The sequence below is a fragment of the Pinus tabuliformis genome, chromosome 1_2, assembly GCF_031772625.1.
Source record: "Pinus tabuliformis cultivar Carrire ecotype Pingquan chromosome 1_2, CPIR1, whole genome shotgun sequence".
NCBI lineage: Eukaryota > Viridiplantae > Streptophyta > Pinopsida > Pinales > Pinaceae > Pinus > Pinus tabuliformis.
In genome coordinates, this window is record NC_142298.1 from 147,546,016 (window position 1) to 147,618,104 (window position 72,089).

Genomic DNA, 72,089 nt, shown 5'->3' on the forward strand with positions numbered 1-72,089 from the left:
TTATTTATGGTTGAGTTGATATGTTGTGAAGTTATATCGTGCTAATATAGCTTGATTGTGCAAACAAGATAGCCTCCGTTGAGATACATTAAGTTATGTGTTTGCTTATGTCGTATATTTGGTGTTTGATTGTTTGATTATGTCATCTATTTAGTGTTTGAGTGTTTGGTGTCTATTATGTTGTCTAGTTCATTTATCTAACATGGTATGCTTATAGTTTGTTTGAATGTTTGATTAATTGCATGATATGAGTATGTTTCTGTAAGATTGCATGAAGAAATGATCTTGTTTTAAGATGGTCGTACTAACAAATATGTGTTGAGACAACTGATATGTACTTGAACCATAAATTCAGGAATCCCACGTTGGTTCCTAAGTGATTTATTTTTATATGTTTGTTCCCAGTAAAAAAATTTTAGCAGCCTCTTTATTTAAGGTTTGTCAACCTTTTGCCTAAGCCTTTTTGTTTTAGTTTTTTCAAAATAGATGATTTTCCTTCTTCTTTAAAGCATGTCTTTCTCTCCTGTTGTGCTTTATTCCACCACACTTAGTATTTCTCAACAACTAAGTGATTAACATAATATCTCTCCCATTATGTCAATATTTTTCTTTCTATTATTTTGTCCTAGGTATTTTTAGGGGACTTTTAGGGAAGGTCCATCATGTGGAATTTAACCACCAACAACTTTTCATAAGTTGGCAAGAAGTCTTCCAAAAATCGAGTGCTCATTCCTGAATATTTCCAAGCAATTGATTTATTAATTCAATAATAAAATATGTTTACATCATCACATAATTCTCATTCTGGCTTCCATAGCCATTAATTCCAAAAACAGTTTAAAAGTCTAAAAACAAACAATGTAAAAAACACAAGACATGGGGGTGTTACAAAACAATGCTCCTAGTGGTTTATAAAATTCCAGGACAAAAATCCTTTAACATGAAGCAAGGTCTTAGGTCTCCCTAAGATTGGGCCACCAGGTACTTGGCACTTTTAAAGACCTCATAATGTTACGATGGAGCTTTCCTTGTTTCTTTAGACACATTCATGAGGTTCATGTGAAGAATGCCTATTGTTTCTTTTATGCACAAATTTGGCAGATACTATTAATTGTGGTCTATTACAATTATGTTCATGGAATTTCCCTGTATGAGCTATTTTGGCATATGCTATGTTTGTGGCTTATCATAAATTTGTTCCTGGTGGTTCCTTGCATAAGCTTTGCAATTAGTACTACTTAGGGCATTTAAGGACTATGTTATAACAACTTGGTCAAAATTCCATGAATAAAGATAATAAAGGAAAAATAATAACCAAGATCATGGGACACTTATTCCAAGATGAATATTGGGAAAAACATCCTAGTGTTGGTGCTCATTTGGTTTATTATGGCTAAGGAAATTGGTAAAGACAATGGAAAAGGCTTTGGAAAGGCAAAATGGCAATTTTGACAATATATTTATAAAAATGATTGAAATTAGGAGAAAAGAAAGGTGAAAGGTCACAGCTTGAATGTGAGGAGGAAAATGAAGAAAATAGAGGACTCATTAATAAAAAGGCTTATGAGGATCATTTGGTACCTTTTGTGTGTTCAATTTTGGAGCTCTCTCTCACACACACTCTTGTACACTTAGAGCATTCTTAGACCATTCTAGCATTGGATCAAGAAAATAAAAGGAAGAGAAAAGAAGGAAAAGGAAAGCAAGGAAGAGCAGAATCAAGCGGCTACAACAAGAATAATTGTAGGTACTGATTTACATGTGTGATTTCCTTGCGAGATTTAGCATGCATGGTACACACAAGTGTGGTTTTTGTTATCTTGTTGCCATTGGGATGGGTCTTTCCAAGTGTGACAATGTTCTTCAGCCTTACCTTTCCATTTATAAATAGCCATGGTGTGGTGGGTTTGATTTTATTTGGTTGAGCTGGATTGCCGGATGGATTCGAATCTAAGTGGGGTGGTTTCAGGATTAATCACAAGGCCTAGGAATCCTGGGATGGGATACACGGTAAATCTTGGTTCTATTGATGAGGGTGAGGTGGTGTAGCCTCGCGAAGCCCTGATTGAGTTTGGTTTTAAGTCCCACATTCATTCTTGGAATATGGCATGGGGGTGATTGATTGAAAGAAATATTTGGTTCAACGAATCTATGGTCGAGTGGTTCATGGAAGTCCCAAACCTAGTTGGTCTTTGCATTCATTAATACGAGGTTATTTCTCCTTGTTATTTCATGAGTATTATACTGGTTCATATGTGGATTATATGTTTGTTGTTTCCTTGGTATTTATGTTGTTATTATGTTGGTTATGAATATGGCAATGGTGATGTATGGCTCTCATCATGTTCTTACTTGTAATTGAATGAACCTATGACCTAATAGACGATAATGAAACTAAGTTGATAAGGAAACAATGCCTCATAGTGAATCTCAAATAAGTATGAGTCCCTTGTGAATAGTTATGTTGTTAAGAGCTGTAGTTTTCATGTTTGTGACATGTTTGACGAAATGCATGTAATGGCTAGTAGGGGTCCAATCTAGTCCTTGTTGATGTTTTTTCAAACGTATATTTCTTCCGCTATGAGATTTCATTTCTAAACCTAACATTGAGTTTTGGGCAGTGATCTAGGCTCTGGGCCTGAAAAATTGGCACAAGTCCTAAAGTCACAGGCACAACATTGGGGAAAAAAGTCCCCGAAATCTTCCTTTCCCTTGTTGTGGGAGCTTCTGGAGCCTCCTAGACCCACCCTTGTCCATATCAAGGGAGTGTCCAAGGGTTTGATGCACTAAAAATTTAGTTAGTCTCAGGGGTTGGTTACCTGAGCGGTTGGGATGGATCCTAGGAGTTCTGTTGTTGACGTGGAAGGTCTATGTGTTGTGCTTCCATCGATTCCACTTCCTTAAGGTGACTTAGGAGGTTGAATCCCATTATAGTGGCCTCTCATCATATATTTACCCTGATTGGCTAGTTACGTGGGTATATGTGGGATGAAGGTGTTACAGAGTGGTATCAGAGCATGGTGCAACCCTTGGTTTGGATGGGCAGAATGTGTTTGTCATGCATGCATGTCAGTTGCATGTGTTCTTTATGTTTGTGGACTATGTGCTTGTTGCATACGCATGGTTTTGGCCATTGTTGTCGTTGTGTTTCCATGTAGGAGTTGATGATGTTTTTGTTGGGATGTGTTTTCCATGAATGGATGTCAGTTGTATATGCATTTTTTATGCATTTTTTTTATGTATGTGAGTGTCTATATGTTGTTATGTATGCATTATTATAGGCATGGTTATCATGCATGAGATCGTTGTAGGCATTTCAAGTCATCGTGATGTTGTTGGTATGTTATGATGTTGATGTGTTGACTGAGATGAAGCAGGGGATGCAAGCCATCAGAGTGAAGTTGCAGCACTAGACTTTATGGTAAGAGAAGATCGTTATACAAGTATTGTATCTTTGGCATGTAAATATGTTAGTTAATGTATTGTTATATGCATTAGGGTTGTTTATATGCTTGCCATTTTATTATTGTTATGGTTACATGTATGATGTATGTTAGTTAATCAGTGTGATCATATGTACATGTGTCGGATAGTCATGAATGATAGTACTAACCTGTGGTTGTATGCATTATTATGGTTGTTTTATGCTAGATAATTTGATGATTATGTTATATGTTGTTGATGAGTATGTTATAGGTTAACTTGTTGTTGTTATATGTTAATAACTTAATGATTAGGGTTATTACATTAATATCTTTATGTTTGGTTTATGCTAATGTGAATTGACCTATGCAGATGATCAAAGTTATGACATTCAAGTATGAGTTAATACATTGCGATATTATGTCATACTAATGTAGATTGACGGTGCATATGTCATTGTTATGTATGAATGAAAATTGTTTATGAGTTTGTGATGTGAACATGTTAGCTAGTTACTGTTGTGGATATCATGACCTTATTTATGGTTGAGTTGATATGTTGTGAAGTTATATCGTGCTAATCTAGCTTGATTGTGCAGACAAGATAGCCTCCCCTAAGATACATTAAGGTATGAGTTTGCTTATGTCGTATATTTGGTGCTTGACTTTTTGATTATGTCATCTATTTGGTGTTTGAGTGTTTGTTGTCTATTATGTCGTCTATTTGATTTATCTAACATGGTATGCTTATAGTTTGTTTGAATGTTTGGTTAATTTCTTGATATGAGTATGTGTCTGTCAGATTACATGAAGAAATGATCTTGTTTTAAGATGGTTGTACTAACACATATGTGTTGAGACATTTGATATGTACTTGAACCATAAATTCAGGAATCAACAACCACTTTGGTTCCTAAGTGGTTTATTTTTATAGATTTCTTCTGAGTAGATTTTTTTAGCAGCGTCTTTCTTTAAGGTTTGTCAACTTTTTGCCTAGGCCTTTTTGCTTTAGTTTTTTCGAAATAGATTATTTTCCTTTTTCTTTAAAGCACATCTTTCTCTCCCACTGTGCTTTATTCCACCCCACTTAGTATTTCTCTCCAACTATGTGATTAACATAATATCTCTCCCATTATGTTAATAATTTTCTTTCTATTATTTTCTCCTAGGGATTTTTAGGGGACTTTTAAGGAAAGTTCATCATGTGGAATTTAACCACCAATATCTTTTCATACACTAGAAAGAAGTCTTCCAAAACTCGAGTGCTCATTCCTGAATATTTCCAAACAATTGATTTATTAATTCAATAATAAAATGTGTTTACATCATCACATAATTCTCATTTTGGCTTCCATAGCCATTAATTTCAAAAATAGTTTAAAAGTCTAAAAATAACCAATGTAAAAAAAACAAGACATAGGGGTGTTACAAAACAATGCTCCTAGTGGTTTATAAAATATCAAGACAAAAAACCTTTAACATAAAGCAAGGTCTTAGGTCTCCCTAAGATTGGACCACTAGGTACTTGGCACTTTGAAATACCTCATAATGTTATGGAGGAGATTTCCTTGTTGCTTTAGACACAATTCATGAGGTTCATGTGAAGAATGCCTATTGTTTCTTTTATGCACAAATTTGACATATACTATTAATTGTGGTCTCTTATGATTATGTTCATGGAATTTCCCTGTATGAGTTATGTTGGCATATGCTATGTTGGTGGCTTATCATAAATTGTTCTTGGTGGTTCCTTGCATAAGCTTTGCTATTAGTACGACTTCAATGCCCTATTTAAGGACTATGTTATAACAACCCTGGTCAAAATTCCATGTAATAAAGTTAATAAAGGAAAAATAATAATGAAGATCATGGGATACTTATTCCAAGATGAATGTTGGGAAAAACATCCTAGTGTGGGTATTCATTGGTTTATTATGGCTAAGTAAATGGGAAAAGACAATGGCAAAGGCTTTGGAAAGGAAAAATGGCAATTTTGACAATTTATTTTTATAAAGATGATGGAAATTAGAAGAAAAGGAAGGTGAAAGGTCATGGGTTGCATGTGAGGAGGAAAACGAAGGAAAATAATGGAAAATGAATAAAATAGAGGCCTCATTAATAAAAAGGCTTATGAGGATCATTTGGTACCTTTTGTCAGTTCAATTTTAGAGCTCTCTCTCTCACACACTCTTGGACACATCGAGCATTCTTAGACCATTCTAGCATTCGATAAAAAAAAGCAAAGGAAGAGAAGAGAAGGAAAAGGAAAGCAAATATCAAGCAACGAAGAGTAGAATCAAGCAGCTACAACGCGATTACTTGTAGGTATTGATTTACATGTGTGATTTCCTTGCTATATTTAGCATGCATGGTACATGAAAGTGTGGTTTTGGTTATCTTGTTGTCATTGGCATGGGTCTTTCCAGGTGTCACAGTGTTCTTCAGCCTTACCTTTCCATTTCTGGATAGCCATGGTGTGGTGGGTTCTCTTATATTTGGTTGAGCTTGATTGTCGGACAGATTCGAATCTAAGTGGGGTGGTCTCAGGATTAATCACAAGGCCAAGGTAACATGGGATGGGATACATGGTAAAGCCTAGCTCTATTGATGAGGGTGAGGTGGTGTAGCCTCGGGAATCCCTGGTTGAGTTTGGTTTTAAGTCCCACATTCATGCTTGGAATATGGCACAGGGGTGATTGGTTGAAATAAAGATTTGGTTCAACCAATCTATGGTCGGGTGGTTCATGGAAGTCCCAAACCTAGTTGGTCGTTGCATTCATTAATATGAGGTTATTTCTCCTTGTTATTTCATGAGTATTATACTGGTTCATATGTGGATTATATGGTTGTTGTTTCCTATGTATTTATGTTGTTATTATGTTGGTTATGAATATGACAATGGTGATGTATGGCTCTCATCATGTTTTTACCTGTAATTGAATGAACAATGAACCTATGACCTAATAGACAATAATGCAGCTAAGGTGATAAGGAAACAATAACTCATAGTGAATCTCAAATACGTATGAGACCCCTGTGAACAGTTATGCTGTTAAGACTTGTAGCTTTCATGTTTGTGACAGGTTTGACGAAATGACAGTCAGGGCTAGTAGGGGTCCAGTCTAGTCCTTGTTAATGTTTTTGCAAGCATATATTTCTTCCGATATGAGATTTCATTTATAAACCTAACATTGAGTTTGTGCAGTGACCTGGGCTCTGGGCTTGAAAATTTGGCACAAATCCCAGAGTCACAGGCACAACATTGGGGGAAAAAGTCCCTAAAATCTCCCTTTCCCTTGTTGTGGGAGCTTCTGGAGCCTCCCAGACCCACCCTTGTCCATATCAAGGAAGCGTCGAGGGGTTGGATGCACTAAAACTTCAGTTGGTCTCAGGGGCTAGTTACCTGAGTGGTTGGGATGGCTCCTAGGAGTTCTGTTGTTTACGTGGAAAGTCTATGTGGTGTGTTTCCATCAATTCCACTTCCTTAGGGTGACTTAGGAGGTTGAATCCCATTATAGTGGCCTCTCGTCGCATATTTACCCCTTTTGGTCGGTTACTTGGGTAGCTGTGGGATGAGGGTGTTACAGAGTGGTATTAAAGCATGGTGCAACTCTTGGACTGAATGGGTGGAATGTGTTTGTCATGCATGCATGTCGGTTGCATGTTTCTTTATGTTTGTGGACTATGTGCTTGTTGCATATGCATGGTGTCGACCATTTTTGTCGTTGTGTTTCCATGTAGGATTTGATGATGTTTTGTTGGGATGTGTTTGTCATGAATGCATGTTGGTTATATATGCTTTTGTTATGTTTTGGGCAGTGATCTAGGCTCTAGGCCTGAAAAATTGGCACAAATCCTGGAGTCACAGGCACAACATTGGGGAAGAAAGTCCCCAAAATCTTCCTTTCCCTTGTTGTGGGAGCTTCTGGAGCCTCCTAGACGCACCCTTGTCCATATCAAGGGAGTGTCCAGGGGTTTGATGCACTAAAACTTCATTTAGTCTCAAGGGTTGGTTACCCGAGTGGTTTGGATGGATCCAAGGAGTTCTGTCGCTGACGTGGAAGGTCTATGTGGTGTGTTTCCATCGATTCCACTTCCTTAAGGTGACTTAGGAGGTTGAATCCCATTATAGTGGCCTCTCATCGCATATTTACCCTGGTTGGCTAGTTACTTGGGTAGATGTGGGATGAGGGTGTTACAAAGTGGTATCAGAGCATGGTGCAACCTTTGGTTTGGATGGGGAGAATTTGTTTGTCATGCATGCATGTCGGTTGCATGTGTTCTTTATGTTTGTGGACTATGTGCTTGTTGCATACGCATGGTTTCGGCCATTTTTGTCATTGTGTTTCCATGTAGGAGTTGATGATGTTTTTGTTGGGATGTGTTTTCCATGAATGCATGTTGGTTGTATATGCATTTTTTTATGTATGTGAGCGTCTATATGTTGTTATGCATGCATTATTATAGGCATGGTTTTCATGCACGAGATATTTGTAGGCATTTCAGGTCATCGTGATGTTGTTGGTATGTTATGATGTTAATGTGTTGACTAAGGTGAATTAGGATATGCAGGACATCAGAGTGAAGTTGTAGCACTAGACTTTGGGGTAAGAGAAGATCGTCAAAGAAGTATTGTATGTTTGGCATGCAGGTATGTTAGTTATCGTATTGTTATATGCATTAGAGTTGCTTATATGCTTGCCATTTTATTATTGTTATGGTTACATGTATGATAGATGTTAGTTAATCAATGTGATCATATGTACATGTGTTGGATAGTCATGAATGATACTACTAACTTGTGGTTGTATGCATTGTTATTGTTGTTTTATGTTAGATAACTTGATGATTATGTTATATGTTGTTGATGAGTATGTTATAGGTTAACTTCTTGTTGTTATATGTTAGTGATCCAAAATGGATCTTGTATCAAACCTCTAAGTCTAAGTCTTCATATATATATATATATATATATATATATATATATATATATATATATATATATATATATATATATATATATATATATATATATATATATATATATATATATATATATATATATATATACTATTGGAAAACACTATCGCAGAAGAAAAACACTAAGAATGGCGGAAAACAGAGCTAAGCGGAATGTAAAGTCTCGTTGCACAGGAGCCGTCGGATCGGACAGATCAACGACCTAGATTAGATCGGGATATCACATCGGGAGAGGCCAGCGGAGTATATCGAAGGCAGCCCTAAGGGAAATGCGATTGTGATTGGCGACTTAACGTGGACCGTTGATCAATTGCGCAGATCAACGGCAGAGATTACAAATATCGCATCGCAGATCCCTAAAGGAAGGACTTAACACATTCAGAAGGCTTTCAGCGGACCCGAAGGAGTTATGAATTAAACAGCGAAGAATTTGAGTTCCGTGGTAAACGGTATTTCGGGTGGGCTTTAGGCGGTAAGTGGTATTGGAAGGGCTTGTTATTGGGAAATCTATTGTCTATGCAGAGCTGCTAGTCCCACTAAGGCTGGTAGCTACCTTAGAAACAAACAAACTAAAACCACTTTCGTTTTCCTTTATGAGAAGTAGATAAGAGGGGAATAAAGGAGACCAACCTCTGTCTTGCGCTTGGTTCCTTGCTTGATTCCTCTCCCTTATGATAGATCTTTGCCACTCGCTTCCTTGTCTACCCAGCTTCAAAGAGCACCTGTAGGATCAAAGCAGCATAACACTATCCAAGAACATAGATCTACTATCATAAACAATATAGGACCAGATATATATTGACCACACAAATGCATATATCATCAATCATACAAGAATGTGGAGGAAAACTTGAATAGCTTTATTAATAATCAAGAATAGCAAAGAGGATTACAACCAATTGTTCTGACCCAACATCATCCTCTCAGCAAGAAATCCCTTCTTCACCTCATGAAAAGCTTAGATCACCCAACACTATGATGTTACACCAAGAAACCAGCAGCACTTCCTTACAAGATACAAAATTCCAGCCCCCTGGATCTCTGGGATGAGGGATCCATATATAGATGTTTGCAAGGGGGGTGAGTCAACTTCTAAGATTTGATTAGTGTCCTCTCTCTGATAGTTCTTGATTCCACTTGGAGATTGATGATCTCTTACTCATCCCTGGGCGAATGCAGAGAGGCAAGTGTCACAGGAGAAGTTTCTGGAAGATTCCATGATCCTCCACCTCACAGATTGACCTTGCCATTTGTCCACTCTCGCCCATCGCACCCCATAGAAGGGCTTTTCAGTATGCATCGCACCTCCCGTGTGCATTTAGGTGGGATGCAGCGCACTTTGACCATGGAGCAGGTGAGATGGTCCAATTTTGACCAGTTCTGAGTAGTTTTTCATGGAGAACTTTTGGGAGATGCTGTAATCAGTTGACCTTGTTCTTTTAGGGGTTGGAACAAAACTTTTAGGGACTTAAGAGCCCTTGGTTTATGGACATTTATGATTGGGGTTGCAGTGCCCAAAAATGTCTATAACAGGGCTTCACCCGATTCCATACACCAACAGACACGTAGCACGCCGCAGGAAAGAGAAAATAGTTTTTTCAGGCAGGTTTTCTCCGTGCAAGTGGGCCACCCGAAATGGCTGATAGGCGTTGGATTGGAGATCGTGGATCAACGGTGGAGATTGCGCAGACTACTTGATGTTTCGGGTTGGATGCGAACCATCAATTTGAAGGTCTCTTGGAATACAAAGGGATTATGACCCGTAGCCAATGCGACTTGCGATTGTGATCGAGGCGGACCCGAGAGGATTATAGGGTGGACTTTATATTGTTTAAAGTCCGGCTTTGGCGTTTCGGTCAGATTTTCCATTGTTTTAGAGTATTTCCTGTGTATTTCTCTATGTAAACAGAGAAGTGTATTCCCGGGGATTTCACCCGTGCCAGTGGCCCTTTCCGTTTGTAAATAGGTGGCCTTAATGCCTTGAGCGTTATTATTATGATTGTTTAACACTCAGTAGGGAGAGGAAGGGATAGTGGACGGGAGCCAGAGAGCCCGAAATGGAGGCAAACAGATAGTGCCGATAGGCTTAAAAGCCATCCAATGGCAGAGGGACAGAGAGAGAGCAAGAGAAAGCAGAAGACAAAGAGCAAGAGGAAGCGGTTGTGTACTCTTGTAGACTTGAGGATTTTGAGTAAATCCTTGTTGTTCTTGTCACTGTTGTGTTGAGACTCTGTTTGAGCTCACACTTGTAATATTCTACTCTTAAAGACATAATATAGAGGTCAACACTGAAAGCTTGGACCAGGAGACGTAGCCAGGGGGTCTGGTGAAATCCTTCATTATTTTGACTGTGTCGATGTGTGTTTATTATGTTTTATAATTGTTCATTGTCTATATTATTTGCAATCTTTTCGATTCGTTTCACTAAATAATATAGGCATTCCTGCACATGAGTCTGTAATACCTTTTCTTCTTGATTTAGTATCCATTTTGGATCAGTTAGTAACTTAATTATTAGGGTTATTACATTAACATCTTGATGTTATTATGTTTTATCCTAATTTGAATTGACCTATGTAGATGATCATGGTTATGACATTCAGGTATGATTTAATGCATTGTGATATTATGTCATACTAATGTAGACTCACGGTGCATATGTCATTGTTATGCATGAATGAAAATTGTTTATGAGTTTGTGATGTGAACATGTTAGCTAGTTACTGTTATGGATATCATGACCTTATTTATGGTTGAGTTGATATGTTGTGAAGTTATATCGAGATAATCTAGCTTGATTGTGTAGACAAGATAACCTCCCTTGAGATACATTAAGGTATGAGTTTGCTTATGTCGTATATTTTGTGCCTAATTGTTTGATTATGTCATCTATTTGGTGTTTGAGTGTTTCATGTATATTATGTCGTCTAGTTGATTTATCTAACATGGCACGTTTATAGTTTGTTTGAATGTTTGATTAATTTCTTGATATGGGTATGTGTCTGTAAGGTTACATGAAGAAATGATCTTTTTTTAAGATGGTCGTACTAACACATGTGTTGAGACATTTGATATGTACTTGAACCATAAATTTAGGAATCAACAACCACTGTGGTTCCTAAGTGATTTATTTTTATATATTTCTTCCCAATTGATTTTTTTAGTTGTGTCTTTCTTTAAGGTTTGTCAGCCTTTTGCCTAGGCCTTTTTGTTTTAGTTTTTTCGAAATAGATAATTTTCCTTTTTCTTTAAAGCACGTCTTTCTCTCCCACTGTGCTTTATTCCACACCACTTAGTATTTCTCTTCAACTATGTGCTTAACATAATCTCTCTCCCATTATGTCAATATTTTTCTTTCTATTATTTTCTCCTAGGGATTTTTAAGGGACTTCTAGGGAAGGTTCATCATGTGGAATTTAACCACCAATAGCTTTTCATAAGCTGGAAAGAAGTGTTCCAAAACTCGAGTGCTCATTCGTGAATATTTCCAAGAAATTGATTTATTAATTAAATAATAAAATATGTTTACGTCATCACATAATTCTCATTCTGTCTTCCGTAGCCATTAATTCCAAAAATAGTTTAAATGTCTAAAAATAACCAATGTAAAAAAAATAAGACATAGGGGTGTTACAAAACAATGCTCCTAGTGGTTTACAATATACTGGGACAAAAATCCTTTAACATGAAGCAAGGTCATAGGTCTCCCTAAGATTGGACCAGCAAGTACTTGGCACTTTGAAATACCCCATAATGTTATAGAGGAGATTTCCTTGTTTCTTTAGACACAATTCATGAGGTTCATATGAAGAATGCCTATTGTTTCTTTTATGCACAAATTTGACATATATTATTAATTGTGGTCTATTACAATTATGTTCATGGAATTTCCCCGTGTGAGTTATGTTGGCATATGCTATGTTTGTGGCTTATCATCAATTTGTTATTGGTGGTTCCTTGCATAAGCTTTGCTATTAGTACTACTTCAATGCCCTATTTAAGGACTATGTTATAACAACCCTAGTCAAAATTCCATGTAATAAAGTGAATAAAGGAAAAATAATAACCAAGATCAAGGGAGACTTATCCCAAGATGAATGTTGGGAAAAACATCCTAGTGTGGGTGTTCATTTGGTTTATTATGGCTAAGGAAATTTGAAAAGACAAAGACAAAGGATTTGGAGAGGCAAAATGGCAATTTTGACAATATATTTATAAAGATTATGGAAATTAGAAGAAAAGGGAGGTGAAAGGTCATAGGTTGCATGCAAGGAGGAAAATAATGGAAAATGAAGAAAATAGAGGCCTCATTAATAAAAAGGCTTATGAGGATCATTTGGTACCTTTTGTCAGTTCAATTTTGGAGCTTTCTCTTACACACACTCTTGGACACTTCAAGCATTCTTAGACCATTCTAACATTGGATCAAGAAAATAAAAGGAAGAGCAAAAAAGGAAAATGAAAGCAAATATCAAGCAATGAAGAGGAGAATCAAGCAGCTACAACTAGATTACTTGCAAGTATCAATTTGCATGTGTGATTTCCTTGCTAGATTTGGCATGCATAGTACATGAAAGTGTGGTTTTCTTTATCTTGTTGTCCTTGGCATGGGTCTTTCCTGTTGCGACAATGTTCTTCACCCTTGCCTTCCCGTTTCTAGATAGCTATGGTGTGGTGGGTTCTCTTGTATTTGGTTGAGCTGGATTGTCGGATGGATTCAAATTTGATTGCGGTGGTCTCAAGATTAATCACAATGCCTAGGAATCCTGGGATGGGATACACGATAAATCCTGGTTGTGAACACCTCGATTAGGCCTAGGAATATTCAACCGATGAATGGCGGGATACACGGTAAATCCCAGAGGGTGTTGACCTCGTAGGCCTAGGAATCCCTTGACTAGTAATGTTGGGATACATGGTAAAGCCGAGAGGTTGAGACACACAAATTCCTCATGGTTTAGGTTGAGAGATCTAAAGGCATCCATGCTTGTTTAGGGCCTAGTGATATGGTGGATATACGGTAAATCTTGAGGAATCCCTGGTTGGTTTGTTGTGAGTCCCACATTCATGCTTGGAATATGGCACAAGGGTGATTGGCTAAAATAAAAAATTGGTTCAACCCAATATATGGTCGATTGGTTCGTGTAATTCCCAGACTTGGTTGGCTAATGCATTCATTAACAATAGTTCCTTCTCCTTGGTATTTCATGTGTAAATTTGTTGGTTCATATGCGATTCTTATGTTTGTTATATCCTTGTTATTTTTGTTGGTTATATGTTGGTTATTAGTATGTTTTATGACAGACTTGATGTATGGATATCATCATGTTTTGATTAGAAAATGAATGAATAATGAATATATGACCTAATATATGATAATGCAACTATTGTGATAAAGAATCAATGCTTCTTTATGAATCTCTTATAAGTATGAGATCCCTATATTCAGATATGTTGTTATGACCTGTAGATTACATATTTGTGACATGTTTGACAAAATTCTTGTCATGGCTAGTTGGGGTAAGATCAAGTACTTGTACCAATGATTACATTAGTGGCCTTATTACATTGTTATTTATTAATTCTGAAAGTTTCATGAAGTTATGGACAGTGGCCTGAGTCCTGGCCCTGAAAAAGTGGCACAGAATCTGGGGTCGTTGGTTCAGAACTACCTGAAAAAAGTCCACAGTCACTAGCATGCCTTATTGTGGGAGCAACTAGAAGGCCTCAATTGCATCCATAGATTGTCATGGGAGCGACTAAGGGTCCATATCAGCAAAATGATAAGTTTTTTTAGGGGTTAAGCACCTGGAAGTGTTGGTTGCCTCCTAAAGGGTTTGTAGCTCCCAAGGAAGGTTAGATTGGTTTTGTTTAGTTAGTTCCACTTCCTTAACTATACATGGGGAATTGAATCACATCATAGTAGCCTATCATCACATGTTTACCCTAGTGGACTGGTTAGCTTGGGTAAATGTGGGAGGAGGGTGTTACATAGTGGTATCAAAGCATGGTTCACCCCTTGGATTGGATGGGCGGTGTGTTGGTCATGCATACATGTCAGTTGCATATGTGTTGTTTATACTTGTGGTGTATGTTCTCGTTGTGTATGTATGGTGGTGGTCATGGTTGTAGTTGTGTCGCCATGTGAAAGTTGATGGTGTTGATGTTGGATGTGGTTGTCATTCGTGTATGTCGATTATGCATTGGTTATACATGTCAGCGTTTATATGTTGTTGTGTATACATTGACATGGTGAAGGTTGATTTCCAAGTAATAGATATGTTTCCTTGATCTTTGGAACATGTGATCGACATGTGTGAACAGTTGCAGGAAACATGCTTGGTATTAGCATGACAAGGTAATAGTTTTTTTTTTTATGTAATTATCTATTAGGTGATGTGACAATACATAGTAAGACTCAGTTGTAGTAAGGTAAAGGTAAAAGAGAGGAATTGGATGATAATTTCTTTGGCTATGTTTGGAAACCACAATTCCAAACGAATGAGTGTTTTGCATACAAAAAGTCTTCTTAACCTTGATTTTGTTTGACATTATGTGGATATTTGGTATATTCATGAACATGTATTTGACAGGTATATCAACTAGTTTCTAATTATAGTTGGATCCATCAAGGAATTGGATTCCCTTGAGAGATGGCATGGATGTGTCTAGTTATAAGGCAACATGCTTGGCACAAATAACTGGTATATTTATTTATGCACTGACAATTATGTGTTTATGGCAGTATGATGCAAGGGATTGCATGGAAAAAGAGACTGCCATGAAGTCGTGAAGAAGGCTCAGTTTGGGCTTTCCTTTGGAAGCACTAGGAACCATGGGATTGAGTCATGGTGCCTATTGTTGTTCTTTTGCTTTTGGTATTTTGCGATTTGTTTGCGCTTGATTTTCAGTTTGTCTATGTCTAGTATATGGCCATACCACTTTGTTTGTGGTGTCGTATTGTTATTGATTTTCATGGTTTTCTTCTTGTTTGTTTCTTGTTCTTGCCTTTTATGTTTTGAGAGCCTTGGAAATTGGTTTGGGAAAGAGGAAAGTTAGTGGAGATCAGGGAAAGCTGAATGAAACCCAACAGGTGATGTAAGGCCCAAATGAATCTCAATGCATGTATAAGGGTAGTTGAAGGCAAGAGTATGACAACCAATTGAATTGGTTGGGTCCATTGGTGTAAATGGATGATGGCGAGATAGTCATGAGAAAAGTAATCAGGAAAGGTAAAGTAAATAGATTTGAGGCGTCAGATTCCTTGGCTATGTTGGGAATCATTGTTCTCAATGTTGTGCATGTTGTGAACAGATAAATAGAATTCTCTTAACCTTGACCTTATGATATCTAGTAATTATGTTGTGATAATGATTGATTTATGCGAATGTTTATATGTGTATATGTATGTACGTATGTATGTATGTATGTATGTATGTCATTGTCTTATAGAGTAACCAAGGATCATTCTTGTGGAGGAACGATTTCTTATGCAGGTGAATGGCATGAAGATGCTCATGGTTTATGAGAAGTCAAGTGGGAAGAGTAGTGTTGAAATATATCCAAGATCAGTATCATGTGGATATGACTTGATATTATGTGATTATATTATGTTTATATTTATGTTATGATAGGCTATGTTGATACATACATCAGTGGAATGAAAACAACGTGATCCTCGGCATGCTAGGAGAAGCATGGATGACAGAGAGACACTGGAAGCAAGGTTGCTTAGTAGAGGCAGTATGGTTTTGGATGTGCAGTGCTATTGTGGTGTATATGTTGTGCATGTTGTATATTAAGTGATTGTACCTATGGTGATGTGTAATGTTGTATATGTAGTATTGTGTACATATGATGTTGTATATCTGTTGTATATATGGTGTTGTGTGTATATTACATATGCAATGCTAGGTATAGATGGTGATATGTACAAGTTGGATATGCGGTGTTGTGTAAATATCATACTGTGCGCATGTTGGATATGCGGTGTTGTTTACATATGATGCTTTGTACATATTGTATATGCAGTACTATGTACATATGGTGTTGTGTGCATATATATGTGGTGTTGTGTGCACGTCATGCATGTGGTGTTGTGTTCATGTGGTGTCGTGTACATGTCGTGCATGTGGTGTTGTGTACATGTGGTATTGTGTACACATTGTACATCTGGTGCAATGTAGATGTGGCGCTATGTACATGTTGTGTAGGTGTTTCCGTGTACATGTGATGTTGTGTACACATTGTGCAGGTGGTGTTGTGTATATGTGGTATTGTGTACATGTGGTACTAGTGTACATGTGGTATTATGTGTATGCCATACATGTTGTGTTGTGTACATGCGGTACTACGTATGTGCATTGTGTAGTCGTGGCATCACGACATGTGTATTTGTTGTTTTGTTCTATGTGTACATATGTATATTGTGTTGTACATTGGATGTAGGAGTATGTATATGTGTTGTGTCGTACACCAAGTGTAGGTGTCTGTATGTATTGTGTTTTGTCGTACATCAGGTGTAGGTGTATGTATGTGTTGTGTTGTACATTGGGTGTAGGTGTATGAGTTTTATGTCAAGTGTAGGTGCATGTATTGCATGGTGTTGTATGTCATGTGTGGTTGTATGTATGAGATGTACACTATGTGTATGTGTACATGGTTGAAGAGAAGGAACTAGGTATTTTTCGGGCGTGGCAACTGATCCAGTGTGCATACGGAATAAGAACAAAGGTAGAATTTAGGACCGATTGAAGGATAAGTATTAGTATTTTATTTCAAGTTTATTATATATATGACCTATGATTCTGATTTATGATGGTTATATGTGATCTATGATTTTGGTTTATGATGATTGCATGTGATTCATGATTTTGATTTATGATGGTTGTGTTTTGAGCTAACCTGATGTGATATGTTTATACATAATGATTTGATCAAAGATGTTAGTTTGACTTGTTGTGACAGGAAGTAAACAAGATTGCAAGTGCACCTTATTGACGAGCAATTGATGAGGTATGATGTGAATTTATTTCAATTTATTTTAAATCTAATGGAAGTTATGTGCTTGGTACAGGAAGCACAAAATTTTTTGGTTGGGTGGCTGAAACTGACTGCAAGGATTAGCAGCAGCAGCAAAAGGAATTCGAACAGGTAGCAGTATGTTGGTAAAGCATTCAGGAGCAGGGCCATTGTGGGACATTGGTACTATCCATTTATTTCCATGAGCATGTTATGACCAATATGATGGTTTGAGGTAGGGATATGCCTTGGTTTCTCGAGCTTTTGATGCAAGGAAACCTTGTCGAGGGATGAACTTCCCGGGATGGGGGTGCCCAGAAGGGGGTGACCAGATTGTCCGAGGGATTGTGTAGTAGAGAAGGAAAGGCCAGGGATGGACCTATTTTGGTCATTAGAATTTCCATATGGAATCAGATGCACATTGAGAGTGCACCCTGGAACAATGAGTCAGTAACTATTCACTGAGAGGACAAGTGGCGCAGGATTGTAGCACTGGACATTAGATGCAACTTTGACTTTGATAGTGGGTTATGGACTTCCTGGGAAGGAGGTGAATCCTTGTACTACTTTTGAGGGTGTAGGTGTGAGATTATGGATTCCCTTGTTGATTGATATAGGCATTGTATCATTTTATTTGTTGGTTGAGCAATGTGTATATGTCTATATGTGTATATTATTGTAAATATTGTATCGAGTTGGTTTATAAAGCTCCGTAGATAGTATGGTTATTTGTTGGTTGAAGCAAATGTGATTAAGTATATGTGGTTGTTATTGTAAATATCGTAATGAGTTGTGTTATAAATCTCCAATAAGCAGTATGATTGTCATGTTTCAGTAGTGATCATTATAAACACTGCAACAAGCTAAGTTATAAAGATCCATGGGCAGTATGTTCAATTGCAGCAGTCTTGCTGGTTATAGGTGTCATTGAAAACTGAGGACGATGTTCCCTCAAGGGGGGGGGGGGGGGGTTGTAACAACCCTGGTCAAAATTCCACGTAAAAGTTAATAAAGGCAAAAATAAGACCAAGGTCATGGACACGTATTCCAAGCTGTATGGTGGGAAAAGCATCGTAGTGGGTGTCCATTTCGATTATTATGGATAAAGGAATTTGGTAATGGCAAAGGCTTTGGAAAGGCAAAATGGAATTTTTGGCACATTTATTTATGAAAATAATGGAAATTCGGAGAAAAGGAAGGTGAAAGGTCATAGGTTGCATGTGAGGAAGAAAATGAAGAAAAATAATGGAAATTGAAGAAAATAGAGGCCTAATTGATAAGAAGGATTTGGAGGACTAGTGGGCAGGCCTAGTCAGTGTAGCCTTTTGTCAGTTCAATTTTGGATCTCTCTCATTATTCTCTCTCTCTCTCTCACTCTTGGACACGGCGCTTTCTTAGAGCACTTTGGCATTGGATCAAGAAAGGCAAAGAAGGCAAGAGGAAGAAAGGAGAAAACAAGGAAGAGCAGGATCAAGAAGCTACAGTAGGATTCTTTGCAGGTATCGATTTACATGTGTGATTTCCTTTCTATATTTGGCATGCATGGTATTGCATGTGGTTCTTTTTTTCATGGCATGGGTTTTTCGAGGTGTGACAGAGTTTTAGCCTAGCCTTGCAATTTCTGGATAACCATGGTGTGATGGGGTGCTCATGTTTTGGTTGAGCTGGATTGCTGGATGGATTCGAATTTGAGTAAGATGGATCTCCGAGAGAAATAACACATGACCTAGTGATCCCTGAACCAGACTGTGGATTACGATAAAGCCACTGGCCTAGTGGCCCATAAACCGGAGTGTGGGTTGCGGTAAATCCAAGTATTATGTGCCTTGATGGGCCTAGGAATCCTCGACCAATTAATGGCGAGATATACAGTAAATCCTAGAGGTGATTTCTCTTGATTAGGACTAGTAATCCTTGTCAGTGAATGGTGGGATATACGGTAAATCCTGGAGGGTGGAGTCTTGGTTAGGGCCTAGTGATCTGGTGTGGATTGTGGTAAAGCCTAGAGACTAGGAGACAAGAAAATTCTTCACGGTGTAGGTGGAGAAATTTAGTGGCATCCATGCTTGGTTTATGGCCTAGTGATCTGGGATGGATTGCAGTAAAGCCTGGTTCTATTGATGAGGATGAGGTGGTGTAACCTTGAGAAGCCCTGGTTGAGTTTGGTTTTAAGTCCCACATTCATGCTTGGAATATGTCACGGGGGTGATTAGATGAAAGAAAGATTTGATTCAGCCAATATATGGTCGAGTGGTTCGTGGAAGTCCCAAAACTGGTTAGTCGTTGCATTCATTAATATGAGGTTATTTCCCCTTTTTATTTCATGAGTATTATACTGGTTCATGTGTGGATTATATGGTTTTTGTTTCCTTGGTGTTTCTATTGTTATTATGCTGGTTATGAATATGACAGTGGTGATGTATGGCTCTCATCATGTTTTTACTTGTAATTGAATGAACAATGAAACTATAACCTAATAGATGATAATGAAACTAAGGTGATATGGAAACAATTCCTCATAGTGAATCTCAGATAAGTATGAGACCCTTATGCTCAGTTCTAGTGTTAAGACTTGTAGCTTTCATGTTTGTGACATGTTCGACGAAATGCTTGTCATGGCTAGTAGGGGTCAAGTCTAGTCATTGTTGATGTTTTTGCAAATGTATCTTTGTTCCGCTGTGAAATTTCATTTCTAAACCTGTCATTGAGTTTTGGGCAATAATCTAGAATCTGGGCCTGAAAAAGTGGCACAACTCGGAGTCGCGGCACATCATTGGGGGAAAAAGTCCCCAGGAGCTCCCTTGCCCTTGTTGTGGGAGCTTCTGGAGCCTCACAGATGCACCTTTGTCCATATCAAGGGAGTGTCCAAGGGTTTGATGCACTAAAACTTCAGTTGGTCTCAAGGGCTGGTTACTTGAGTGGTTGGGATGGCTCCTAGGAGTTATGTTGCTGACATGGAATGTCTGTGTAGTGTGTTTTTGTCGATTCCACTTCCGTAAGGTGACTTAGGAGGTCAAATCTCATTATAGTGGTCTCTTGTCACATATTTACCACGGTTGGCCGGTTACTTGGGTAGATGTGGGATGAGGGCATTACACCTTGTTATTGTAAATTTTGGTTCATGATTCCCATCTATACACCCATAGTTTAGAAATTAAAATCCTTATCTTTATTATGATAATTTAAAAGTAAAAAATCACACATTGTCGTTGCAAAACTTATTACGTATTGGCTTTAAACTATTAGTGTTGCCTTATCCAAACCTGTGTGGTAGGGACTAAGTTTCCATGCAACCCTTGTTTAATTTATGAATCTTTGCCATCAAATATACCATTTTTCATGATGTCTTAATACTTATAAAAATACGTGTAAGTAAAACTTAACTTAGTTGTTTTAATCATTTTGATTTTAAAAAATAATGTTAAATGAATAATTTAAGCCTAAAACTTTTAAAGGATTTGTTATTCACCTACAGTAGAAAAATTCCAAAATTTGTACCTCTGTTAAGATTTGTTATTCGCTTATTGTAAATATTTTTCAAAATATGTACCCTTATTAATATACAAACCAATATTACTCTCCTTTGTTATTTGTGCCTTTTTAATATTTACAATGTAATGTTTTTTAGGTTGTAATTTGATGGGCATGTACAAAGTACTAATTTTTATTTTTATTTTTTATTTTACCTCTTTTGGTTGAAGGAATTGGCAATTACTCAAGTCTCATACTCATGTAACATAGGGTCGAATCCCTCCACTACAACTATAACCTCTAGTTGAGGATTAGGTAGGTGGGACACCCGTGTGGTTTCGAACCAATGACCATTAGGCAATAAGTGTCTTAATAATGCACCAATTCACCCATTATTCTATGCCTCGTGGGCATACAAGGTACAAATTTTTTATTAGAATGAACCTATAAAGGAAATTGGACTAGATGGGACATTATGTTGGCTTAGTATTATTTTATATTTAACCAACTAAGATTATTTTAAATTTTTTAACTAGTTTTTATTTTTTGATTAATAATTTATCTAGTTTAGAAAAATAAAAATTAATGTTTAGTTAATAAGAATTTTGTTTAAAGTTATAATTCCACTTAATTAATGGGAAATTTACCTAAAGGGATTTTGGCCCATTTTGGGACGATCAAGAACATAAGAATTTTGAAAAAAAAAAATTTAGATCAAGTCATAACTTTGTCTCACTAGGAAAACACAAACTCACTAAAAATATTGAATTTTTCCACTTATCAACCCACTCTGTTGATATACCCAACTTGGAAGTCAAATATTTAGAATGGATAATATTTAGAGGTAGGTATCCTATTTAACTTTCATATCTCTACCTAGGCATCCTATTTAACAAGCATGATGGCAGCAGTAGTGATTTTGACAAGGATGCAGTTATATATAGCAATCTTTTTTCCCCATTCCTAATCCATGTTGAATGCTACGATTGTGGCAATTTTTGGCACAAAGCATCCAGATGCAGATGTGAGAGGACAAAACTCACTCCTCAGAATATGCAACAAAACGTAGTTTCTCAACCTTTGATTACGAGAAGAAATGTAGGAGAAAAGGAAGTGAAGTTTGTCTTCAATGCTCTGCATCAAAGGAACATGTTGAATAGAGTGGAAGAAAACCCTCTTTGGTTTCCAATTGCAATAAGCACAAGATTTTGTTAAGAAAATGGAGAAGAAGCCCAGTTAATATTTCTTTGAGGACAAAAATGAAAAGAAACGAAAATATGATATGGAGAAAGAAAGAAGAAATAGAGGAGAAGTGCTCTCTAGCCATGAGCATCCAAGAAAAATCCCAAACTAGAGCAAAGAAGGAGCTAGAAAGCAATGCTCTTGGTAGGACTCAGCCAATGTTCAAAGTGTCGAAGAAAAATGAGGACTCTCTAATTAAGGGGAGTATATCCTTTATTTCTCTTCATTAAAAGAAGAGATTGGTCTCAAGAGAGGTCGAATAAGTCGAATGAAGGCAACCAAAGAAGAATAATCAAAATTGCATATGAATGTTGAAGGTATGATTGAGTCCCCATGTTAATTATAGTGATAAATCTGTCTATTTAAAATGTATCAACATTGCAGGAGTAAGCAAAAGGAAAATGCAGCTAGCATGGTCTCAAGGGGAGTTCATAAAATTTTATGTTGTGAAAAGAAGAGGAGTTCAGCAGAACTGAGTATGAAGAGGCTCATAGTTTACGTCAAATCCATAGGATCAATCCCCATGTGGAAGCAAGAAGGCATATGGATTGAGATTAGAGAGCATTGGCTCATGGGAAGCTACTTTAGTAGTAGTTTCAGGCAATGATCATTACCCTTAGGAAGAGGTGATCGAATAGGAAATGAAAAGTTTGCATCTTGGGTAATGAAATGATCATTACCCTTATTTCATTTAAGATTGTGAATTTGATTATGTTGAGCAATCTTGTGTTCATGAACATAGTTGGTATAAGCTTTGAATGTTCCTTAAATTTCAATTAGTATCACTATGTCAATTGGTGGTCTAGGTTCATGTGGCGTAACCTTTTTGTGCAAGTGGGAATTTCTTTCTGAGTAGGAGCTATAAGAGTTTGCCCAGTACATTGTCCAATTGGAATCAACCTTTTGGTGCAATTGGTATCAGTTTAAAAGAGTCCTTGTTTGTAAGAGTATGATCTTAGGGGAAGAAGCGATTAATATGCTTAGGAGAAGTGAGCAAAGTCTTTGAAGCAACAACAACAGTGAAGAGAAAGAATAAATGCATCATTAATGGTTGGTATTTGTAGCAATATCAATACCATTTGCAATTTTAATTGGTATCAATTCCTTTTAATTGGTACAAAAGATGCATTGCCACAAGGTGTCCAAAACTGGAGGCTTTCAAAGAAGAGGAAATATATGTTTAGGGGGAGCATTTCATATATGTCTAGTTCCTAGAGCAGCAACAACAACTACAGGAAGACACAAGAACATATTTTACTAATGTTTTGTTATGCGGGTGTATTTTCCCATGATTGTAATTGGGTTTTAATGGCAGACTTCAAGTGCTTCATTAGGGATATTATCCCTTGAGAAGAGAAGTTTGCAGAGAATAACACACATCAACAGCGAAACCCTCAGTCATTGATTGTCGGAGGGAGAAGCAGCAACCTATAGCCCTTTGCCATAGATGTCAAAGGGAAAGAGTAAGTTGTGATGAACCATGCAGAGGGGTGAGAGCAGTTGGTGTCTCATGCAAGGAGAAGTGTGGAAGAAACATTAGGATTGATCATCAATGTGGACAAATGATGAGGTATTGCCATCAATGCCAAAGGGGGAGAATGTTGAATAGTTGTAATTGCCTAGATGGCTAGGGGTAGCAAAGTGTGTTGGCATTGATGACAACCAGATTAACATTAATGCCAGTGGAAACAAGTGTGTTGGTATTGATGTCAACCATATGAGCATTGATGTTAGCAGAAGAAAATGTGTTGGAATTGATGTCCACTAGGTTATCTATGATGTCAACTAGGGCTAGCATTGATGTTTATGGTCTGTCAAGATCAAGGGGAGTTTCATGGTTGTTGCAATCTTAGGTAGAGAACTATCATAGTAGCAGGATATGAAAATAAGCTATTAAGTCTTATAGTTATGATGGTTAGGGAGTCCCCATATTTGAAGGCATTTTCCCTTATGATTTTAGCTTAGATTCTATTGGAAATAGCATAGTTGAATTGTGCTTAAAAAGATATTTCCAATGGTATATTGAAGTCTGAAAATGGTCTTCCGAATCAGGGGTTATTGCCAGTCAAAGTTAAGTGCCCCAAAGTCAAGTTGCAGAGCTAAAAATGGTAGAGGACCATTTTGGAGCCAAGATAGTTTGATAGTGTTGCCAAACATGGTGGAGAAGTTAACAAAGCTGCTAAATAAGAGTTGGGCAGACAAAGCAACGACAAGAGGCTTTTTGATTGGCTTGTAGTGGAGCCCTCTTTACAGCTAATCTTGGCAAGTGGAGCTTGAAATTTTTGAAGGGTCACTGGTAGAAAGTATCAGGATGGAAGCATCAGGCGGACGTGGACCTAGCAGAAGTGGGGAGTCTTTTGATTGGTTGGTGGTGGAGCCCTCCCTACATGTAGGATCGAAGGGAGTACCCCAGAAGTTGTAAAGGAACACAAAGGTGAATTGTTGAAACCGTTGAAAATTAACAAAGGAATTTGTTGGAAAATACTAGGCTTGGGACACGTCTCTCTCTCTCCTCACAGCAAACACATGGCATCATTTTATTAGCTAGGGTGACGTTGGTACAAGGGAACATATGGCAGGTAGATTCGACTTTTTTGGGTGGCCTAATGAGCCAAATTCGAGTGACACGTATCACCACTTCAGAGGTGCCATGTGGCACTGATGATGTCAACATGATGTCATCCCATTGGTAGGATCCCGGAAGGTTTCGGGCAGTACATTGAGGAAATGGTAGGTTGACTGGGCATCGGGCTAATAGGGCAACTTTCAGAGCCAACTCAACCTAGTATGCAGTTGATTGGTTGATGCAAATGTCAAGAAACCCAACCTGAACATGGCATCCTTGCGGATGAATCCAAACAAGTTTAAAAGGATCACGTGAGAAATTGTCTCGCTGACAAGGTGTCGAACCAGTGTAGTAGAGAGAGAAGCAGTAGAGAGCCAATGAGAAGAGGCGTTAAGCAGCCCCACGAGACATGTAAGCCTATAAGGCTTACCCCAGAGGTTTATAAAGGCACATTGGAGATATGGCCAAGAGAACAAAGTTGGGTGATGGAGATTTCGCTGACACTTGGAAACTCCATCAAGTCACTGAAGGCACATCTAGGACTTAGTTTTATAGCATTTTCATGTGTTAATGAGACTAAGTGCCTTCGGGCCAAATACAAATGGAAAGGCACCAAGACAGGAAGGTGGGAGCTATAGTAATTCCCAAAACTTGGTCATATGGGTGGCATGTGACAAATGGCACTTAAGGGTTGGTTCATGGAGATTAAGCCCTCAAAGCTTAAATCGCAATGGGCTCGTGGAAGACGTTATGCAGTGTCACCTAGTGGGTCCCATAGTGGAATTTAACCTATTATGTGATACTTTTACACTTAGAAACTTTTCAACTTTCTTGCGAAGTTTTCTCGAGCCCAAGTCTTCTTGATTCAACTACCTGTTGAAGATCGACTTGCCTTCAACAAGATCAAGGATGAAGATCCAAGATATTTCAATTTCCTTTTCAGCATACTATGGCCATGGAAGCCATGAATCAACACGTTCAAAACATCATCTAAACTTCGTTGAAATACATAAACATATTACTCCCAAAATTCATTGGGACGAATATATAATTTTGGCCACTAACTTACCATGAAACACATCAAAAACATGGCTCTAAGTGCATTTCTCGGAATCACAGGGAATTAAATCAGACTTCCCAACCCCAACATAATCATGCATTTATTTCCATGCACACAACTCACATTCACATAACAAAGAATGGAATTAACAACAATACATGTTAGCAAAACTTATTCATTAATTCAGGAAATAAACACATAGATTCACCATCTCCTAATGATCTAGATTCAATTTTCAAGCATATGCAAGAACTCAATCGTTCCTCACAAATTTATACAAGGAATCAACATCCCTCTTCACACATGTAACTCATTCCCCAATATTAGAAGAAACATTTAATCAGTACAATAGCATATGTGTTCATTCTAGTATATGAAACATAAGTAAATATTTATTGCACCAAATACTTAGGAGTTAAACCACTCCTTACCATCACAAAAGAAAGAAACACCTTTCAATATTATCTCATGAACTTAATATATAGTGAATATTTACATCATAAACACATGCATATACAGCTGGATGAACACTTACCTTATAATGAATACCCTGGAAAATGAGATTGGGACTTCAACTCACCACCCAATCATAGACAAGTTACAACCAAGTCTTTCCTGCAGTTGTCACCCTCGAGCTAGATTCCAGAGCTTGAGGAGGAGTGTTCAATGAAGTAAAAATAATACTTCTAGCTGAAACAAGGTTTCCAAAGGTATCCCACTGTTACCCACCAACTAATCAAATTAGGTAATATGAAAACACTAACACCATCATCTATGAACAAGGTGTGTCAAGGCTACCCTGCCTCCACCCACCAGCTATACAATAAATTTCACATAAAGCAGGGAACACTTCCTTTTATACAGAGAGACTTATAATACAACATCCCAAAATCTTTGGGATTTAGAAACAAAGTATCAATTTAGGTGTGGAGAGAGAGATGAGATTAATGGTACAGAGGTTTTATCAATTGTGTTAACTCTGAAGGAACAAAAGTGCACTCACCAGCATCTTCTTAGTGGAACTTCCACCTGTGTTCTCAGCCCAGCCCCATGAAACTACCATCACATGTTATTATCCCACCAGCCCTGGGTGCCTCCACCTCTCAGAAGTTGTCAACCATCACAGTCTTTAGTGGATTTATCATCCCTGTGAGGTGCAACCATTGCTTAGTGATTATCGTCCAACCAAACTTTTGGATTCCTCCGTTGGCCTATCAATTGAGCTTAATCTGTTATTAATCCAACAAGCCTCATGGGTTTATCAATTGTGTTACCATTAGAGATTCTATGTGATTATCAACCAATAAGCCTTATGGGTTTCTCAATTGTGCTATCATGAGAGCTTCTTTGTGATTCTCAGCCAACAAACCTCATGAGTTTCTCAGATGTGCTATCATCAGAGCTTCCCCTCTCCCTGAATTCTCTAAGTCCTGATATCCTTATATGTTGTCTTAGTTAATAAGCTTTCTCACTAGGAGCATCTCTGTAACACCCTCCTCCCACATCTACCCAAGCAACCGACCAGCCGGGGTAAACATGCGACGAGAGGTCACTATGATAAGATTCAACTTCCTTGGTGACTTTAAGGAAATGGAATCAACTGAACATCACATACAGTCATCCAACTTCATCCAAATAACCTTCAAGAGACAAGTCAGCCACTCAGACTGCCTATCCCTGGGTCCCATTGCTATTTGAGAGACTTAAGGGCAGGTAACGCTCCCTAGGCACTGCCCAGGTGAGTTAATTTCAAGAATAACGCTCCCCAGACACTGCCCAGGTGCTTTATAATGCTTCCCAGACACTGCCCAGGTGAGTTAGTCTCAGCACTAATACTAGCATTTCGGGATTTGAGCCACCTTTTTTAGCCTAGAGCCCAGGACATTTCCCAGAATGGAATGATCACTTAGAATTAGTAAGGATGCAAGGAAACAATGATGCAAAAGAAATAATATGAACAAGATCATCACCAGACCCCTACTAGCCATGACAGGCATTTCGTCAAACATATCATCAACATGTAACCTACAGGTGTAAATAACATAATTAAGTGTAGGGATCTCATACTTATCTAAGAATCGCTATGAACCATTGTTCCCTCATGCCATTTGCTGCATTATCCTCCATTAACTCATAAACACATTATCCATTCATATATAAGTAAAAACATGCTGAGATCCATACATAACTGTTGTCATGAAATGTGCATATAACCAACATAATAGGAATAGAAATACAATAAACATATTAGTCATCAAATCCATAAATACATTAGTACCTTTACACATGAAAATCAAGGGAATGGATTTCTCATTAATGAATGAAATGAACCAATCAAAGATGGGACTACCACGTTCCACCCGACCGTAGAATGGCTGAGCCAAATCTCTCTTCAGCCATTCACCCCCGTGCCATATTCCAAGCATGAATGTGGGATTTCATAGAACACATCAATCAAAACTCATCCAGGGCTTCCAGAGGCCATCCACTTCAACCCATCAAATAGTGATTCCACCTCACGGTTGGACATCACCAAAACCATCTTCAGATTGGTTCCATCTAAGCCTTCAAGGGCCTCCAGAGTGTTTGTCCAACCAAGGCTTCCAAAATTAGTAACTCAACCCATAGCTTATACAGGGCTTCTAGACCATTTGTCCAACTAAAGCTTCCAGGACTAGTAACTCAACCCACCAAGGGCTTCTAGAGTGTTTGTCCAAACAGGTTTTCCAGGACTAGTAACTCAATCCAAGTTGTTATAGGGCTTCCAGAGCGTTTGTTCAACCAGGGCTTCCAGGACTAGTAACTCAATCCAAGCTATGGAAACATGAGAACCAACCAAAACAAAGCAATGAAAGTAAACCCACAATCACCATGGCTAACCAGGAAACGGCAAGGCTAGGCAATCCACTCTCAATCTCGGCCATCCTCCATGCTAATGATAGATCATAACCAAGAAACCACATGCATGTGCCATGCATGCCAAAAATAGTAAAGAAATCATACATGCAACTCGGTACCTACAAGAAAATCTGATGTAGTTGCTGATGTGGATGCCTTCTTGCGCTTTCCTACTCTTCCTTTGCCCTCTTGCTCCAAGAATACAAGTATACCAAACCCTCTAAGAGTGCTCCAAGAAATATCTAAGTATCCAAGAGTATGAGAGAGAGAGAGAATAATGAGGGAGCTCCAAAATTGAACTGATCAAGCATTCACCACTAATCCTCAGAAGCCTTTTTATTAATGAGGCCTCTATTTTTCTTCATTTTCCATTATTTTCCTTCAATTTCCTCCTCACATGCAACATGTGACCTTTTACCTTCATTTTCTCCTAATTTCCATTATTTTCATAAATAAATGTGCCAGAAAACCTTTTTGCCTCTTTAATGCCTTATCCATAGCCTTTTTCAGTTTCCTTAAGCATAAACAACCAAATGAACACCCACTAGGATGTCCTGCCCACCATTCATCTTGGAATACGTGTCCCATCATCCATGGTATTTATATATTTTTACATGGAATTTTCACCAGGGTTGTTACAGAACCCTCCCCCTTGGGGGAACACTGTCCTCGGTGTTCAATGACACCTATAACCAACATGACTGCTGAAAACAAAACATACTGCCCATGGAGCTTTATAACATAGCTCGTTGCAATATTTACAATGAAAGACCTACTCAAAATAAAAACATCATGACAACTTGACAACATACCACATACTGGAGCTTTATAATATAGCTCATTATGGTATTTACAATAACCACATATACATATACATATATGCACATTTTCTCAACCAGAAAATAAAATAATATCATGCCTGCATCAACAATAAGGGAATCCAGAGGCTCAAACCTCCACCCTCAAAGTAATACCAGGATCCAACTCCTTCCCAGGAAGTTCAGAATCCACTACAAAGTCAAATCTGCATCCAATGTCTAGCACTATAATCCCATGCCACTTGTCCTCTCAGCGAACAGTTACCAGCTCATTGTTCCAGGGGGCACTCCCAATGTGCATCTAATTCCATCTGGCAATGCTAATGACCAAAACAAATCCATCCGTGACCTTCCCTTCTCTGCTACACGGTCCCTCGGGAATCCGGTCACCCCTTCCGTGCAGTCACTCACCTTCCAAGTTCTGCTGGCACCCCCATCCCAGGCATTCCATCCCTTGGCAAGGCTTTCTCGCATCAGAAGATACAAAAACCAAGGAATATCCCTGCCTAAAAACCATCACACTAGTCACAGCATGCTTATGGCAATCAATGGACACTATTGGGTACCAGTGTCCCACAATGGCCCTGCTCCTGAATACTTTACCAACATGTTGTTGCATGTTCCAATTTCTTTTATTGCTGTTAATTTTTGCAATCGCTACTCAACCGAACATGTTCATGAATTCTTGTACCAAGCACATAACTTCCATTAAATTCAAAATAAATTGAAATAAATTCACATCATACCTCATTGGTAGCTCGTCAATAAAGTACATTTATAATCATGTTCGATTCCTATCACAACAAGTCGAACTAGCATATTTGACCAAATCAACATATATAAATATATTTCATTAAGTTAGCTCAAACATAACCATTATAGATCAAAATCATAAATCACATGTAACCATCATAAACCAAAACCATAGATCACATATAATCATCATATACCATAGTCATAAATCGCATGCATAATAAAATTGAAATAAAATGATGATACTTATCCTTTCATTAATCCTTAGCTTCTACCTTCGTCTTTATTTTGTACGCACTCTGGATCGGTTGCTACGCCCAACAAACAACCAGTGCATTTTCCTCAACCATGTGCATAGACACATAGTGTGCATCACACACATACAACCACACCTGACACACAATACCACGCTATACATGCACCTACAGCTAACGTACAACGCATATACCTACAACCAATGTACAACACAATGCATCCATCTATACTCGATGTGCAATACCACCCAATACATGTACCTACACAGAGTACAACACAACGAGTACACACGCTGCAATGCCACGACTACATGATGCACATACATAATACTGTATGCCCATAACATAGCATGGATGACATGCACACAATACCACACGTACACCAGTACCATATGTACAACATGTACACAGTACCACCAGTACACCGCACCACCTACACAACGTGTGCACAACATCACATGTACATGGCACCACCTGCACAACGTGTACACAACGCCACATGTACACTACACCACTATACAATGCGTACACAATACCACATGTACACAGTACCACACGCATGACATGTACGCGACACCACATGTACACAACGCCACATGCACGACATGTACATAGCACCACATGCACACAACGCCACTTGTACAATATGTACATAGCACCACACGCACACGACACCTCTTGTACAATCATGCACACCACACCATATGTACATAGTACCAATGTACCACATGCACGCAACACCACTTGTACATAGCACTGCATATCCAACATGTACATAACATCATCTGTACACAGCACTGCATATCCAACATGCGCATAGCACCATATGCACACAACACCACATATCCATCATGCACACAGTACAATATGTACACAATACCACATATCCAACATGTACATAGCACCATTTATACCCAATATTGAATATGTAACATTCATACAACACTATCTGTACCATCTTGTACATAACACTACATAAACAACATGTACACACACTATATATACACAACACTGCATGTGCACACATCATATATGAAACATGTACAACATATACAGTATATGCACAACAGTAGTACCACACATCCAAAACCATATTGTCCTTACCAAGAAACCTTGCTTCCTGTGTCTTATCCATGCTTACCCTAGCATGTCGCAAACCACACTACTTTCACTTTGTTGATGTATCCTTCAACATTACCTGTCATAACATAAACATAGGCATAACACAAGTATACAATACCAAATCATATCCACATGATACTGACCTCGTATATTTGTGGTGACTACTCTTCCCAATTGATTTCTCATGAACCAGGAATCTCTTCATGCCATTCACCTGCATAAGAAATCATTCCGCCACAAGAATGATCCTGACAACCCTATCAAACAACGACATAGATACATACATACATACATATATAATCATTAGCTTAAAAAAATCATCATCCTGTCAAACAATGACATATATACATACATACATGTATACATATATAAACATCAACATAATCATGATCATAACAAAATTGTCAGATAACATAAGGCCTAGGTTAAGAGAAATTCCTTTATTCATGCAACACATGTGCAACATTGAGAAAAATAGTTCCCAACATAACCAAGGCATATGACACATCAAATCCATTTACTTTACCTTTTCTTGTTACCTTTCTCATGACTTTACTGCTACCATCCATTTAACACAATGGACCCAACCAATCCAATCGACAGTCATAGTCTTAGCTTCCGCTGTGCTTACTCATGCACCAAGCTTCATCTAAATCTTAGATTACTTTTCGGCTACCACACAACTCTCCCCGAGCTCCATCAACTTTCCTCTTTCCCAACCAATTCCTAAGACTCAAAACAAAATAAACAACAAGAAAAAACCAAGAACAAGACCACGAAAACCCATAACGATATGGCACTACAACAAAGTGGCAAGGTCTTGCACCAGACATAAACAAAACCACAAATCAAGCTCAAAAGACGAAAATCACAAGGCTGGCACCATGACTTAATCCCCATGGTTCCCAGTGCATCCAAGGGAAATCTCAACCTGAGTCTTCTTCAAGATTTCATGGAAATTTCCTTTGCCATGCAATCCCCTACATCATATTGCCATAAACACATAATTGTAAGTGCATATATAACATAACAATACACTAGTTACCTTATCTTGTTGTGCCAAGCATATTGCTTGCAACTAAACACATCCACGCCATCTCTCAAGGGACTCCAATCCTTTGACAGATCCACCTGTAGCTAAATACTAGCTAATATGTCTATCAAGTGCATGTTCATGAATATAGCACATATCCACATAATGTCAGACAAAATCAAGGTTAAGAAGACTTCATGTGTGCAAAACACTCATTCCTTCAAAATTAAGGTTTCCAAACATAGCCAAATGAATTCTTGCCCAATTCCTTTCCTTTACCTTTTTACCTTGTTGGAATCGAGGCTTACTATATGTTGTCACACCACCCAATTGTTAGTTATATAGACACATCAACTATTACCTTGTCATGCTAATACCAAGTATGTTACCGTGCAGCTACTCACACATGTCAACCACATGTTCCAAATATAAAGACAATCATATCTATTAATTTGAAATCAACTGTTACCAAGACTCATAATCCATAGTCAACTCATAATCAACAGTCATAATACTACAACTATCACCTACTATACTTAAGTACATATCAACTATCTCAACACATTTTAGTACAATCATCTTAAAACAAGATCATTTGAACACATACTTATATTGTGCAATTCATCAAACATTCAACCAACTCGCAAACATATTATGTTAAATAAATCAATTATACGACATAATAGGCACCAAACACTCAAATACCAAATAGATGTCATAATCAAACAGTCAAGCACCAAGTAGATGACATAAGAAAGCTCATACCTTAATGCATCTTAGGGGAGGCGATCTCTACACAATCAATCCAGGTTAGCACAATACAACTTCACAACATATCAACTCAAATATAAATCATGATATCCATAACAATAACTAACTAACATGTTCACCTCATAATCTCATAAGCGTTTGTCATTCATGCAGAATATTCACATATGTACGATCAGTCTAGATTAATATGACACCATATCACAAATATGTTGATTCATACTGGAATATCACAACCATAACCACCTGCATAGGTCAAACCAGGTTAACACAATACATATAACATCAAGATCTTCAATGAAATGAGCAGAATCGTCACGCATATGACCAATCCAAATTACAATATCAAGATCTCAATGAAATAACTCTAATCAATAGGTTAATAATATATAACAAGAAGTTAACCTTCACATACTCATCAACAACATATAACATAATTATCAAGTTATCTAACATAACACAACAATAGCAATACATACAACCACATGTTACCATCATTCTTGATTATTTGACTCATGTGCATATAATTACACTAATCAACTAACACTCGTCATGAATGTAACCCTAACATCAAAAGACATGTATATAACCCTAATGCATATAATAATCCTTAACTTATGTACCTGCATGCCAAACATACCATACTTGTATGACGATCTTCTTTTATCCCAAAGTCCAATGTCACAACCTCATTATAATGATTTACATCTCCTGCTATATCTCAGCCAACATATTAGCATCATAACATCCAATAGCACTATGATGACCTAAATTGCATACAATGACTTCACAAGGCATATTTGACCTATTACACATGCATAATCATAACCAAGACCATACATGCATAACAACTACATATAGACATATAATACGAGTGAAAAACCATATACACACCATTTTAGCTACAGTCCAGTCATCAATGCATGACTAATATATCAACTACATAAACCATGACCTCATGCATGAAAACAAACATTACTCCACTATACACATTGCCACATGCAACCAACAGTATGCATAATCAATGCCAAATCAACTACACCTATAAACGCATGTAGTCGAACATAAGCGATCAAATCTTGTAATAAACCTACAAGACTAAAGCATGTAATCAAAATATTCAAAAATGTAACCTAACATACAAGGATATAAGTAGGTATCATGAATTCAACATGTAAGAGACATATAATCCATACATAACTAATCACATACTCATGACCAACACATTTCACCAAATCAATATCAAATTCTCCATGATAACCATACTACAACCTTAATCCATCATCAAGAAAATGCAACCAGTGTGTAAGTGTAAGAGACACACATGCAACTGACATGCATGCATGACTAACACATTCAACCCATTCAGTCCGAGAGTTGAACTTGACTCTGATACCACTTTGTAACACCCTCTTCCCACATCTACCCAAACAACCGACCAGCCAGGGAAAACATGCGACGAAAGGCCACTATGATAAGATTCAACCTCCTTGGTGACTTTAAGGAAATGGGATCGATGGAACATCACATACAGTCATCCAACTTCATCCAAATAACCTTCAAGAGACAAGTCAGCCACTGAGACTACCTAACCATGGGTCCCACTGCTGTTTGAGAGACTTAAGGGCATAGCAACGCTCCCTAGACACTACCTAGGCGAGTTAGTTTCAGGACTAACACTCCCTAGACACTACCCAAGCGAGTTAGTTTCAGGACTAACGCTCCCTAGAAACCACCCAAGTGTGCCTTATAACGCTTCCCAGACACTGCCCAGGTGAGTTAGTCTCAACACTAATGCTAGCATTCTGGGATTTGAGCCACCTTTTTTGGCCCAGAGCCCGGGACACTGCCCAGAATGGAATGATCACTTAGAATTAGTAAGGATGTAAGGAAAAAATGATGCAAAAATAATAATATGAACAAGATCATCACCAGACCCCTACTAGCTATGACAGGATTTCGTCAAACATATCATCATGTAACCTATAAGTGTAAATAACATAATTAAGTGTAGGGATCTCATACTTATCTGAGAATCGCTATGAACCATTGTTCCCTCATGCCATTTGCTGCATTATCCTCCATTAACTCATAAACACATTATCTATTCATATACAAGTAAAAACATGCTTAGAGCCATACATAGCTCCTGTCATGAAATGTGCATATAACCAGCATAATAAGAACATAAATACAATAAACATATTAGCCATCAAATCCATAAATACAACAATACCTTTACACATGAAAATCAAGGGAATGGATTTCTCATTAATGAATGAAATGAACCAACCGGAGATGGGACTACCACGTTCCACCTAATCGTAGAATGGTTGAGCCAAATCTCTCTTCAGCCATTTACCCCCATGCCATATTCCAAGCATGAATGTGGGATCTTATAGAACACATCAATCAAAACTCATCCAGGGCTTCCAGAGACCATCCACCTCAACCCATCAAATAGTGATTCCACCTCACGGTTGGACATCACCAAAACCATCATCAGATTGGTCTCCATCCAAGCCTTCCAGGGCTTCCAGAGTGTTTGGCCAACCAAGGCTTCCAAGACTAGTGACTCAACCCAAGCTGTTACAGGGCTTCCAGATCGTTTGTTCGTCTAGGGCTTCCAGGACTAGTAACTCAACCCAAGCTGTTACAGGGTTTCCAGATCGCTTGTTCAACCAGGGCTTCCAGGACTAGTAACTCAACCCAAGCTATGGAAACATGAGAACCAACCAAAACAAAGTAATGAAAGTAAACCCACAATCACCATGGCTATCTAGGAAATGGCAAGGCTAGGCAATCCACTCTCAATCCTGGCCATCCTCCATGCCAATGACAGATCATAACCAAGAAACCACATGCATGTGTCATGCATGCCAAAACTAGTGAAGAAATCATACATCCAACTGGGTACCTGCAAGCAAATATGATGTAGTCGCTGATGCTGATGCCTTCTTGCGCTTTCCTACTCTTCCTTTGCCCTCTTGCTCCAAGAATCCAAGTATACCAAACCCTCTAAGAGTGCTCCAAGAAAAATCTAAGTATCCAAGAGTATGAGAGAGAGATAATAATGAGAGAGCTCCAAAACTGAACTGATCAAGCCTTCACCACTGATCCTTAGAAGCCTTTTATTAATGACGCCTCTATTTTTCTTCATTTTCCATTATTTTCCTTCAATTTCCTCCTCACGTGCAACATGTGACTTTTTACCTTTATTTTCTCCTAATTTCCATTATTTTCATAAATAAATGTGCCAAAATACATTTTTGTCTCTTTAATGTTTTAGCCATAGCCTTTGCCAATTTCCTTAACCATAAACAACCAAATAAACATCCATTAGGATGTCGTGCCCACCATTCAGCTTGGAATACATGTCCCATCATCCGTGGTATTTATATATTTTTACATGGCATTTTCACTAGGGTTGTTACAATCTCGGCCTCCCTTTTTTTTTCCTATTCCCTGCGATGATTGAGTTAATCTTCAATCGTGAATGAATAATCTCCCCGAGGCTTCTCGAACTCCCTCTTTTTTTTCTCATTGCCACTAACCAACCATCCATCGTTTTTTCATGGGTTTGTGCAAGCCCTCCTCATGGCCAGCGCAGCCCATACTCCTTCATTATTTTTTGTCATTTTGTTTGCTTGTAATTGGTTCCTAAAGAGAACTTGGGCACATACTTTATTTTCTAGTTGAATTTAATACGCAGACAGCTCATTAAACCCACTCAGCCAATCCATGACTGGTATTTAAAACAACCAACTTCTTCAAGCAATCTCCCTCCTCAAACTCTAGAATCTTTGTCCCTTTCTCTCAACCATTGTAACTCATGGACACATAATTACATGAAAATATTTACAAGAGAAATTAACCAACAAGGGATGTGTTAGCTCTGCTACCTGTTGCTGATGTTCGAAGAGCATAAGTAAGCTCGATCCTTGGTTTTACTACCAAGGGATGTGTTAGCTCTGCTACCTGTTGCTGATGTTCGGAGAGCAGAAGTAAGCTCGATCCTTGGTTTTACTCAAAAAAGGAATACACCAGATATCCTTACCCTTCTCCATTTCCTTGCCCATTCCCCTCTTTAACTCCTTTGCTTCTGTTTAAAATCACATCAAATGATTTTCTTAAGTCACGGGCGTTAAAACCCCAAAACCCATATAACCGCATACCTTCGCAAAACCCCTGCCGTAACCTTAACCGTTGCTCTCTGCCACCCCCAATCCGCCGTTTCCCTGTCACATCAAATGAAAAACCGCGCAATTAAATACCCGTCGTCCGATCACATCCGCCGCAATCTAACGGCATTCGCTTCCCCCGCTGCGATAACATAGCCACACGTTAACTCGCGATAAAAAGTGGTTTCCGTGTTTCCCCTCCGCCACGCGTCGTGCAATGAATGGGATCGCTCCCCCTCGTACGATTACCACCTGACCCTCGATAGCGGTGCGAGCAATACCGCTTACCGCTCAAGCCCACTCTTCCCGCCCGATAAACTCCGTGCATTTTCGGCGCCCAGCGACCGTTGGATCTGCGTGCCCGAGATCCAATAGCTTGCGATCATCTTCCGCCTCGTCTTCCCGATAGTCCCCGCCAAGCTGTGTCCATCGTCGATCCGCCTAATCTAACAACCGATCTTCTTCCTCCATCCATCCCGACTATACACATCCATAACCTGTCCCATACACCCGAAAGGAAGAAGGCGGCCTGCATCCAGTACTCGGCGTAGTAGCTCCTCAACAACCGCATTTAACAGGAAGGATGGCCGAAAAGGAAAAGGACAAGCCTCGAATAGTTAAATGCATATAGCAGTTATGGAATTTCATCCATACGGCACTCCACCTGCTCGAGAAGTACCACAGAGCACCCGAGAAGATCAAATTCGTTCACTGAAGCAGGAATTTGCACCAGAGACTCCATCAAACAGTTAAAGCGGTTGGTGGTCAATTATGACCCTTCCACGCCTAGAATAGCAGAATGTATCTGTAATTAAACTCTATATATAGCCAAAAAAGAGATGTAATCAGGGTTGATGGTTGTTGTTTTGATGTAAGGTTCAACTTTTGGAGACTGTAACTGCTTTGATACTTGCAGCGTCTCGTCTTCATTTTCAGCTAATACAAGCTTCTTTTACTGTTAATTTCTCACTTTCCATTTCTATTCTGTTCTAGACTATGCTTGATATGCATTTTTCCTGAACTCTTGATGTTTAGCATTAGAGGCACTGTCATCCTACCTCTGTGTTTAAATCTTGCATGTATCAGTGAATGTGTTAATCAGATTTCTTTTTACTTAGTGACAGAGCTATCATCCTGTCTGTGCACTTGGGAATTAGATTTGCAGACCTCTTTACTGGTTGCAGTCGGCCATCACAAGGTCTTGTGCATCTGCTGGTGTGTTTAGTGTTCTCCATATTCACCCAATCCTTACACTGTGAGTAATTGGTGGTCTAAAGCCTTGTAGTCTGGGGGTGTTCACGCATGTCTTGAGTCAAGCAAAGTATGAGTAGTTATCTGGTTTGAACAAGCATCATCCCTTCCATTCATCCATTTCCAACATTGAGTTGAGTTTGTAATGTTCCTGAGCATCTCCGAGCTACAACCTAGGAGAGTTTATTGGGGTGATAACATTGATTTGCGCCGTCGCCGGGGAGAGGAGATTGAAGCTCAGCTTCCCTGGGAGAACGACACAGTTCCAACTTTGATGATAGACAAAGTCTGGACACATTTCTGGTTGTAATCATCTATCTAGCGACTCTACTGAAGAACCTACCTAGTGGTGACTCCACATTTCAGTTCTGGCTCAGTTTGTGAGGCATACTCGAAGAAATCCTCAGAAATCACCAGCTGACCCAGTGCCTGACCCTGAGAAGATTACTAAGCAGAAGAAAACTTCACAGAAAGGAGCATCAGGATCAGGTAAGTCTAAGAAATCTTATGCATCTCTGAAAGAAAATATTACAGCGGAGGATATACAGTTTGAAGATTTAGAGCCTAGCTTCGTTAATGAAGAAATACCTTTAGAGATTCATAAAGCTCCTTGTTCAGTCAGTTACCCTTTGGATCTCAGTCCAAATAAAGCCTCCCATATCGTTCGTCATTTTCCTTCAGTTCTGTCATCTATTTCATTACTTCCTACCATTCATTATGCCAGTATCTTTCCACCTAGCCCAGTCATGGCAGGTCAACAAGCTCTCACGAAGATGGAAAGAATTATAGCTGCTAGGTATGGACCCCTGGTCTTGCTTGTTCCTTTGAATGCCATGCCTACAGGAGAATATGAGAAATATATGCCCAAATTCACTGGTACAGAGGGAGTAACCGTTGAAGAACACCTTGAGTTTTTTTATAGTTATGCTGATAATTTAGATATCAATGAAGATGATGTGTGGATGAGAGTATTTATCCAGAGCCTTGATGGAGAGGCTAGGAAGTAGTTCAGAGAATTGCCCCATAGGTCCATAGCAAACATCGAAGCGTTGGATGATACATTCTTGAAACAATGGGGGGATAGGAAAGATCTGCTCTATTACCATATAGAGTTTGGAAACCTAAAAAGGGAAAATGGGGAATCATTGCCTGATTTTAATAAAAGATTCAACCGTATGTATAGTAAGATACCAGCTAAAGTAAAGCCTACCCCCACCTCTGCCAAACTCACTTATGGTAACGCTTTTGACTCTGATTTCTGTCTGCTTTTGAGAGAAAGAAGATGTGCCACTCTAGCTAATATGCAAGATGCAGTACTGGAGGTGGAATCAAATATTATGGCTGCAAAAAAGCTTAAAAGTCATGCTGATAGAAGAAGGCAGAGAGGTGAGGCTTCTTCTTCATCTGCTTCATCTTCAGAACCCAAATTAGATAAAATGACTAAAATGATAGAGTCATTGGTTGCTGAGATATCTAAGCTAAAAGTTGAGCAGAGTTCTGGGAAAACAAGGTTTCAAAACACATTTGCTCCAAAAAATCCAAATCCATTCAGAAGACCAAATGAGCAGTTGCAAATCATTCAAATGGGTAAAGAAGCAAGTGAAGAACAAAAGGTTAAGGCTCATTTCCAAAATGTAGTCATGGAGGAGGAGCAGTTTGAAGAGAAGGATGATATCTGTTGCATGGAAGATAAAGGTAGTGCTACCTTTTTTACATTAGCTGCATATGAAGAATCATTACTACAGGACCAAACCAATCAAAAGTGGGACAGAGACGTTGTTTTGCAGACTTGTGAGCAGCAAAGGTATAATCTGAGGTCAAAAGCAAACAATGTCAAGGAGAACCTTGCCCAAAGAGCTGCTGTCCAAACAGAGCAACAGAATATCCGGCAGAGGAAGCCAACAGTTGATCCAGTCATCCTCAAAGCACCAACACAAGAGGTAAGAGGTCCTGATAAGCCCCCTTACCCTTTCAGCTTTGAATCAAAAGTCCAGAAGTTAAAAATATCTGTACCTCTGATAGAACTTGTAAAGAGTGAAGTTTTTAGAAAGCCTATCCTTGATGCTCTTGAGCTAAAAGCCACACAAACCCCCACTGACTATGTCAATTTGCAAGATGATAAGCCTGCAGTTGTGCTTAGCCCTATGATCGAACCTGCTGATAATAATTCTCCATCATTTTATGTCTCCTTGACCATTCATGACAAAATCCTCCACAATTGCCTGCCAGAGACAGGGGCCAACGACAATTTGATGCCTAAAGCTGTCATGGAAGAGTTAGGCCTTGATATCACCAGACCATATCATGATTTATTCTCTTTTGATTCAAGGAAAGTAAAATGCCTAGGATTGATCAAAGACCTGGCCATTACCCTAACTCAACTGCCCATGAAGAGTATGATAATAGATATTGTGGTAGCAGATGTTCCTCCTAAGTTTAGCATGCTGTTGTCTAGAGGGTGGATTAAGAGACTAGGTGGAACATTACAGAGTGACTTATCTTATGCCACTGTCCCAGTTTTTGGAGGAGAAAGCAGGAGATTGTACAGAGAAGCACAACTGGCCTACATCATCAACGATGAGAAGAATCTTTCCAATCATCCCATTTATGCTGTGGACACTGACTTTGGAGCTTGCATTCTTCAAATTGAAGAATCCCAGAAGGCCTCAATACAGATTAAGAAACCAATAATCTAGGTCGAGGGAGAGCAAGGAAGTCAGGTTTGGGAGATGTTCTTTGATGGAGCATGTTCCAGGGGGACCGCAGGAGCAGAGGGTAGTGTTGATATCTCCAGAACAAGAAAGCACACATCTGTCTTTTAAGTTGGCTTTCCAAGTCACCAACAATATAACATAATATGAAGCTCTGCTGTTGGGTCTCAATGCAGCCAAACACAGAGGAATCAGGAATATAAAGGTGTTTGGGGATGTTGATCTTATCATTCAGCAAGTAAACAGAACATTTTCAAGCAAAGCACCCAAGGCTAAAAGCATATAAGGATGAGGTATGGAGACTCAAAGATTCCTTTGATAACTTTTCTATCTCATACATCCCTAGAGTGAAAAATCAGCGCGCTGATTCCCTTGCTGTGTCTGCTAGCATGTTTATCCCTCCCATGCCTCCCAGACTAGTTTATGAAATCTAAATGAAATACAAACCATCCTTGCCTGATAATGTCCAACAATGGAAAGTTTTTGAGGATGATGATGAAGTGAATAAGTTTCTGCAAGTCATTGATGAATTTTCCGAAATGCAAATTGACCAAGAGAATGAAGCCTTGGAAGAAAGTCCCCAATCCCAGCTTAGAAACAAAATTGGCAAAGATAGCATTGTCCAACTGCCCAGCAATCATATACCTAAGGGTCTGGTTCCATTAGAAAAGTTGTTTGACCAAAATGATGTGCCCTATAAAGCTGCCCAAAAAGAAGACCAATTTGCAGTCTGTAAGCATAATATAGGGAGTCAAGATTAGCCCAGATACATAAATTTGTCTAGCCCAGATACATAAATCTGTCTACTCATATCTCTGCTGCCTAGAGTGTTGAATACTTCCATTTAATGAAGCAATTTGCTGATGTCTTTGCCTGGGAATATAGTGACCTGAAAACATATGACAAAAATATCATCCAGCATAAAATCTCTTTAGAGAAAGACACCATCCCTTTTAAGCAGACGCTGAGACCAATAAATCCTCTGCTCCTCCCTTTAATTGAAAAAGAAATAAAAAAGTTACTGGCTGCCAAAATCATAGTCCCTTTCAAATACTCAAAATGGGTAGCCAACTTAGTGGTAGTGAGGAAGAAAAGTGGTGAAATCAGGGTCTGTGTTGATTTCAAAAACTTAAACAAATGCTCTAAGAAAGACAATTATCCTCTACCTAAGATGGAGCATTTGCTGCAGAAAGTCTCAGGGGCCAAAGTAATGTCTTTCCTGGATGGATTTTCAAGGTATAATCAAGTTGATGTACATCCAGATGACCAAGAGAAGACTGCATTCACCACTCCTTGGGGCACTTTTATGTATTCCAAAATGCCTTCTGCACTGATGAACGCTGGAGCCACCTTTCAGAACGCTATGGATATAGCATTTGTAAGAGAGAAGGATAAATTTGTCCTTATCTACCTTGATGATATAACAGTATACTCCAGTAGCCATCATGACCATTTACAGCATTTGAAGAAAGTGTTCCTGAAGTGTAAAAGGTTTGGGATTTCAGTGAATCCTAAAAAGTCACAGTTTGCTTTAGAAGAAGGCACGCTGTTAGGACATGTTTCCGTTGAAGGTGTCCGAATTGATCCAGAAAGAGTAAAAGCAATACAGAGTTTGTCTGTCCCGAGATCAAAGAAAGACATCTAGTGCTTTCTGGACAAGATAAATTTTGTAAGGAGGTTCATCCCAAATTTTGCAGAACTTGTAAAGCACATTACTTCCATGTTGAGAAAGGAGTAGGAGATAAAATGCACTGATGCAGCAAGAATATCCTTTGAGTCCATTAAGAAATCTATTATGGAAGCTCCAACTTTAAGAAGTCCAGATTACAGCAAGGAATTCCATATATTTTCATTTACCTCTGATGACACCCTTGCAACGGTTTTATTGCAAGCAGATGAAGAAGGCTTAGAGCATCCAGTGGCATTCTTCAGCGAAACCTTAAGGGACGCTGAGCTGAGGTATGATATCATTGAAAAATAGAGATATGCTCTTATAAAGTCTCTGAAAGCTTTCAGAATTTACATTCTGCATTCCAAGATAATTGCATATGTGCCCTCTGCTTCAATAAAGGATGTCCTAACGCAGCCTGATGTTGATGGAAGAAGGGCTAAATGGATTGCAAAGTTAATTGAATTTAATATAGAATTGAAGCCCACCAAGCTTGTCAGAGGTCAGGGCCTTGCCAAGTTATTGGCTGAAGAAAATTGCAGAACGCTGGACATAAATCTCATAAGCACAAATGCAAAAAGGGATCAAACAGAAGAAGAAACAGCTGAACCAGGAAAAAATCAGTCATTGGCAGAAAATTTAGCTTCTTGTGATTGGTACTCTGCAATAGCTCAATTTTTGCTGAAGCTAGAAATTCCTCCAGGCTTTAGTGCAAGCCAAGCCAGAATTGTTAAGCTCAGGGCAACAAAATATTGCATTCATGAAAATCTGCTCTATTGGAGGGACCCCTCTGGAATTCTTTTGAGGTGTCTGGACAAAGAACAATCCATTGAAGTCATGTAGCAATTTCATTCCAGCATATGTGGAGGGCATCATTATTGGAAAACTACAGCCCACAAAATCCTTAGAGCTGGGTATTATTGGCCCACCTTGTTTGTTGATGTCTTCTCATTTGTTAAATCATGTGACAGGTGCCAAAGATTTGATAGAAAACAACAATTGAAGTCCCTGCCTCTAAAACTAATATATGCAAATGGCCATTTTCAGCAGTGGGGCGTAGACTTCATTGAAGAAATCAATCCACATTCCAGTGGCCAGCACAGATAGATCTTAGTTACCACTAATTACTTCACTAAATAGATTGAAGCAATCCCTTCCAGAAAGGCTAATCATAATGTGGTCATGAAGTTTTTGATAGAAAATATCTTCACCAGATTTGGATGTCCACATAAAATAATCACAGACAATGCAGCGACCTTCAGAGTAAAAGAATTGGTGGACATGTGTGACTCAATGGACATTAAGCTGGCTCATTCCACCTCATACTACCCTCAAGGAAATGGTCTAGCAGAATCTTCCAACAAAACCCTGATAAGGATAATTAAAAAACTGCTGGAAGATAACAAAAAAAATTGGGATTATAAGCTCAAATATGCATTGTGGGCTGACAGAGTAACCACCAAGAGATCCACAAGGGATTCTCCATTCAAGCTGGTATATGGCACCGACGTTGTGTTTCCAATCCAGTGAACTCTCCCTGTGGCAAAGCTCTTACAAGAAGAGCAGAATGAAGAAGAAGATATGGCAAAAAGAATCACTGATTTCGCAGAGATACATCAGATCAGAGAACAGTGGGTTGAAAGGTCAGCGACACATCCACAGAGAATCAAGGAAGTTTTTGACAAAAGAGCCAAAACAGAGAATTTTCAGGTTGGAGACTTGGTTCTTAAGTGGGATGTACTGAAAGAGAAAAAAGGCAACCATGCGAAGTTTGATGCCTTGTGGACGGGCCTTTTATTATTTCTCAGATCCAATGGAACAATATCTTCATGCTGAAAAGTATGGGAGGAGAAACAGTTTTTGATGGCCCAGTTAATGAGCGTTTTCTGAAAATTTATGTTATTTAAGGTCTTTGGGGCTTAAAGTTGTAAATATGTTGCTTTATCAGTGTTAGTGTAAGCTCAGTTAGAATCCATGCCCAATAGAACACCAGGAAATTTTGTTAATTGGTTTTTACAGGAAAAGCATTGATCTGCAAGTTCTTGAGACCTTACAAAGAGGATCTCATCCCCAGAAGGAACCAGTGTTAGCTCTGCTACCTGTTGCTGATATTCGGAGCACAGAAGTAAGCTCAGTCCTTGGTTTTACTCAGAAAAGGCCTACACCGGATATCCTTACCCTTCTCCATTTCCTCGCCCATTTCCCTCTTTAACTCCTTTGCTTCTGTTTAAAATCACATCAAATGATTTTCTTAAGTCACCGGCGTTAAAACCCCAAAACCCATATAACTGCATACTTTCGCAAAACCCCTGTTGTAACCTTAATCGTTGCTCACCGCCACCACCAATCCGTCGTTTCCCTGTCACATCAAAGGAAAAACCGCGCAATTAAATACCTGTCGTCCGATCGCATCCGCCGCGATCCGACAGCGTCCACTTCACCCACTACCATAACATAGCGGCACATTAACTCGTGATAAAAAGCGGTTTCCGTGTTTCCCCGTCGCCACGCATCATGCGATAAATGGGATCGCTTCCCCTCGTATGATTACCACCCAACCCTTAATAGCGGTGCGAGCAATACCGCTTACCGCTCAATCTTGCTCTTCCCGCCCGATAAACTCCGTGCATTTTCAGCGCCCGGCGACCGTTGGATCTGCCTGCCCGAGATCCAACGCCCTGCGATCATCTTCCACCTCGCCTTCCCGATAGTCCTCACCAAGCCGTGTCCGCCGTCGATCTGCCTGCCCGAGATCCAACGCCCTGCGATCATCTTCCACCTCGCCTTCCCGATAGTCCTCACCAAGCCGTGTCCGCCGTCGATCTGCCTAATCTAACGGCCGATCTTCTTCCTCCATCCATCCCAACTATCCACGTCCATAACCTGTCCCATACACCCGCAAGGACGAAAGTGGCCTGCATCCAGTACTTGGCGCAATAGCTCCTCAACAACCGCATTTAATAAGAAGGATGGCCAAAAAGGAAAAAGACAAGCCTCGAGCAGTGAAATGCATTTAACAGTTATGGAATTTCATCTATACGACACTCCACTTACTCAAGAAGTACCACAGAGCACCCGAGAAAATCAAATTCTTTCACTGAAGCAGGCAAATTGCACCAGAAACTCCATCAGACAGTTAAAGCAATTGGTGGTCAATTATGATTCCTCCACGCCTAGAATAATAGAACATCTTTGTAATTAAACTCTATATATACCCAACAAAAAAATGTAATCAGAATTGACGGTTGTTGTTTTAATATAAGGTTCAACTTCTGGACACTGTAACTGCTCTGATACTTGCAGCGTCTCGTCTTCATTTTCAGCTAATACAAACTTCTTTTGTTTTTAATTGCTCACTTTCCAATTCTATTCTGTTCTAGGCTGTGCTTGATATGCATTGCTCCTGAACTCTTAATGTTTAGCATTAGAGGAACTGTCATCCTACCTGTGTTTAAATCTCGCATGTATCAGTGAATGTGTTAATTAAGTTTCTTTTTACTCAGTGACAGAAAGCTATCATTTTGTCTGTGCATTTGGAAATTAGATTTGTAGACCTCTTTACTGGTTGCAGCCGGCCATCACAAGATCTTGTGCATCTGTTGGTGTGATCAGTATTCTCCATATTCACCCAATCCTTAAATTGTGAGTAATTGGAAGTCTAAAACCTTGTAGTCTGGAGGTGTTCACGCATGTTTGAAATCAAGCAAAGTATGAGTGGTTATCTGGCTTGAACAAACATCATTCCTTCCATTCATCCATTTCCAACATTGAGTTGAATTTGTAATGTTCTCGAGCATCTCCGAGCTACAAACTAAGAAAGTTTCTTGGGGTGATAACAGGATGTCACAATATCAAAATCTTGGTTATCATTAAAAGGATGTCAAAACTATAATACTTTTGATCCATGGTTCTACAAGGATATATGTCTATGTAATCTCATTGTGTGCAGTAACCACAGACCTTCTAAACAAAAATTAACAATGGCACAAATATCCACCTTGGCATTTATAGTTAGATTGAGAGTTGAGAGACTTACTAGTTATCAAAAGGCTTACTCATCCTTCAAGCCTTCTTATATTATAACTCTCATTATTGTGGGAGTATAGTAGGTTTCAGTGATATTATGGTCAAGCAGAAGAGGAAAAGGATGTAACTATGATCAACCAAGATACAAAAGAATTATAATGCTATCTTTAAATGCCATCATTCTTGGAGAGGATGATCCGCTAACATGATCAAAAAAATCCATCTAACAAGAGAGTATTATACTACGAGTCTTAGGTGTTCAACAATGATCATAGATGGCCTTAAAATAAACTCTCAACAATGATGGAAGGAGTGGAAAAGCAAAGCTCCCCTTGAAACAAGACTCTTTTATGTGGATGGCTTTAGCGCATTTGCACATTGGACACATTCTTAGTATTTGATAAAGATCATTAATGACCTTGAAATAAATCTTGACGATGGAGGAAAGAGTGAAAAGTCAAAGCTTTCCTTAAAACAAGACTCTTTGTTTTTATAACTTTAGCCAACAAGGTCCTCATTTGAGACATTATTAAAAAGATCATTTGAAAGCTATGCAAATGTACTTTTGAACCCACAAATCCCCAAGTTACCACAAGCTTGTAATAATCTAAAATAAACCCTAAAGGCTTGGTAGGAGGATATCAAGTTAGCAAAGCATCTTTAGTATTATGTTGGGCATTGTAGCTAACCAAAAACACATTGATATTTAAGAATACAAGCGAAAGTCCTCTATATGTATTTTATAATATACATATGAAGGTGTGGAAAAATGAGTTTTTAATCAAGGCCACAAGTAATGGGGGAAATCACACATTAATAAATATTTCCCATAGGAAAAAGATTACAACTTTGAGCTTTTCCTACTTTTATTTGCATAAGTTGAAGTGGGTCCATGATTGTTATTTTCATTGCTTTATAATGTGGTAGTGTTGTAATTAGCATGTTGACATTGTTGAACTGGCTCCATGATTGTATTTACATTGTTTTATAATGTTGTGGCCTTGTAATTAGACTTTGTTCGGTGTCCTTCAGGGAGGTGTGCATGGCTTTCAGCAATATTATTTTGCAACTTGGTTTAAAACTCTTTTTAATTACTCTTTCTGCATTTTTAAAACTCTTGTTAGTTCATGTTGGGTAGATGCAAAATGGCATGTTGGGGCTAAACTAGAGTAAGTCTTTGCTTTGATTATTTATATTGATTTCAAGAAATATTGTAGTCTTGGTTATCCCCTTGCCACCTTAAAAGGCTACATGGAAAATTCACACATTTAAAGGTTAGCTACATTTCATTTGATAAGGTGTTTAACCTTTAGATTTTTGCTATGTTAAATAGCCACAAATGCCTAATATCTTTTTCTCACTATTACAAGTTAAATTTGTTAAAAAGCGCAAGGTAATTGAAGCCTTGAACTAGTAAATTTTTGTGTTAGGTGAGGAAAGTTAGTTTGTTTTAGAAGTATTTGCACTCCACCGATTTAAGAATACCTTTGTGTTGTCCACCATGAATGTCAATGCCTTGTGGATCCCTTTGGCTTTAAGATGCCCACCACTAATCCGTCATGAATCCCTTTGGCTTTGGCTCCAAAAAACCAATGCCAATATGTAGTGTGGCTAACAATATATATGTAGTTATTGGGTCATTAATGGAAGGTAGTGTATCTCCCCTATCTAATTTCACCAAGTACAATATCAAACGAGTGACATATACTCCCCCCACCCATTAATGACCCATTAGCTACACTCACCATGTATTGTGGTTGCATGACTATTTTGTTAGTCATTAAATGATTATTTATGCATATTAAATGATCATTACACTTTCAATTTACTTTTTTAAACTTAAATTTTGATTGTAAGTTAAGAAAAAAAAAATGAAAATATACATTTAGGCTTTTTCTATTAACATAATAAAAAAGGAGATATTTGTCAACTCAAACATAACACAAGCATTTGAAGGAAATAAAACCCGAAATAGACAACAACAAATAAAATAGAACAAATAAAAAAAAAAACCTAATAATAATAATAATAATAATAATAATTAAATAAAAAAAAAAAAAAAAAAAAAAAAAAAAAAAAAAAAAAAAAAAAAAAAAACACCATGTATTGTGGTTGCACAACTATTTTGTTAGTCATTAAATGATTATTTATGCATATTCAATGATCATTACATTTTCAATTTATTTTTTAAAACTAATAGTTTTTTTTTACTTAAATTTTGATTGTAAATTAAGAAAGAAAAAAAAAAATGAAAATTTACATTTAGTTTTTTTTTCTCTTAACATAATAGAAAAAGAGATATTTGTTAACTCAAACATGACACAAGCACTCGAAGGAAAACCAAAAAAAAAAAAAAAAAAAAAAAAAAAAAATCTTTGATATATTTCAACATTAGATCCATTTTAAATTCAAATTTAAGAGTGCCAAAAGATCAAATCTTGATGTTTTAATCTAATCAATATTATGTTTTATTATTATTAGTACTTGATGTAACAATTCATCTTTTAGACACTACAACATCTTCCCTCATATTAGGCTATAGAATGCATCTACAATTCATTTTTTTAGACACTACAACATCTTCCCTCATATTAGGCTATAGAGTGCATCTACAATCAAAGCAATGAATACATTCTTCTAAAGTTAATGTGTCCTAGCTAATGAACAAAATATCACTTAGACCAACATGAATCATAAACATAAAAGTTTAATGAAGTCAAAATATTTATATCTGAAATCAAGTTTATGTAGGGAAACAATTGTCTAGATTGTGAAAATATTATCACAGTTAATTTAGTAATTATTCTCTTACTTTTTAAACAATTTTTTGTTCCAACAAATTAATTTATTGCAAATAATGATAAAAACACAATGCAAATTTCACGACTTAATAAACCACAAGAATTGAGAAAACACGCAAATAAAACAAAACACAAGATTTTTAAGCAAATTGCCCCTCCGAAAACCTCAGAAAACCCCAGTGTAGGGAAAACAAATTCTACAGATAAAAGAAGTTTTATTATTCTTTAACAAATTTGCATGTTTCCAGTGTTCACATCTCATCTCACCCAAGCTAGTTTCTCGAGGCATCACTTATGCTTGTGTTCACACCTCATCTCACCCATTCCGGAATTAAAGTAGATGTAAACTAATAAATACCCTTAAACCAATAAATCCCTTTCGTAAATATATCTAAACTATATCTGGAATTAAGATAAAGTCAAACTAATAAATAACCTGCAACAAAATATACGACAAGACCAAAGATCCAAACCCCCGATACAACTGGACTCAAACATCCGCACCCACCCAGGTGTCATCCAAAACCTGGCTCTATCAAAGACCCTAAAATAACAAACACCCTGCAGAAAAAAACACATCAGCAAAAACATGGCAGGCCAATAACCTACAGGTCCCAATATCAAAACCCATCTCTAATATGCTCAAGTTCAATTCTTTTTACTTCTACTCATTTTTCACTAAACCCATCCCTTTCAAGTTCAATTCCTTTTACTTGTACCCCATTTTCACTAAACCGGTACCTTTCCAACTCATCGGCAGGGCATCACTTCATCCCGTTCGCTGGTTGTCAACACCATGCCTGCATCTACGCACACTGCTGTCACTTTAGCATAAAATTGGAAAATTTCGCATAATTAACCCAAGGTGGAGACCGTTTTACTATAAATCACGAGTGCAAAAGGCAGGAGGGAAAACAAATTTAAAAGACCAGATGGTGGTGTGAAAACACACCATTGACAGTGATTAGCAAAAGAATTATGAATGCACATTTTAGGCCCTCTCTCCACGGATGCGGCGGGCGAGCTGGATATCTTTGGGCATAATTGTTACCCTCTTGGCGTGAATAGCGCACAGGTTAGTATCTTCGAAGAGCCCAACCAAATACGCCTCCGCCGCCTCTTGGAGTGCAGCCACCGCTGACGACTGGAACCTCAAATCCGTCTTGAAGTCCTGAGCAATCTCCCTTACAAGCCTCTGGAAAGGCAGCTTTCTTATCAAAAGCTCGGTGCTCTTCTGGTATTTTCGGATTTCACGGAGAGCAACAGTTCCAGGTCTGAACCTGTGAGGCTTCTTCACTCCACCAGTCGCCGGGGCAGACTTCCTCGCTGCCTTAGTGGCCAGCTGCTTCCGTGGGGCCTTTCCTCCAGTTGACTTGCGAGCAGTCTGCTTTGTTCGGGCCATCTCTTCGCTTCTATGCTCTGATCTGCAACTTAAAATTCAATAAACAATCAACCACAATGAATGCCTGGGCTACGGCTTGCCCTTTTAAAGACCTTCAAAGATTTGATTCCTATTACACATCTCATCGCCACCGTCCTTTCTTAACCCTTAATCGACGGTCCACATTCCCATCCGCCGATCCTTCCACCCACGCGACACGGATCGCCTAAGCTTCCCTAACACAAGAAATGCACAAGGAACGAACAATTTTGTGTCTTGTATTTGTTAACTACCATGTTTCTCAAGTGCAATAACTATATGTGGCATGCTGATCTTCATGTCCAAAGCTTCAAACCCACTAATGCTTGTGATTTGATCATTCATTGGGTTGAAATTGTGTGCTTGTGATTTGATCATTCATTGACCTAATGAGATTGTTTTGTTATATGGGTAGTGGATGAATGTACACCTTGAGTACACTTAATCGTTGAACATGTGTTTTTTTTTTGCTTGGGTCACATTTTTAATTATAAAAGGCAATATGTTAAGGTATGTACTTAAACGTCCCCAAAAAAAAAATTGTTTTGATTTCGATTATTGGACATTTTGGATGATAAGGGGTTTAGAGTTTCAATTCTAGGGTTTCAATCTCAAGATTTATGATTGTGAAGTCGGTACACAAATGGAGACTAAACTCATGGGCTATTTTCTCGACTCTTATGATGGGATTTGGATATGGACTTCTCCATGTTTAATTGTCTTTTCTAGTCAATTGAATGTTCACTCTTCCAGGGTCTAACCCTTTAAGGGAAGACACTTTAAAAATGTTTCATGAAGTGGTTGAAACTTTGTGGACTAACAAGTTGTCAAGTATTGACAAAACCCTTTACAGGCTTTTTGATGTGAATAATGGTCCTAATCAATTTGGACTCGAGAATAGAGTAAAGGTCCTAGGTCCAATACTAAATGAAGATATCCATGAATCTAATGAGGATATGTTGTTAAATCATGAAGTTTTGGCATCCAAAGCAAAGGTATTGAGTTTGTTAATGCCTCAATCATGGAGTCTCCTTCCATACCTATCTTTCTAAATGCCTTTCCTACTCCACAATGTGTATTAACTCTAGGGGAGGTACGAATACCATTTCTATTTTTGTAGGTAGGTCACAGGATCTTGCAACTTTGAATGGGGGTGTTATAGGTAGCATATCTAAGTAGATGGGTAATAAGGGAAACCTCCAAAGTGGAGAGGTGTCAAAATCTCAAGGCTTTGGTGGTTATGAATCTACAACTCACTAAAGGAAGAAGTGTATGAAGAAGCATAGTAGGCTAATTAAGGTGGTCCTTGGTGAGGACGTTAAAATTAATGAGGTTGTTGATATGATGAAGAAGACTACCATTGGTTGTCTTAATGGAAATAAGAGATAAGTTGTTAAAGGATTGGGTTACATCCCATTGAGAACCCTTTCTTAGGTATTCTTTGTTTTATATTCTTGTCGAGTGTTAGATGGTGTTCATTTTGTGAACAAAAAGAGGCAGAGAAACTTTTGGGTTCTTATTGGAAATGGGACTTAACTCATTGTCCCCAAAACAATGGTCCCCTTCCTTCAATTCTTAAATGGTGAAGGTCATGCTAACTCCAAAACTACCATGTCTACCTATTGATTTTTGGTCATATGATGTGTTCAAGTTGACAAGGAATTCACTAGGACATATATAAGTTGTACATATGACATTTCATGATACATGCATTGTGGCCATTGCTCATATCCTTGTGGATTTGGATTTATAAGAGGCTTGGAAAACCATATGTATTAAATCAAGGAATGAGCTTTATTAAGCATACTCTTGACTATGAAGGGTTACCATTTATGTTTAAGTACTTTCATAAGTAAGGTAACTTGGAAACTGAGTGCAAACTCCCTATTTGGAAGAAGGTATGGGTCAAAAAGTCACTTGAAAAAGAAATCTCAATGAGGTTGGAAATTTCACATGGTATGGAGGTTAGAAATAAAATCCCTACACATAATGTTGTGCAAAATGTCAATTTGGTTATCATCCAAAAGGAATATACGTGGACGGAGACAATTGTGATGACTCTAAAGATTGATATTCCTACCAACAATGAGATAATTCTATCTCGTTTCGAATGGAGATAAAAGGAACACCTATGCTAGAACCTCACTAATAGAAAATGGTAAAATTTTAAGTGTAACAACGTTGGGTTAAAAGTTCATGTAATAAAGTTAATAAAGGTAAAATAAGAACAAGGTCATGGGACACGTATTCCAAGTTGAATGTTTGGAAAAACATCCTAGTGAGTGTTCATTTCGGTTTATTATGGCTAAGGAAATTGGAAAAGGGATTGAAAAGGAAAAGAGGCATTAATTGGCATTTTATTTATGAAAATAAAGGAAATTAGGAGGAAAGGGAGATGAAAGGTCATAGGTTTTGCATGAGAGGGAAATTGAAGGAAAAATAGAGGAATTTGGAGAAAATAGAGGTCTGAGTGATAAAAAGGCTTTTGAGGATCAGTTCACAACTTTTTTTAGTTTTAGCTTGGATCTCTCTATATTCTCTCATACTCTTACACACTTAGAGAATTCTCGGAGCACTCTAGCATTGGAAAAAAGGAAAGCGAAGGAAGCAAATGAAAGTAAGGGATAAGCAAGGAAAATTTGGATCAAACAGCTTCAACAAGAATACTTGCAGGTAACAAGTTGCATGTGTGATTTCCTAGCTGGTTTTTTAATGCATGGTACATGCATCTGTGTATTTGATTCTAATGTTATGATGGGCATGGGTTTTTCCAGGTGTGCAGTGGTTTCAGCCTTGCCTTGTCATTTCTATATAGCCATGGTGTGATGGGGTTCTTTCATTCAGTTGAGTTGTGAATTGCTAGATGGTTTTGGAACCAGGTGAGGTGGTCTCAGGAGAATTCCCAAGGGCCTAGGAATCCCTTGACCAGTTTTGGCAAGATTGTGGTAAATCCTAAGGGTGGATATAGACAAATTCCTCAAGGTATTGGTGAAGAAATTATGAGGCATCCAAGCTTGTTTTGGGCATAGTGATCCCTTGACCGGTTTTGGCAGGATTGCGGTAAATCCTTAGGGTGGGGGTGGTTTAATCTCCGAGAAGCCTTGGTTGATTTTGGCTTGAGTCCCACATTCATGCTTAGAATATGGCATGTGGGTGATTGGCTAAAAGAAAGATTTTGTTCAACCCAATCTATGGCTAGGTGGTACATGAAAGTCCCCGACTTGGTTGCCTTTTGCATATGTTAATAAGATCTATTTTCCTCTTGTATTTCATAAGTACTTGTACTTGTTATTATGTGGCTTTTATGGTTGTTTTATCATGGTTATTATTCTGGTTATATGTTGGTTATAAGCATGGTTCCATAACAGGCTCTAGTTATGGCTCTTGATATGTTTGATTTGTTGATATATGGTTATTCAATGCATTAGCTAACAAATGTTATTGTAACTATTATGAGAGGGAAATAGACCTTCTGGATGATTCTCAAATAAGTTTCAGACCCCTATATTCAAATATGCATTCACGACCTCTAGATTACATGTTGTCGATATGTTTGATGAAATTACAGTCATGGTTAGGCCTGGTTAGGTCAATTTTGTGATTCAAATTTGTATGCTAGCCTTGTCATTGAGTTACTTATCATTCTGGAAAGTCTCATTGAGTTCTAGGCAGTGGTCTAGAGGCTAACCTGGAATTTAGGCTTTGAATCTGAGGCCGCACCTTCTTAACTAAGAAATTTGGGTCACAACTGCACCCTAGTAGGCTTATGCATGCATTTGGATACCCTCAACCGCATGGAGGCCTTGTCATGTATGTGGTTGGGAACCTAGGTCACTAGAAAAAACATTCCAGCTCAAGATTTGGGTACTAGCAATGGTTGTTTGGCTTCTGGGTGTCCTGCAGCTCTCGAGGAAGGCCAGTAAGGTTCCAGTTTGTCAATTCCACTTCCTTAACTGTACTTAGGAGGTTGAGTCATGTCATAGTATCCCTCAACTCATGTTTACCCTGGAAGGTCGATGAAAGTGGGTAAATGTGGTAGGTGGTGTTACAAATTGGTATCAAAGCATGGTTCAAATACTTGGATTGAATGGGTATAATGTGTTTGTCATGCATGCATGTTAGTGTATATATGGTTGTTATGCATGCATTGCCATGGTTATAGTTGTCGTGCATGAGGTCATGGTATGCAGTTGGTATTATCATGCATGATGTCGATATATTAATATGATTGTATATACATGTATTGTGCTAATCTGGACGGATTTTATAGACGAGATAGCCTCCCCTAAACTTCAATGAGGTATGTTGATTATGTTTCTATTTGGTTATCTGACATGGTATGTTTGCAGGAAGTAGAGGATCAAAGATGACTAGCAAAATGTAGATTATTATTCATGAGACTCTCCCTACATATCAGATGAACAACCAAGAGACGAGTACTCTCCAAAGATGGTAGACAGTTTGAGAAGTTTAAAGGAAGAAATCATAAGTTGCAATGTGGATAATGATAGGATCATTCAATCATAGAAAAGGCTTGTTAGGGAATATGAGAAACAAGCAAAGGTCAATGTAGTTATCCTTTAATTTTTTTCATACTTACAGAGACAGGGGCAGCCACATATCAGTTATGAACAAGAGAACAACACTAATGGGGCATATGGTAGTAAGTCTCATGGTGGGCAGAGGTCAAATAGAGATGACACAGTCAGAGATGGCATATTCTTGGATACACTTGATAGGAAAGGCAGTGGATATGGACTCTATTCTAGTTCTAGTTCAGATAGGTATCATGGTCATCATTGCTATCATCCTTACAGGAGGAGTGACAAGGGATATTTGTCGGATGAGTTAAAGAAAGCCAAGCCACCTACATTTGATGCAAAGTTGAAGAAACTAGAAGATGCAAAGACATCAATAATTTCTTTGAGCTACATGATATACAGGGAACATGAAGGCCAAAATAGTCATTTTCAGCCTCAAAGGGAATGTGGACATCTAGAGGCAAAATGTGAAGCATGTCAGAGACATCAGGAAAGAAGAGTTGAGTTGGCATGAATTCAAGAGACTCTTCAAGAAGAAGTATTTGTCAAAGAGGTATTATGACAAAAAGGCCAAGGAGTTCTACATGCCGAAGATGGGATGGATGACAGATGAGCAGTACACAAATAAGTTCTTTGAGTTGTTGAGGTATGTGTTGTATCTTAAGGACGAGAAGACAAAAGTTTAGAGATTTATCAGTGGATTGCCATTAACATTTAAGGATCAGATTTAGTATGATGAGCCTCGGTCGCTAGAGGAATTCTTTGGAAAGTTGAAGCATTGTTATGAGCAATCAAAATGTAAGACCAAGTCTAAGTAGGGTTGCAAAGGGAATGATAATACTAAAAGCAAATGGCCACTGAAGCAGGGAAAACCTCATGGTACAGGTGAGAAAGAGAATGTTGCTCCTTACAAGAAGTTTAATGTAGTAGAGAGGGGACATGGGTCGCAATCTAAAGAGAAACAAAATAGAGGTGATGGTAGGAGATAGTTGCAGTATTGGATATGTGGCAAGGATAATCTCAAGAAGGATTATCCATCATATCAGGGTGGTAGGACTCAGATCTACAGTGCTCTAGAGGTGTACACAGTTGGGGATGTTAGACAGAGCATTCCTCAGACCTATGTAACATTTTATAATAGGCAGATGAATCACCAGGCACCTATTATTGAGATGGAAGGTAAGATTTGTGATCTAGTTGTTTCTATTTTGATTGAAACTGGGTCTAATTATATTTATGTTAATCCTAACCTTGTGAATAAGTGTGGTTTGAGAAAATAAGTGCATGCAGAGTCTTGGTTGGTGTCATTGGCTACAGGTACTTAGAAAAGAGTTCATCATTGGGTAAGAGCCTGCACATTTGATATGAATGGTATGCCTACAATAGTGCATTTGAATGTGCTTCCATTGGGATCATATAGTATGCTTTTGGTTATGGATTGGTTATACCTTCACAGGACTAATGATCCACAGATCAAAAATAGGCTCGAAAAAGAAAGTGATCGAAATCTCCTAAAACTGGCGTCAAATCATAGTGTTCGTCGTCCTGATTCCAACAACACTAAAATCACCTCAAACCGACATCATATGCTCAAGTTATGATGTTCTGAAGTTTTGGCCAAACAGTTAAAAAAAATTGCAAATGGGCTGATAGGGCAGTCCGTACTGCTGACGTTAGCATGCCAACTGGGCGTACAGGGGACCAACCAAAGCTTGCAAAGTGTCGATTTGTACATGGGTGAGTTAGCATCATTTTATTGGTTGAGGTTATTTTGGTGGCCCAATAGGAGGTTGCCACGTGGCACCTCCTCATTGGTCAAAATTATATGTATAGGTCGAATGTGATCAGCGGGGGTCGAACCTGCAACTTGCCATGTGAAAATTGGCGACCAACCACTAAGCCACAAGTGTCACTTGTTTATGGTAATATTAAATTTCATTATAAAGTTTACAGTCAAGGCATATAGGGGGTCAGGCGTTAGCCCTGGCCCCCAGTCACAACATCGCATGAGACCACCGGCTAGAAATGAGGGCACTACTGGAGCAGGGTCTAGGACCTAGGCCCCCAGGCATATGGGGCTTCACATGACCGTGCACAAGCCATGGGGTGCTACTAGGAAGAGGGCGGGGATGCAACCCCAATCCCTAGTGCTATTGATTTGAAAACAACCACTGGAGGGGAGCCAAGTCTGACGGGGGCAGGGGGATAAGGCCCAGCCACATGGCACCATGCAACCGTCAACAGGGTTGAAAATTCAACGCTTAGGCGTCATTGTGCAATTTAATGAGGCGAAAAATCACACCTTTTTTTGGTGGAAATCATGTTGGTCCCAGGAAAAATTTTCACTCGATGGACTATGTAAAGGGCGAATTTGCAGGACAATTAGGAGTTTTTGTCAATTTGCAGAATAGATAGCAGAGTTTGGCTTGGAGAAGCATATCTTGCTCAATTTTAACCTTTTTGAGCTCAAGAAGAGCCTATATGGGAGTTTTCAAGTGTCCTGGATTCAATGGCAACCTTAGCTGTCTTATTTGAGCACCTTATGTTAGAATTTTTTCATAACCAAGTATTTTAGTGCCAAAGACAATCAGAGTTTTGAAGCAGTATGAAGGCATTTTGAGCATGGAGATAGCCTAGTTAAAGATTTTCCAACCTTTTAATCTCATTTGCAGTAGTTGTTACTCCAGTAGAGTAGCTCTTTTTAGTATTTCTCAATACGTGTTCATGAGAGAAGTTCTTCTCAACACCTCATTATGGAGTTGTTGTATATTTTTGTGCTTGGATTTCAGATGGAGTATAAGGACCTATTGTGTGGAAGTCCTTTTTATGTTGACATTTTCATGGCTTGTTGTAGGGAGTCATTTTTTGAGTGAGAATTCTTTTTTAGGAGAATTGTTTCTTTATAGGGGAAACGAGTCACTCTTATGTCAACAATTCGTATGTACTCATTTGCTGCTGAAATCAATAGAGTAGTCTAGCTATTGGAGCAGGCCCAAAGATGTAGCCTAGGAGGGGTGAACCCTGTCATTAAATGTTGGTTTCTTCTCTTCGTGTTTTTCATTTTGAGTTGCATGTGAATGTATTTCTCTTTTAAAGTTCATGTGAAACTTAAACTCGCCATCTTAAAGAGGTTGTGAAACTTGTTTTGCCTTTTAAGACCCATTTGGTTTACTTACAAAGCGTCAGAGGATGATCAATTTTTGAGATGAGAAGTGCTCCTTCCATTTTTAGATCAGGTGGTATCAGAGCAGGTTCTGACCAAGTTGAAAGTATGGGCAAGAAATTGAAGCATGAAAGAATCCAAGAGTTGGAGGAGATTAATTTGTCTATTCTAATGGAGAATGTTGAGCTGAGGAGATTGTTTGAAATTGTATAGGAGGATAAAAGGCAAATGTGCCTACAGTTGCAGCATGTAGTGGAGGAACAAACTTGTGAGAGTTCCAACCTAGAAGCAGCAAAGAACCCCTCTAAGATGAAGTCAATTTGTGGGCATGATCCGTACATAGGATATGGACCCTATGTTGAGAATGATGCTTGTGAGTTTTGTCAGCATTTGAAAGATTCTCCTTATGTGCCAGTTGGTAAAAGTGGTTGGCTTGAGTCATCATCCACTTCGTCATCAACATCTGAAACATAAAATATGGGTGACAAATCAAAGGAGGTAATTAGAATTTCTAGTTCTACTCCTTCAGCTAATGTTGATCATACATCTTTTGCAACCTTTGAAAAGCATACCAAAGGTATTGGTATGAAGCTTTTAACTTAGATGGGTTATGATGGAAGAGGTCTCAGAGTTAATGGCCAAGGTATCACTAATCCTATCGAGGTGAAAGAATGACCACAATATGAAGGATTGGGTTATGGTCATGGAGAAATTAGAGAGTGCTCTAAAATTGTTGAGGCAAAGAAATCATCAAGTGATGATATGCCACACCATGATGGTAGTGATGATGGAAATTTATCTCCAAACAGAGATGAATATTCCAAGGGACATGCAAAGTCTAGTCCTCATCGTCAAAGTCACAACCCAAAGGACATGTATAAGTGTCATGGGAATTTTAAAAATGTTGGTGATTTTGATTATTTATGGGACATGTTTCCTTGCACATTTTGTGATGCAACTGACCATTGTGTGGCCGATTGTGAGCAACTGATCCGGATTTAAACAGGAACGCAACAAATTACAGAGATAACCATATACACAAAGATGCAGCGGAAATAATACTTCATTTCATTAATGGAAAATACTGAAATATGCTTACAACCAGAAATGGAAATAAACCAGCTAGGGCGATGGTAGCTTATCTCTGAGAAGAGATGTGATGGCTACATGCCTCTGAACTGTGTTACAATGAGGCTCAAAGACCTATTTATTGTTGAGAAACAATGGAAAACCCTTAACATTCCAAAACCTAACCCTAGGAGATGAAACGCCAAACTGTGGGCCCCGTTTGGGGTAAATTGGTACATCAACTTCCCGGGGTCGTAACTTTGGCATATGATCTCTGTTTGACGCGTATAATAGCTCATTAGAAAGATCTATCCGAGCACTATCATTGTTGGAACGGGCAACCCCGGATTCCCCAAAAAACGTCGTTTAGGGCCTCAAAACGGCTCCGGAAGTTCAGGACCCGAAAAACTGCTAAAAATAGTAAGTTGTGCTACAATTAAGGAAACTGAAAATGCTGAGAAAGACAATGATGGGGGTCCAGGTGGACTTGGCAGGTGGCCACCAATATCCACCTGGATCATTCCTCCCCCCTTAGGAAGCAATGGTCCCCATTGCGTTGAGCTCCTCCATGAGGTGAGGAAACTTCTGCTGAACTTGTTCCCTGGTGAGCCACTTGCCCTGCTGAAGGAGTTGGCATGCTTTGACAACTCGATACAGTTGGATATTCTATTGGCGAGTGTTCTTGATCTGTGTGTCCATGATCCGATCAGTTGCAGCTTGTTCCATGCAATCTGGATTTAATTCTGTGGGTTTGAGCTGTTCTGCAATGTCGGATGTGTCTAGCAATGGTGGAAAGTATGGCCGAAGGCGGTCCACATTGAACACTGGGTACAGGCCAAGGAATGGGGGAATGCTGAGCTCAAATGCATTGTCTCCCATAGCCTTAGTAATGGTGTAAGGACCATATCGGAGTGGTCTCAATTTCCGATAGGCTCCAGTAAGGCGTTCCTTTTGCAAATGCAACCAGACTTTGTCGCCCACCTGAAACTTGTGTGGCACCCGGTGTTGATCATGTCGCTGCTTGTACTTGGCATTTGATTTCTCAAGGATGTCATGGACCTGCTGGCGAATATGTTGGATGCGCTCAATGAAGCTGGTGGCCTTATCTGTTTCGGACTGGACATGAGCTGAATTCATGTGAGTAGCTGCAAGTGGCATGGCCACATCAATGGGGCATAGTGGCTGGAATCCCAAACCCACCTGAAAAGGGCTATGGCCAGTGGAGCTGTGAAGAGCTCGGTTGTAGCTGTGCTGAACATAGGGGAGGCTCTCGTCCCATGTGCGTGGATGCTTTGAGTTATACATGCGCAAAATGTGCACAATCATCCTGTTGACAACCTCTGTCTGGCCATCAGTTTGAGGATGGAAGGCTGTGGACTTCGTGAGTTTGGTGTCCAGCATTGACCAGAGACTGGACCAAAATGTGCTGAGAAACCGACTGTCCCGATCTGAGATGATAGACTGTGGGATCCCAAAGTGCACCCACACTCGTTCAAAGAAGAGTTTAGCAGTGGCTTCTGCTGTGATATTCTTCTTGCAGGCCACCATAATGGCCATCTTCGAGAACCTGTCGACGACCACAAAAACACAGTCATTTCCATGCTTAGTGGAAGGAAGGCCTGACATGTAATCCATGGAGATGGATTCCCAAGGTCGACTAGGGGTAGGCAATGGGGTATAGAGGCCGTGCTTCTTAATGGTCGGTTTGGCAATGGCACAGGCAGTACATGATCAGATGTACTTCCCAACATCCTGTCGAAGATTCGGCCAATAGAAATAATTTTGCAGTACTGCCACTGTTTTCTCGACCCCGAAATGCCCAGCAGCCCAACTGTAGTGTGCTTCCCAAATCATCTTGGCACGCTCGCTTGAAGGAACACAAAGGTGACCGAGGTGGCATAATAGGGCATCCTGGAGGTGAAAATCTGCAACATGTCGACCCTCCAAGAGTGTCTGGTATGTGTGGCCGAATTCTGGGTCGCTTTTGTAGAGAAATGGCCAATCAGAAGTCTCGTGCCCACAAGAGTTGAGCACGGTGGTTAGCGCCATGATCGGTGGTCGACTGAGGCAATCTGCAACATTATTGGTGCTGCCCTTTTTATACTTGATATTCAAGTGAAACTGTTGCAGGTATGTAGACCACTTCTGATGGCGATCATTCTGCAATTTCCCTTGGGTCTGTATGAACTGCAGAGGTCGGTGGTCTGTGTGGATGACCGTTTCCTTCCCCAAAATGTAATGCTTCCATTGTCGGCAGGCCTGTACAATGGAATACATCTCTTTATCATAAGTGGGGTACTTCCGGACTGTGTCTGAAAGTGTTTCACTGTGATATGCCACTGGATGTCCATGTTGAGTAAGGACTGCCCCAATAGCATAGTCAGAGGCATCTGTCTCGACCTCAAATGGTTGTTGTAAATCTGGTAACGCGAGCACTGGTGCCGTGCAGAGGCGATCCTTCAACTCCCTGAATGCCTTCTGTTGAGATTCAGACCAAAAGAATTTTGCTTTCGCCCCGCCCTTGGTGACTTGACTCAAGGGCCAAGAAATATGAGAAAACCCCAACACAAACCTGCGGTAGAAGTTGGCAAGACCTAGAAAGCTGCGGAGCTCTGTTAGAGTGGTTGGAGAGGGCCAATCCCGAATGACTTGGATCTTGGCTGGATCGACATGCACCCCCTGTTCATCAATGATGTATCCCAGATACTGAACCTGGGTCATGCCAAAAGTGCATTTCTCCAAATTGGCACATAGCTTGTGTTGCCGCAGTGTTTGGAGAACCTGTCGGATGTGGTGGAGGTGCTCTTCCCAACTCTGGCTGAAGATCAGAATGTCATCCAAGTATACTACTACAAAGGAGTTGGTGAATGGCCGCAAGATGTCATCCATTAGCCTCATAAAGGTTGCAGGAGCATTCGTCAATCCGAAAGGCATGACCAACCATTCGAAGAGGCCCTCCTTGGATTTGAAGGCAGTCTTCCACACATCAGAGGGTTCGATTGGTACCTGGTGATATCCTGACTTCAGATCGATCTTGCTGAAATATTTCGCCCCTTTAGTTGGTCTAGGAGGTCATCAATCCGCGGGATCGGGTACCTATTACGGACAGTGATCTTGTTCAGCGCCCGATAGTCAATACAGAGTCTCCACGTCCCATCCTTCTTCTGTACCAACACGATCGGGCTCCCACAGGGCGATGAACTCGGACGGATGTGACCTTTCTGCAGGAGCTCCTGAATCTGCCTCTTGATTTCATTGTTCTCCAGAACGGAGCGCCGATAAATTGGTCCATTGGGTAGCGGCGCACCTGGGGTCAGATCGATGGAGTGCTTGACTTGACAGTGCAGAGGAACCCTTGCCGGGGAGGTGAAGATGTCCTCGTACTCCTCCACAACCTTGTCCATCTGTAGTTGTCGTGCAGAGGGACCCCGTTTGGAGGTCGCGGCCACTGTCTTCTTCTTTCCTTGAGGGCGTATCATCAGGAAAACAAATTTCCTGGTTTTGGAAATGATCTTACTGCATTGTTTTGCAGTAATCAAAGAGATGGCGGCAGGTGGTGCTACCTCTGGTATCCTGAACAACTTATTTCCCAATGTAATAATAACAGCACGGGGCCTTGATTCATACACAGCATGTCGCTTCCACAAGTATGGTTGTCCTAGTAATACATCACAAACTTCAAGGGGAGCAATGTCACACAATACCTCATCCGTGAAGGGCTTGATGTTGTATGGAAGGCGACACTGCTGGCTCACGCGAAGATCTCGTCCTTGGTGAAGCCACCCAATGGTGTATGGTTGTGGATGTGCTGTGGTCGGTAAGCCCAACCGCTTCACGACCTCTGCTGAAATGAGGTTCTTTTGACTCCCGCTATCAACAATGAACTGTATCGGGGAGCCCTTTACCCACATCTGGGAGTGGAAGAGACGCTCCTCCTCCTCTGGATCTTCGGGTTCATTTTTCTGGATCTTTGCGGTAGCAACAGTGGCGCTGGGATCTGCATCAATGATCTGCTTCCCTTTTTCATACCCCTTATCGGGTTCTGACTCAGAGTCGGAACATGCATCTGATTCTGAAACCTTTAGCTCAGCCACCAGTGACTGCTTGGCCCGACACTCACTTGTGTTGTGAGTGGAGCTCTTATGGAACTCGCACCATTTTCCAGTGTCCTTTCTCGGCTTCGCGGCGCTATTCTTTGCTTGCAGCTTCGGCTGGTTGTCTTGGGTTGTCCCGCCTTGGCTTTGTCCTTTGTTTTGTGGTTTAGGGGCACCTTTCCCCTGCTTTGGATTCGCAGATCCAAAGTCTCGCTTCTTTTGTTTAAACTTCTGCTCGACCTTGACGGCATATTGGTATGCTGCGCCGAGCGAGGGGATGTTTAGGAATTGTATTTCTTCCTGGATGTACTTGTGCAGGCAACCACGGTATTTGAGTATCAAATGTTGCTCCGAATCCTTGATACCCAACTTTGTGCGAAGGGTATGGAAAAGATTGGTGAACTCCGGCACGTCTTGGTCCCTTCCCTGCCGCAGCGTGGTCCACTTTATGTATTCATCCTCATAGCTTCTGACAGGGTAGTACTGCTCCTTGATGGCATCCCGGAACGAATCCCAGGTGGGTGCAGCTGAAAATAGTGAGCCAGTACTTTCATCCTTCTGCTCGCAGTAGGTTTCCCACCAGTCCTTGACGTGGGGGGCTGCTTTGAGAAGAGCAAAAACAATCTTTTCCCGACTCGAAAATTCATGAACAGAAAAATAACCCTCTAGCAGATTTAACCATTTATCTACGGCATGTGCGTCTATCTGACCCTCGAATATGGGGATTTCAAAATTAACTTGTACCTTAAAGGGTGTGGCGTTTCCAGAGTAGCTGCTGGAAGCCGATGCGTTGCTTCTGGGTAGCCGCTGAAGGATCTGGGCAAAGCTGTCCATCATCGCGTTCCGTTGTCGCTCGAGGGCTTCTTCGAGCAAGATTTTGATGGGATCTCCTGCCCCCTCGTCTTTCTTCTCGTCCGCCATGGGAGGCTGTCGGGATTTGCGAGGCTGGTCTTGCAAAGGTTCAACCAGTTCAAGCCCTAACTCCTTATATCCCGACCTTGTTGGGGACATGCAAAGAAAAATAGAGAAAAAGCAGACCGCTTTGATACCACTGATCCGGATTTAAACAGGAACGCAACAAATTACAGAGATAACTATATACACAAAGATGCAGTGGAAATAATACTTCATTTCATTAATGGAAAATACTGAAATATGCTTACAACCAGAAATGGAAATAAACCAGCTAGGGCGATGGTAGCTTATCTCTGAGAAGAGATGTGATGGCTACATGCCTCTGAACTGTGTTACAATGAGGCTCGAAGGCCTATTTATTGTTGAGAAACAATGGAAAACCCTTAACATTCCAAAACCTAACCCTAGGAGATGAAACGCCAAACTGTGGGCCCCGTTTGGGGTAAATTGGTACATCAACTTCCCGGGGTCGTAACTTTGGCATATGATCTCCGTTTGACCCGTACAATAGCTCATTAGAAAGATCTATCCGAGCACTATCAAAATGTCGTTTAGGGCCTCAAAACGGCTCCGGAAGTTCAGGACCCAAAAAACTGCTAAAAATAGTAAGTTGTGCTACAATTAAGGAAACTGAAAATGTTGAGAAAGACATGATGGGGGTCCAGGTGGACTTGGCAGGTGGCCACCAATATCCACCTGGATCAGCAACACAAGGAAATGGTCAAAAGAATGGATCAAATCCTTGGGACAAAGCATAAGGAACCTCTCTTTGTTATTAAGACTTCCTTGTCTATGGGTAAGCGTAAGCATTTTTGTACCCATAATAGCATGAATGGGCACTAGATTGAAAAGTGTTGGAAACTCCATTCAGCACTTCGTCCCAAGAAGGACAAAGAGGTCATGCGATCCAATGTAAGGAAAGTAACAGGTGGCAACACGGAAACCGATGTAGTTCCTAAAGAATCCTTCAAAGCAAAGCAGGTGAAGAAAGAGAACCCATAAGCCTGGGATAGGCAAAGGATGGGTAGATTATTTTGTACAATTTGTTTGCTTTGTAAAATTGTAATTACTTGTTGTAAATTCCCATTTGGGTACTTTGTAAAGTGAAGTCATGTTCAAACACTTATCCGCAACAAGTGTGTTTTATTTGACATGTCATGTTATTTTGGCTTGATGACGAGTCCATTTGTTTCAGGGCTTCTGGGATTATCATTTGTATTTCATCTAGTATGTCTACGGTTGTGTCAAACACTCACTTATACAATTGTTTCGAAATGAAGCTTGTTTGTGAATTTAATATTTGATAAAGATTGTGCAGAAGATGACCATGATTATGTGGACAAATCTAAGCATGTCATTGAACAAATACAACCAATGCATTTAAGAGTACAAGTGCAACTTGAGGACAACAAAGCAAAGTACAAATCAGTGCATGGCAAGCATTGAGTTGCTTATGATTTCCAGGTGGAAAATCAAGTTTGGGTTCAACAAGGAAGGACTTCAAGGTGAAGTTTGTTTGAGCCAAAGAAAGATGGTTTTGGAGAGAATGTTCAGATTCCATCCATCAAAGTTTTTGTTCTTGCATGTTTAGAAGAATTGTGGCTTAATTCTTGACAGGAGATAAGGCCTTCACAAGAGGCAAGGTGGAGTACCTTGATTGGAGCTTTAAGGAACCAATACAAATAGGACAAGAAGGATTGAGATCATGAAAGATAATGAGATTTTTCCTCACTTATTTTCTAGGTGGAGATAAACTTTTGGGGTCCAAAAGTTCCTAGTGGGGAGGTATGATCTAGATATAAAAATAGGCTAAAAATGAAAGTGCTTGTAATCTCCGAAAACTAATGTTAATTCATAGTGTTTTTCGTCCTGATTCTAATGACGCTTGAATCACCTCAAACCGACATTGTATGCTCAAGTTATGATGTTTCGAATTTTTGGCCAAACAACTAAAAAATATTACAGATGGGCTGACTGGGCAGTTCGTACTGCTGACATCAATATGCCAACTAGTTGTACGGAGGGCCAATCAGATCCCACCAAATTTCATTATGTATAGTGGTGAGTTGGCATCATTCTATTGGTTGAGGTTATTTTGGTGGCCAATAGGAGGCCTCCACATGGCCCAATCAAAGGTCACAATGTGGCGCCTCCTCATTGGTCAAAATTATATGTATAGATCAAGTGCAGTCGACGGAGGTCAAACCCGTGACCTGTTGTGTGAAAACCGTGTGCCCAACCACCAAGCCACAAGTGTCACTTGTTTATGGTAATAATGAATTTCATTATAAATTTTACATTCAACGCATATGGGGGGTAGTGGGCTATGCAAGAGTCAGAAGTGGAGACATATGCGACAGTTATCAGAAAATTCGATAGCGATGATGGAGTGGGGATGCCTGTTCCAGCTGAGATTTCCAAGGTGCTAGCCAAGTATGCAGATTTGATGCCCAACGAGCTACCAAAGAAGCTTCCACCAAGGCATGCAGTGGACCATAGCATTGAGCTTGAGCCAGAGAAACAACCTCCAACTAAAGCTCCTTATCGGTTGTCAGGACCTAATTTGGAGGAGTTGAAACGACAGTTAAAGGAGTTAACTGATGCAGGTTTCATTTGACCTTGAAGGTCCCCCTATGGAGCTCCAGTATTGTTCCAACAGAAGAAAGATACGAATGAGCTATGGATGTGCTATGATTATCATGCTCTCAACAAGTAGATGATAAAGAATAGGTACCCTTTTCCATTAGCTGCAGATTGCTTCGATAAGCTTGCAAAAGCCCGAGTGTTTTCTAAGCTGGATTTGAGGCATGGGTATTATCAGGTGCGGATAGCAGAAGGAGATGAGAGGAAGACCACAATAGTAACAAGGTATGGAAGCTTTGAATTCCTTGTTATGCCATTCGGGTTGTGCAATTCTCCTGCTATGTTTTCCACTTTGATGAATGATGTACTACGTCCATACTTGGATTCGTTTGTAGTAGTGTACTTGGACGACATTGTGGTGTACAGTGATAATATGGAGGATCATAAGAAACACTTGGATTTGGTGTTCGAGGCACTGAAGAAGAGTCATCTATACTTGAAGAAGTCGAAGTGTGTGTTTGCCCAGACCAAGATTCTATTCCTTGGACACATTGTGGGTCAAGGATACATACGGATGGAGCCGACCAGGGTGAAGGCGATCGAGGATTGGGTTGAATCGAATAATGTCCATGATATGAGGGTGTTTTTGGGCATGTCCAACTACCAACGGAAGTTTTTAGAGGGGTATTTTAAAGTAACATCATCACTGAAAAACCTTCTGAAGAAGGACAAGCGATGGAGTTGGACGGATAAATGTCAGATGGAATTTGATGAATTGAAGAAGAGGATGGTCTTAACACCGATACTAAAGTTGCCGGACTTCGAGCGACCATTTGAGGTACACACAGATGCTTAAGATTGTGCCATAGGAGGGGTTCTTATGCAGGATGGGCATCCAGTGGCGTACGAGAGTCGGAAGTTGCAGGATAGAGAACGGAGGTATCCGGTCCATGAGAAGGAGATGATTGTGATCATCCACTGTTTGCAATTATGGAGGTATTACTTGATTGGGAAACCATTCGTTCTCAAGACTGACAACGTTGCAGTAAGTTATTTTGCATCACAACCAAAGCTGTCAGTGAAGCAGGCTCGTTGGTAGGACTTCTTGGCAGAGTTCGACATGACTATTGAGTACCGTCTGGGTAGACTCAATGTGGTTGTAGATACCCTTAGTAGGGAGGGACAATTAGCAGTATTGGAGGAGGAGGAAGACCGAGCAACACGAAGTAGGAGTCTAATACAGATGATAGAAGAGATGCTAAATAAGCTCAAGGAAAGCATTGCGACTGATACTCAGGCACAGACTATAGTGAAGCAGATAAAGGAGGGGAAGACATGAAAGTTTTTTCTCCGGGATGGACTCTTGTTCTTTGGAAACCGACTCTATGTTCCAAAGTCATCTGGGCTTAGGAGGTACCTTTTGAAGGAATGCCACGATTCTTCATGGGCTAGCCACCCAGGGCAGCGTCATTCTTTGGCAATATTGGAGAGAGGATTCTTTTGGGAAAAGATGAGAGAGGATATGGAGGAGTATGTACATACATGCATCATTTGTCAGCAGGACAAATCGGATACTCAGAGGCAAGGAGGTCTGTTGCAGCCTTTACCGACTCCTGAAAGACCATGGATGAGTGTCTCATTGGACTTCATCTCTCAGTTACCACAGGTACAAGGGTATAACGAGATTATGGTCATGGTTGATCGTTTTTCCAAGTATGTTGTCTTTGTTCCCACAAAGATACCTTGTGGAGCCAAGAATACTGCGGAGTTGTTCTTCAAGAACACAGTGAAGTATTGGGGAATGCCACTAAGCATTGTGTCAGACCGAGATCCACGATTTACAGGCAGATTTTGAACCACTTTGTTCAAGCTAGTCGGGATAGATTTGTTGATGATTTCGAGTTACCATCCGCAGACAGATGGACAGACCGAGAGAATCAAAGCACTGCTGGAGGACTACTTGAGACATTATGTGATGGTTGATCAGAAGAATTGGCTTGAACTCTTGGATGTAGCTCAGTTAAGATACAACATGCAGAAGAGTTCCGCGACATGGTATAGTCCATTTGAGTTGGTAAATGGACATATGTCAGTCGCTCCACATACTGTAGTGATGTGAGGTTTTTTGAGGAGTCCTCATGCGAAGAAGTTCATGAAGGCTTGGGATGAGACCTTGGAGTTGGCATGGTTGCGCTTGCACGAAGCTACAAGGAGGATGAAGAAATGGGAAGATAAGGATAGGCGGGATGCACACTTTAGTGTGGGAGATATGGTTTTCCTCAGGATTACTGGAGATCAGTTTCAGCCACCGAAGGGGACTACGAGATCTTTGACAAGGAAGTATGAGGGGCCATTCTGGGTCAAGAAGTGAGTGGGGGAATTTTCCTATGAACTGGAACTTCCGCGCCACATGCATATGAGACATCCTGTTTTCCATATCAGTCATTTGAAGAAATGTCGACTTGATGCAGAACATCCAGACAGAGTGGAACCACCGAGGGGACCAGCGATGATTGTTGACAAATCAAACCTTGTGTTGTAGAAGATTTTGAATCTTCGAATGACAGGAATTAGGAGCCACATAAGACGAGAATTTCTTATCATATGGAAGGATGCACCAGAGGAATATCGCTGGGAAACGGAGGACTCAATCTAGAGATGGAAGCAAAATATTGTAAAGTACAACAGGAAGCTACGGAGAATAGCCGGATTGACGAGGATGAAAATGACCTTAGGTGAGGGAGAATGTAGCGCCCATGGGTTATTGCAGCGTTCGGGCAACTTAGGCGCGTTTAACCCAAAGAAACGGAAAGCGAGCGACGGGCGGCGGTGAGCTAGGCATGCGACTTGGCGAGCGGGCACGCACCCGACGAAGGCAACGAGCTGGCGAGCGGGCGCGCGCTCGACGAAGGTGATGAGCTGGCGAGCGGGAGGGAAACACAAAGCGAAGTGAAAATGCGGCTAAGTGAAGTTATAGGTGGGTGGGCGGTCCCGGGTTCGGGCGCCCCTACCCCAAGACGACATGAGAAAACTTGTAAAAACATGAATGGTGGGTCGGCTTGGACTTTGGCCGAAGCCCCCACCCAACGAACCAAACATATACATATCGGCGAATATGGGAGTTTGGGGAGGCAAGTCGAAGTGTGAGCATCTCACAAAGGAGTTCTACGGTAGGGAGCTACTTTGGTGAAGATGAGATGCGCCCGCATGACGGGCAATAAAACTGATCGCAGTGTTCGGTGGTGAGACCCGCAGGCAGGGCAACTCAAGGTAGGAGCGCTTCCTGGGTACGAAGGTTATGACAGGGCGACTCAAGGTGTGGGCGCCATGGGTGGAACGACAGTTGCGGTAGGCAGCAGTCGTGTAGCAGCAAACGACGGTTGCGGTGGGCAGTGGTCGTGCAGAGGTAAACGGTGAATGGTGCAAGGTGTGGCAGGCAGGTGTGCCCAGAGGTGAAACGAGTGACACAACCCGTGAGCATAAGCGCCCGAGATGAATGATAGAAACAGGTTGGTGAACTCGTGGGTGAGGCTGAACAGTGCAGTGGCCACGAGCCGAGTTGCACGACAGCTGAACGGTGAAAAATTATATAAATGTTGGTTGAGATTTTCCTCCCGGTCGACGTAAAACATAATTAATAATATAATTCTTACTTGCATATATTGGTGTGTCTTTTGTTTTTGAAAGTTTATTTAATGTTATTCTGCACATTAATGTTTAAAATGGTTAATGAGATGAATGTTAGATGTAGTTCGGGAAACACGTTAACAAATGAAAAAGTTGGGTGTTTGGACGATGCCGCACGTTGGGCAATTCACAAAAAAAGAATTGGGGGCGTGACACCCAGCCACATGGGCGCCATGCGACCACCGATAGGGTGGAAAATTTGATGCTTAGGTGTCGTTGTGCAATTTAATGAGGCAACAAATTACACCTTTTTTCAATGTAAATTAGGTCGGTCCCGGGCGAAATTGTCACTCAACGAACTGTGTAAAGGGTGAATTTGCAAGTCAATTAGGAGGTTTTGTCAATTTGTAGGACAAATAGCAGATCTTGGCTTGGAGAAGCATATCTTGCTCAATTTTTAACCTTTTTGAGCTCAAGAAGACCCTAGATGGCGGTTCTTGAGCATCCCAGATTCAATGGAAGCCTCAGTTTTTTGGTTTGAGAACTTTATGATGGGATTTTTGCAGAATCAAGTCTTTTAGTGCCAGAGACAATCAAATTTTTGAAGCAATATGAAGGCGTTTTGAGCATG

The 72,089-nt window shown here is 39.7% G+C and overlaps 1 protein-coding gene across 5 annotated transcripts; it reads right to left on the minus strand.

The window, feature by feature from the left end:
• Positions 1 to 50,398: 50,398 nt before the first annotated feature.
• Positions 50,399 to 51,501, minus strand: LOC149204944 (histone H3.2). 5 transcript variants are annotated; one of them, XR_016252399.1, is made up of 3 exons: positions 51,000 to 51,501; positions 50,789 to 50,847; positions 50,399 to 50,608 (listed from the first exon to the last, which is right to left on the minus strand). XR_016252399.1 is itself a non-coding variant. In XM_089394839.1 (2 exons), the coding sequence occupies exon 1, from the start codon at positions 51,447 to 51,449 to the stop codon at positions 51,039 to 51,041; it is 411 nt and encodes a 136-aa protein (XP_089250965.1). In that variant the 5' UTR covers positions 51,450 to 51,501; the 3' UTR covers positions 50,399 to 50,847; positions 51,000 to 51,038. The 5 variants fall into 5 exon arrangements, 2 of the variants coding, with proteins under 2 accessions (XP_089250965.1, XP_089250964.1); XR_016252398.1 differs by having other exon boundaries at positions 50,789 to 50,853; XR_016252397.1 differs by having other exon boundaries at positions 50,789 to 51,501.
• Between the last annotated feature and the right edge of the window lie 20,588 nt (positions 51,502 to 72,089).

Coding starts and splice junctions, on each gene's coding strand:
- LOC149204944 (XM_089394839.1), bottom strand. CDS start 51,449: ATGGCCCGAACAAAGCAGACTGCTCGCAAGTCAACTGGAGGAAAGGCC.